We start from the raw sequence: 72,089 nt of genomic DNA, 5'->3' as shown, positions 1-72,089 counted from the left end.
AAAGTTTGTGAGCTAGCAACTCTAGCTAGGACTCAATGCACAGCATTCAATAATGGCTGTACAGTATTGATACAAGTTATGGTGAGCGTTCGAGGCGATGTCGTGAGTTCCATGATTGATGTTCGCCCAAAAAAATGCTTAACTTCTTTAAGTTTTTAATGTGATAACTTAAAGTAAATTAATAAATTAGTTAATTTATAATAACTCCTTACCGGCTACTTGAGGCATCCACGGTCCTACAAATGGTTTCGCAACCCAGTAATTGGTCATACAGTTCCTGAAAGCATCTAATAAGTATTTGCCTTGCAGTGCGAATGTTGCTATTGAATTGGTGAACGGCATAACATTAATCAATTCTCCTCGCATTATATCTGAAACACAATACGAGGCTCCTATACAATTGATGAATTTGTTAATGACAAGGTAGCTTGGAAGCTAATTGAAAAATACTTAGTTTCTTGCCCCCCCCCCCCCCCCCCCCCCCCCCCCCTTCCCGGTAGAATCTGCTTTTCAAACCAAAGGCAGTAGAGTAACAACAAACAGACAAACTTGACGTTTAAAAAGTGCTTGTAAAATAGGCCTACTTGAAATTGATAAATTTATTAATTTTAATATAGAAAATAAAAAAGTAAGCATCTGCTTTATTATAATAGGGGTTTAATATTATAGGGTAGCAGATTGTGCAAAATGAAGATTAGTTGAACAGTTCTAATATTTCCACCTACCTCCTTCAGGGATTGATCCGCGCATCATGTTCCTCAACAAGAATGCAACATTTGTTAAGTTTGAAACCTTCATCTGCTTTGTCTGATGAAAAAATGTAAGACTAAGATTAATTTTTGACTAAAGATTGTCTTTATTTTCATAGTATAACTATGAAAATTAAGTTTAATTTCTGAGGATGCTCTGGTGTCGGAACAAAAAGTGCGTAGAGTGTGCATTACCGACGATGTGTTTGGCGTGGAGTGTAAATATTGAAGAAATTCTAAATTACACCGTACAGATTATCCTGCTTTTCGCGGAGTAAATTAAGTATTTCATTTCATGCAATTCTAAAAAGTAACGCCTTTTTCTATCCAATATTATTTAATTTTTTATCTTACTTTATTTTTTCTGGGCCGGTGACAGCCTAGGGCTTCGGTCTCGCTTTCGGGAGAACCGATTTCGATTCCCGGTTCGCACTTCTAATGGAGAATGCCGGAACACGGTTTCGTTTGGCGCCTCATTCAAATTGGTATCAAAAATTAAGTTTTTATTTTTAAAGAAAAACCTCTAAAACCCTAAGCCTTAACTTCGCTGGATAAAAAATCTTTTAATAAAATAACTTAGTGGTTCTTTTATTTCCGCCATCTTGTTTAAATCTCACAAAAAAATCAAAAGAGGTACGTCACTTGTGTACGTAAAAACAATAGAAAACGAAAAATACATATTTTGAACAGTACCATCAATCAGTAGGTAGGTACAATAATCGCATGTGTCAAAAATAACCTTAGTTCACCAACTTCATTTGCTTGTAACTCTGAAATCCGGCGAACTATAGTTTTAATGTGTTTGGTTATGTACTGTGATTATTAAACCCATAAATAAAATGAGATAAATTCCATGAAGGCACCTTATGAGTACTTCGTGAAACCAAATCCCATACTACGTCCGGCATTCTCCTTTTCGGAGTTTTTCGGAGAAATGTGCGTTTTAATTTAAAAAAATGAAAATATCACACAGTTTTCAATAGTGTTTTTAAAGGTGTGTGAAGTCTACCAATGTGGGTACTTTACCATGATGGTGGACAACGTCCTCAACCCTTCTCATTCTGTCTGACTCGTGTCTGTAGTGAGTAGGTCATGGATTGATGGTTATGATCGTTTATGGCTCTGCTTAGAAAAATATTTATTTCCAATGATAAGTAACTACAAGGCACAGGTCTCCTCTCAGAATAACTGCAGGGCAACTGTTGAATTTCTTGTCTGCTTCTTCTCGGTAAAATCCGCCTAGTAAACCGATAGTAGGGTCACAGGCATACTTGACGTTTCAAAAGTGCTTATATTAACCCTATTTGAAATAAATGAAATTTAAATTCTAGTATTTTAATTTAAATTGGCAGGTTTCCTCAATTTGTTTTCCTTAACCGTTAAAGTAAGAGATATTTAATTAATTAGTAAGGAACTCACAGCATCTAACAAGGCATCAGCAACGATGTCACCAATAGCACATTCCCCTGATCCACACTGCCTAGTGATAAGGGCCTCTCCAACGAATCCCACTTTTTCATTGACAAAAGAATGCAATTTCTCAGTGTAGGGTCTTAATAGTTCCTTTATTTCTGGATCTGTAAAATGTGTTGGAACATTTTTATTTGGTGGAAACATTAAAGGATCTCAGGAAAAAAACATTTAAAAACAAGCTGTAGTCCACCTTTACTGCGATTTTTCCACAGAATTCAGAAAATACATAATCCTCATTCAGCCTTTATTGTTTGCAGTGCATTGTGCCCAAAAACAGTTAAAACGCCCCGCGCACGTCTCACTTTACACCCGCGGAATGTTGCCAGCTCAGAAACTTTTTCTCATTTTCCATTTTTATGATGAACGTTTAGAATATTAGATGTAAAATAATTACTTTCAACTGCTAAATGGTCTGAAATAACTAAACGTTTCTTCTCTAAAGTAGAGTGGTTTTTGATGCCTTAATATTAGTCGTGTACACGGTTTTTGTATGTTCTTAATTCTGTGGGTTTTTCACATTGTGGGGTCCTCGGGGACCATTTTTTTAAATTGAATATAGTTGCCTATGTTACTTTCCATCCTTTTAACTCCATGCCTGTTTTTTTTCTAATTCTAAGGTTGCCTGGCAGAGATCGCTACTAAGGTTAAGGCGGCCTTTTGTATTCTGCTGCTATTTTTATGTTTCTTTTTTCTTGGAAATATATTTTACTTCATGTGGTGTACAAATAAAGAGTAATAATAAAATTAGTAAAATCATGTTGATTGGTTGCTTAGTTAGGGCGTCAAGCAAGGATAAAAAAACCCTTTCGCATTTAGAGTATTAGGAAGTAAGAATACAATCGTCGTCAGTACAGGTTAGAGAAATAACACAAAAATATTTGGGACTACCTCCTTAACGCAGTACGCTATGGCATTTAAATGGGACGCCACATTTTTGATAGAATAAAACTATCTATTATATATATAGTATAATACTCGTAGGATATATACTATCTAGTATATTTACTACAAGTATTTTTTGTCTGGTAGAAGGTTTCATCCGCGACTTAACACCTATTACTACTGAGAGAAAGAATGTGCTAACTTTCGTAACCTTACCATCTTTTAAATGTACTGATATACACTCTTCTATACTACTACGCATTACTTGTAGAGCTATATGGATGTATGTATACCCTGTATGAGGTCTTTTCGCATAAACATCGATTTTCTGCTAATAAGTTATTTATCTATTGTAATTTTGGCGTGTGCAACTAGCATACAAACATTCACACTATCACATTTATAATAAAAGTACGATTGAATTAAATGAAACAAACTAACTAAAACAATTTAAAATGCGTACCAAAAACCAGAGTGCTAAAACCTAGTATAATTAAATAAAATATCTTTACTTAACTAAGAAGATAAATTATGAAGAGACATACCTTCCGGAATGGATCTGTTAAGAAAGACGGGTTCGCCGCTAAAGTCTTTCAAGTTTCCCTTTTGGTCGAAGTATACGGTAAGATTGCCGAGATACTTCGTAAAACAAGCTGCAGTTACTATCAGCACCTAACGAAACAAAATATAAATAGGAATACTTAATTAGTAAAACTTGTTATTTTATATTTATACGTGGTTGGTTCAAAAATAACCAATTCACGATCAATGGACGTCCACTGCTGGACGTCCATTGGTTGACATGTTATAGGTTTTTTTTAGGAAGTTCCAAATACCACGGCTTGATGTCGTCCGTCCACCTCGTCGGGGGTCTACAAACGCTGCGTTTACCGGTGCGAGGTCGACATTCCTGCACCTTGGGACCCAACGTTTATTGGTTCTCCGACCTATGTGCTCCGCCCATTACCACTTTAGCCTCGCGACTCTTTGAGCTATGTCGGTAACTCTGGTTCTTCTACAGATCTCCTCATTCTTTCTCATTCCTGATCACGTACTCTATTCTCCAAGCATAGTTTTTTCCATCGCCCGCTGAGTGACCCTGAGTTTTCGTTATAAGATAAAGATAAAGAACCTACTCAAGACTGGTTAAAAAAATAATCACGTCAATAGGAGATATCGGCACCCAAGTAAAACATCTTAACCTAACCTCTAACCTCCCTTTATGAAATCAGTAAAATAGAAACTTAAGCTTTCTGCTAGAAACAAAATGTCACTTGGTTTGGTAATGAAAAATATAATTGTTTATCCGTTAGAAATAATCAATCAGGAAGTTTCACAGTATAATACCCGAACATGTTTCATGGAACCAGACTTATTGAATATAAAATTATTGACTCACTTCATGTTGCGGATTTGCTTCAGTTTTAACTAGCACAGGATATGGCCCTGCTACGAACTCCTTGCTTGGTGAATTTCCATTCCAGAGAAGGCTGTGAGAGTGCCCACCAATAATCAGATCGATATTTTCACCGACAGAGCTGGCTATTTTCCTGAATTACATTTTATACACAATTAACGCTTTTGTAATCGTATGCACGAACTTCTATTAAAACATTTAAGGGCATAAGTTACAACACAGTTTCACAACATATTCAACACCATGATATTTTATTCCCTAACGTTAAATGGATATTATGAGAAAATTTCAAGATTCATTTCATAAATCATGAGGTTATTGAAGTATATATCGGCATAAAGGATTCTTATGCACCCTAGTCAGACAGTTGACAGGTTTATTGCAAAATATGAGAGCCAGCTACTTTCTTTGCATTTAAATCACCGACAAGTCAACCGCATCGAATAAAATGCTATAAATTTAAAATATGCTCGAACAATTCTCATCTAGATGGTAATCGTTGCTGTAAAGTTAGAAGAAAGTTTAATGTGCAGTTTAAAGTGTACTTTCCTTTATAGTTTGACTCCTTTGTAATATTTAGATGTTTTATCTTTAAAATATTATTTTTATTATAATATATATTTATAATATATCCCAATAAATAAAAGTGATTTGGCTGCTATTTCAAAATAGTTGACTCCTATGATGTGAACGATCGTATATTACGAAAACAAAAACAAATAAAGGCAGACAAAAAGTTCTAACTGCTTTTCTGCCTGTCTGTATTTCCGCGTGTCTGATTATTTCGGCAGTGATATTAATAGGCCACATTGTATCCCAGGAATTTCAGCCTAAGGTAAAGGTTTACCCCTTATTATAAATAAGACCGTATGAAAGTTTTGTTGGTAAGTGTTAAAAAACTACAGTTTCATTAATTAATAAAAATATAGATTTAAATGAAAGTATAAGTTTCTTTTAAAACAACTTTTATAGAGATTTCGTTGAGGTTCTTTACTTACTTATCAACTTCAAGCCCACAATGCGAGAGCACTATTATAATGTCTACTCCTTCATCCGTCAAAATTTGGGCTTCTCTTTGTACTGTTGCTATTGGATCCAAAAACTTTACTTTTTCCGGATTTGAAGATGACTGTTAACATAAAAGAGCTAAAGTATAAGAAAGGGATAATATTATCTGCTGCGCAGGCTTCTTTGGTTGTCCATTGCTATGAACTGTTATTTCTTGTGACTTAATAAAATTAATGTAACATATAACGTGCCAGTGGCTTTCCATGTGGCAACCTCTAGATCTATGATGTGGCAGCATTAGTTGCACATGAATCGCAAAATATGGTTGTGGCCACTCGGTTAGAAAATCTAAGAAAAGTTACTCAATGTAAGATTTAATATCGCAGTCAAGAGTTTTATTTTTGTGTCACACAAAAATAAAAGCTATATATTTTGTATGCTAACGTTACCTTTACTTTATGCATACAAACTACTTACGTAACATACGTAAGACGTACGTAACAAGTTAAGACCCTTATGGGATAAAGGACTTATTTAAAATCTCGGTGTACAACGTTTTCGCAATGAAAACTTTATTCGTATAAAATTTGTTAATGCAATTTTAATTTTTACCTTTGTTTCTGTTGTTATAAGTCCAATTATTCCTATATTTCTACCTCTTCTTTTCAGTACAATATGTGGTTTGTATAACCCATTTAGGGAGGGTTCTAGTCTGGTGTCAATATTCGCTACTACAACAGGTGCTTGGAGTGCCGCAAGGTAGGGTGCTACTCCCGCTACACCATCATCAAATTCATGATTGCCTATGGTCTGGAATACAAATTAGAAATAAATTAGTAACACATAAATTATACTTTGCAATCTGTTGCCCGCTTCGTTTCTATTGTTTCGGCTTTTTTTTTGACTGTCACCAGGATGAAACGATATTTATGAAAAATTTCGTTAACATCGGTTTAGCTGTGAATCCGTGCATAGGTTACAAAGGCTACTTAAAAGTCCTCAAGGAACGCTACCCTGGTACTTTCCGGATAGAAAGTATCCTATGTCTATATGTGCTATCTCCAGAATGCAAGATATCTGCAGAACTTCAAGTCCGGTGCAGTAGTTGAGTCGAACATAAGTAACAAACAGACCGTTCGCATTTATAACATTATATAAACAACGTGTCATCGAATTACGAAATAATGTTGATGGATGATAAATATAATTTATAAGGATAAAAATAAAATGTAAACAAGTATATTTAATTTAACATACAAACGAATTTATAACATTTTTAAGCGTTTACTTATGACTATGCTACGCGACGCGTACTTAATAAAGTGACCGGAGTTTCATGATTTTAAAAGTAATAATTAAAATAATAGGGTTGTATCTGATTTCTTTCACTAAAAACTACGGCAGTTGTTTACCCACAAGTTATTAGGTTTTCGATTTCACAGATAAGTCACACGGACAGTACAAATGAAGCCTATGAAGTATTATTTCGGTTTTCATTTACACATTATATGTAGATAATCTATATTATGGATGTTTTGTAAACGTTCTAAAACACAAGGTTTGACAGTATATGATATAATAAAATCAAGAAAATATTGTGAAATTAGTTACATAAATCACAATGCTAATAATTTAATATTTTCAAGTCTAGAGAGTATTCATAATCTACTAATCACTGCTCTTGCGCAACCAAATGACGCAAATACCAACATGTTTTGTTTTCTTTCATCATCATCATTCTTGATAGTGATGATTATTGAAGAAAACATTACCGGTCCATTACAGGGCATAGGTCTCATCTCAAAATAGGATGAGTATAGGCCGCAGCTAACTACGCATGCCAGTTAGTGCGGAATGGTAAACTTCAGAAGTTCTTACGCCTTTGAGACGCTATACACAATTAAGGCATGCAGGTAATATCATGATTTTTTCCGTCTCGGTTAAATCCAGTAGCATTTAATTGCCTAAATTTATATCTATACTTAATATTATAAATAGGAAAGATTGATTTTGTTTGTTTATTTGTATCCAAAAGGCTCCGAAAGAAATGGACCGATTGTAACCATTTCTTCGGCAAAAGTTACGCTTAACTATCACAAAGTAACATGGGCTGTAATTTTAATAAGTGGAAAATTGCAATAATGTAATCCAAACTAGCAAAATTTAATTATTGGCATACGCCGAGAAAACTATTTATTTTTTATTTATTTATTTTTACTCTTTATACAAACAAAAGTACAGAAGAAGAATAAAAAAAACACAGACAGAAGAAGTAAGTATACAAAAGGCGGCCTTATCGCTTTGTAGCGATCTCTTCCAGGCAACCTTAGGATAACTATTTATGATATATAAAAAATATTTATCACATACTTAATTAAAGTACCTACAAAAAAGTCCGCAAGAGAATGTCTAACTATCATAGTTAATTCACCATAGCAGCTTTTGTAGATCTAAAATTTTAATAGATCACCGATAGAAACAAAAGTGGGTTATATTTGTATCGTAATACCAAACGCGGACGTAGTTACGGGCAACAGCTAGTCACATGTAACTCCGAATACTTAGAGCTGCGTACCGGGGATCGAAATCGGTTCTTAGTTTTCAAGGCCGACGTCTTACCCACTGCGCTATCACTGCTTCGTTTCCTTTACGAGAAGCGAAAACATAGATAGGCCTAGTTATATAGGCTCTCCAGCAATGCAAGCAAGCATAGTCCTCAATATAGCAAGTTCTAGAAGATAATCTTATTCAAGTGTTTCTTTACAGATTAAATACATAAACATAAAAGTTAATGTGTCGAGAATTCCGACTACGTTTCCGTGCAATATTTGCTCTCTCTTAACAAAAACTTGGATGTGCCTTTAATCTTAACATCATACTTCATAGCAGATTCAGTAGCATCAGAAGTAGCGGTGTAAAGAAAAAAAATAAACACAAAAACATATCCAATAGCTAATTATAGATAGTAGTTCTATTCATCGATTTAGAGAAATCGATCGAATGAAATGGTCAAGGCTTCTTACGAAAAATGACAGTTTAATTAAGACGCGGTTCATATAGTCAAGCGGCTAACTGTTTTGTGATTAATAGTTACAATTTTAAATTGAACTATTTCAACGGAAAGACATTACTATTCCTAAGATATATTATGTTTTGACTATTTTAACCGACTTCAAAACAGTGGGAGATTCCCTCAGGTTCACAGGTCTTCAAAATATTAAGTTTGATGAACTATGAACGTACACTCGCTCTCAGTGATCATCGTTTGTAATATAATATAGCTAAATACAGACTAATATTATAATTTTATTTGGTTTACTAAATCTGTTCAAGACTTGAATTTTAAATATAACACGCCAAGGTTGTCCGATTGTGATCGGCACGTTCAATATAAATATTGTTAAATGATACCTACCAAGTACTTCATTCAGATCGAGCAATGAATATACCAACTGTTGCCCGCGACTTAAGACGCGTTCTTTTTGTTTTGTTTTTAAATGCTGCAGGACCCATTTTATATTTTCCCAGGATAAAAAGTGACCGTCTCCTGGGTTTTTTTATCCCTCTACAAGTAAGCCCTTGACTGCAATCTCACCTGGTGGGAAGTGATACTGCAGAGATTGTAACTAATATCTAACCTTTTAGGGAACATGGCAGTTATATCAAACCCAAATTCTTATTTGGTTTCTACGGGACATCGCTTAGCGGCACGTCTTTATCATTAGGGGGGTTACTAACTACGGGTAAAGCCTCCCAACAGACCAGAGAAGATAAAATTAAAAAAACCCAAATTGCCCCTGCTGGGAATCGAACCCGGGACCTCCAACTTAAAACCACAGCTGCGCACTCTCACCGCTGCGCCAGTGAGGTGTAACTCTATTAAATTTTAATAGGATGGGTTATCTCTTGTACCGTTCTGGATACATAGGTAACGAAGGCTATTTTTGAAAACACCGCTATAATTTTTCCGGGATGAAAAGAAAGCTATGCCCTAGGACGCGATGTACGAGTATAATGTCACATCCAAAGCGGTGCGTGGTTAAACCGGGAAAGATAACAAAAAAACAGACAAACTTTCACCTTTATAATATTATTAGGTTAGGTTAGATATGCCACGTGTTAGAGGGGGGTAGATGCACCATGGCGACTTTCCATCTTGTCTTCTAGCCACTTCTGTATAAACCGCACCTAACACAGATATTTTATTAAACGGTCTTCTATTAAACCGACAGTGTAAAAAAAACAGGATTGTTTAACTAAAAATACTTAAAAAGTATTTTTAGTTAAACAATCGTTTTTCGTCACTGGCCAAAATAGCGTTTTATGGCGATTTTAAAACCAGTATATAATTATAATTTATTTGAATACTAACATGAGCATCATTGGGTAGCATATTGATAAACTTCTGCGTTATATTCCATTTCAGCAAAGTGTACCAGTAGGTCCCCTGGAACGTATCTCCAGCATTCAAGAGTAAAGCGCCAGGCTTTTCTTTGAGCAAAGTTTTAATCTCGTAGTATAAACGAGCGTAGCCTCCTAAACACGACGTATCGTTTGATGTGCATACTGGATATGATATTGTAGTTTCTTCAAATCTGGAAAAAAATACGTTAACTGTTTAAAATTAGAAGCTTAAGAACGAGATGACGTTTAACAATTATTTCTTTAGCATGGTTATCATCATGACGTTGCCTTGTTAGTTTAGAAATAAATACCTAAGTATTTTTTTTTAAATTATGCTTTTGTTTCTCAACAATAGTAGACCCGAAAAAAACTCGTTGTTGTAAAATTAAAAGGGAAGTTCAAAGTGGCTAAATAAAATGTCTATTCTAATTTCATGGATCGAAAAGCAGAAAAATACATTATCTAAATCATAATAGACATTTATCTAGTTTCCTATCCTTTATCAAAGTCAACGCTCATGCTTTTAGGAAGAACATTTTTTTTATGTTTTTAAAACAACTGGCTCTCCTGCTGTCATGAAATGTCATATGTTTTCAGCAAAACGGTTTGCGATTGTTGCAATGCCGTGCTGTTCATCTGTCCCTCCTTCAATACGTCTGTCCTCTATCAGCGGACCTCAGCACTCTGCCCGGATAAAAATTCTGTGTCCATCTCCAGGATGCAAGCAATATAATACGTGCTACATTTCACCATGATCCAACACTTGTGTTTGTTTATTTGTTACAAACAAATAAACAAACACACCCTTTTGCATATAAACTATTAGTACATAGTGTAATATAATCTTTGAGTGCTTGGACTATAATAACAACTTATTAGTAGGGAAAAAATGAACCAGGAAGTTTATAATAACAATGTCTGCAGTCTGCACTAATTTCATGGATCAGAAGACATAGGAAATAGAAAAAGAAGTTATCAACATAACAATAGATATGATTTATCTCATTTATATTTTATCAAAGAGGATACTTCATCGGAAGTGTATTTTTTGGACATTTTGTAAGATCTGTTGATTACGTGATTACAAAGTAGCGTCCGTGTCATAAATCTTTCCTGTGGTGATTCATCATCACAGGAAAGATTAGAAGTGTTTATTTATATTAGAAGTGTTTATTTATATTATTCATAAAATATTCATCAGTCATCTTAGTACCCATAACACAAGCTACGCTAACTTTGGGGCTGTTGGCGATGTGTATATTGTCGTAGTATATTTATTATTTTATTTATGTATCATCACCATCTATCCAATGCTAAGCATACGTCTTTCTTAGGGATTCCAAAATTGTTGATCTCGGGCTGTTTGTAACAGGCAAGCATCTCGTTTGATGTTGTTTGTCCAATCGTTGAGGATCGACCAATGCTGCCTTTACCGGTATGGGGTCGTCATCCCAACACCTTGGGACACTACCATCTACCATCACAACTACCATTACTAAGGGCCACTTCAGCTACGCGAATCGTTAATTATTTCGGATCTTAACCTAACTAATATTATAAATCCGAAAGTATGTTTTTCTGTTTCCCTTCATTAAATCCCCTAACTGAGCAACCAATTTTGGCGTGGATTAGGTAGAAGGAGCAAGAGTACTTTTGTCCTCAAAACATCAAATTACAAAGTCAGTCTATGCTACATAAAATTTAATCATTATTAGCAGTCCCTAAAGGTAAGACAATCTTGTACCTAACGTATATTATTTAAATATTTTCGATGTTGTTGCAATCAAACAAAATTTCAATATTTGGACCTAAAACTTGACGACATTTTGATGTGGGCGGAATATAAATCAGGCCCTCAGCTTTCTAAATTATGCTTGAATTGAACCTTTTAATTAAAGCATATACCTACATGTGGTGCTTCTCACCGATTATGTTAATGTTTTGGTTATGGTGGATAAGGTTACTATAGTGAAAACTGAAACTTTCGTTATACAAATATACCATTTAAAGACCCTTCGATTAATGAGTACATACTAGTTTCTCCATCCCTTTTTAATATCCACTATAGGGTACGGGTGTCCTCTCAGAGTGGGAAGGGCTAAGGCCGTTGTCTACCACGCTGGTCAAGTGCGTATTGGCAGACAAATTTACTTACGATGTTTTCCCTCACCGTTAAAACAAGCAAAATTAAAAAAGAGACTGTTTAAAAACAAGTGGGAAAAAGTCAAATAAAATAAATGGTGGAGTTTTTTTAAGTCTTCTTCTTCTTAGTCGTTTCAGTCTTGACAGACTGGTCGTGGTCGTTATCTGGGTTTTGTGGCTCGCTTGACAATACTTCGCCACTCTTCTCTAACGGTTGCCTTTCTTGCGCATTCATGTAGAGGAGCCTCGATGTTGGCCTTCACTTGGTCCGTCCATCTCATCGGTGATCTTCCGCGTGCTCGGGTACCTTCTACTTTACCTTGAACCACAAGTCGCTCAATGGACACGTCATTACGCCTGGACACGTGACCGAAGAAACTAAGAATTCGCACTTGAACTGCAGAAGAAAGGCGCTGTGAGTTCGTCTAGAATTGATTGTTTTTTAAGTAGCTGTATGAAAATGGGTAAAGACTAAACACGTTTGATATGGACAGGGAGAGCATTCCATAATCAAACAGCTTCAATTGAAAAATAATGGGAATAGAATGATGCAGTGCGAGGAGGTAGTTTTAAAATAAATTTATCTTCTAGACGGAGACAACGACAGTGTGAATCACTGAGGAACTCAAACCGATCTTTGAGATAAGGATTAGGATCGATTGAATAGAACATGTTACAAGAAAGAAAGAATATGAGTATTCCTACGAAGGCTAATTGGACGCCACTCAAGTTTGCCGCGTAATTCTGAAACATGATCATACTTGCGAAGTCCAAATAACCGACCGAAAAAACCGTATATATACAAAGATTTTGAATGCTTACTTAATGGCTCCACACATGCGTCAAGATAGCAAGTATCACTATAATCAAGTATTGGCAAGAGGAGAGATTTCGCAAGTGAAATTTTAGTAGGTATGGGCAGGAAGTTACGAGTACTAAGTCGCCGAAGAGGGCCGACAGCTGTACACTTACTGTATTCAACCCAATGTTTAACATCTTACTGTATTCAACCCAATGTTTCTACTAATTTATTGATGGACCTAGGAAAGAAAATTGACAAAAACAACACCAAGATTTCTTACTGTGTCACTATATTTTAATGGAATCCCGTCTAAAAAACTTAGGGATACTTGGCCAATCAATGCGTAATACCAGCTTTGAACTGCCTATTATAATTACTTGTGTTTGAGACGGGTTTACATTAAGCCCGTAAGGTTTACTCCATTGTACTCCAGCATCTAAGTCCTTATTCACTTTTGCTATCGTTATAGGTATATCTTATAGCTTTGACTGAGCATAAATCTGGATATCGTCTGCATACAGGTAGTAGAAAGAAGAAGATCTATCTATTTATTCATTAATTATTCTCAGTCTATAAATGATCTACGCCTGGGCACTGGCTTTCCATGTCAAGCTACTCCAATTTGGTTTGGTGGATTGTAACGTTAATATCTGGAATTACCGGACAGATTTGAAAATACTTCGTTTGCATTTTAACATCACGCTACTTGCGACAATTGAAAGCTGAGAGAAATAATACCGTGGGTGGGAGATGCGGCGATGCAATGGAAGATGAGAGTTTTGTGGGAAAAATGTAGCATTGGAAGTTTTAGATACGCGTACAAAATCGCGGAGGACCGGAAGTAGATAACTAATACATGTCATTCAGGTTGTAACGCTTATGTATAGCTGCAAACACATTACATTATACATTATTATAATTGGATTTAAAGTTTTCATTTCACAATATTCAGCCTAAAAAAAAATTTTGTTACGTCGCGATAAAGGGACAAACTTGATTTTTCAGAAGAGCCTGTAAGAGCTTCTTGAAATAAAGATCACAATTGCTGGATGAGCAGTTTCAGGCAAGGACTTCTGTATGTCAGGCTTAGGTTAGAATTATTTGCCTTATTGCTCAATCTTAGAATATTTGCAATTCTCAAAAAATGCAAGGTAATAAAATCTACTGAAAAATATATTAAAAAAAAACTTCGACTTCGAATTTTCTATAGAAAATTTTAATTAAATTTATAAAAAATTAAACCTACATTCAATATCGGTTAATTAAAATAAACAACAGTTTTTGATATTTGGTTGGTTTTCCTACTAATCGTACCTACCTAATTATTTTGTTTTACCGCCTTCGCTTAAGTTTAGGTACTGGACATTGCTTCGTTTAAGTTTAGGCCGAGGACCGTGTATTGTGGGACTCCCTACAAAAGACCTATGTCCAGCAGTGGACGTCGATTGGTTGACATGATGATGATGACTGGACAATGCAGCATAGACTGAATAATACAGCATAGCGACCGAAGAGTAGTTCACAAACACTAAATGTATTATGAGTTTGCAGTCCTTTAAAGAAGACCAGGAGTTAAAATTTTAAAAGAAAACCAGACAATATAAAACGATAAAAATGAATTTGCATTCAACATTATGGTTGATTTTTATGTTCGAAACTATTTCGAAACCAGACGACAATATGGCATTATCCATACTAATACTATAAATGCGAAATTATGTTTGTTTGTATCCTACTTTACGCCTTAATTAAGTAACCCATCAAAATGATTTTTGGCATAGAATTATTTCAAAGGACGGTGAGTATAATTTTTTAATGTTTTATAGAGCTGGACGACGTCTGTCTGCATGCTTTATATACTTAGCTTTAATTACAATCGCACTAGGAAGCCTCATGATTCGCCCATATGACTTTAGAATATATTATAAAATCTTAAATGCTACAATTAACAGTCCTCAACTATTTTTTGACCAACTTTTTAATTCCTTTTAAAATCTTTTAGTTTAAAAACTTTTAGTTCCTGTCCGTTACCTACTGAAGTATCCCACTTTGTCCCCCATTCCGTAGAATTGTCCTCGGTGCTAATTCTCCTCTCTCAAGATTTTTAAGACCCTGAACCACAACCTGAAAACCCTGAAGCCTGAAGCACTGTCATTGACATTAATAATCATCCATTGTGCAAATTGCGATGTAAGTTATTCTTACCTAAGTTTAAATTTAGAATTATTTTCCTTACTTTTAATTTTAGACTAGTTTACTTAGTTAGTAACATTTATTATTTGTAGTTACATTTTGTTAATGTAGCGTTTGGATAGGACTTTTAAACAGCTGTTTATAATCAAACATTTCCTTACCTCGCGTAAAATAAAAATAGGAACGAAACCCACTGTCCATGTAGGTACTTCAACACAGCTGTTCATAATCGAACACTTCCTTGCCTCGCGTTAAATAAAATTAGAAACGAAACCCACTGTCCATGTAGGTTCTTCAAAACAGCTGTTCATAAACGAACACTCCCTTACCTCGCGTTAAATAAAATTAGAAACGAAACCCACTGTCCATGTAGGTTCTTCAAAACAGCTGTTCATAAACGAACACTCCCTTACCTCGCGTTAAATAAAATTAGAAACGAAACCCACTGTCCATGTAGGTTCTTCAAAACAGCTGTTTATAATCAAACACTTCCTTACCTCGCGTGGAAATCATTGTAATGCACTATATCCAATCTAAATAAATCATTCTTTAACGATGCGCCGTCCACATAAACACTAACTATAGACAAAAATATCACAAACAATTTATACATTTTTTAAATTAACTTTTTTTTTATTTGATTATAATTATCACATGATCTGGTATCGTAATATAATACGTAACCACAAGACGTGAGGTCGAACTGAGTGATTAAGTACTACTAAATACAGCGCGTGAACTCACTATAATAGTCTGTCTAGATGGTAAGGTTATGGTCGCATCACACCTGGTCTCACGGCCATCACACCAGTATGTCAAGGTCTATAGAAGTATAGCTATAGGAGGCTAGGATTCAGGAGCGCAGATTTTAAGTGATTAAGTAGGTAGTAAACGGTGGTAGCCCAGTGGGTCGGACTTTCAGTGCGCCGAGTTCAAATCCCAGCACGCACCTCCCACCTTTTTATTTTCAAGTTTATATAAATATGTTACTTTTAATTTATATCTATCATTTATTCGTTTTCATTTTTTTTTCTTTATTCTTAACAATGCTTAAAAATAAAATAGAAAACACTATTAAAAATTTATAAAAAAAACATCTAAACTTAATTAATTATTATTATAGTTGTGGGTTTATTTAGTTAGTTTAGTAGTACCTATTCGTTTTATTGCTGTATTTTTTTAATTTTTGTTTTTTGTGATTGTGTTTGTTACTTATATAAGTTTTGCTTAGTTTATTATTAAATTAAAATATTAAAATGTGGTCAGTGGATGGCTACGCATTTCCGTGGTGTCACCTGGTACGAGGTGCCAAATGAAAATCAGCGCTGTATGCTCCCACTGGCGCATGCAGCATAGTGCTGAGCTGGCACCTTTTTTCTGGTAGTGCCACACATAACATAGGTACCTACTTGGTGTCGTTTATTATGTAATGTGTGGCGCAGAGTAAAAAAATTTTCTTTCTTCTTTCTTTCTTTCTTTCTTTCTAAAGTGCGTTTCTAAAGTATGTGCGTTTTAAGCAATTTTTCATATAACTTGCTTAAACGGTGAAGAAAAACCTGCATGCCTGAGAGTTCTCCATAATGTTCTTAAAGGTCCCCAGCAACTATAATTATAGTCTATCTAGATGGCAAGATTGTGATCACACCTAGGGGCACTCATCTCACGGTCATCACACCAGTTGGTCAAGGTCTCCTTGCGATCTCTCTGTCTAGCTAACGTTGGCAGTCAGCTTCGTAAATGCTTGTCTATTTTTCGCGAAGTGAAATAGTTCTACTGCACTATCACACTCTTTATTTTCTATTAGTTTATAAACGACGACCCAATGTTTCTCTACAGGCAGTTTACTTGCAAGTTATCATGAATACAAGTATACATTCAAAAATAAACACGCAATGCTTTAGGTATAGTTTATAGAAATCTTTCATTAAACAATGACAGCTATTCGGGGAATTCCCCGGATATTGGTGGCACGGCCGTGTTGAGTTGTAATATTAACAAGCCTTTAAAGTGCCTTCCAAATTTAACTTGCTTTCTTACTAACAGTTTGCGACTGCAATACTTATGAATGATGTCGTTTAGTTGTTATGGATTGAATTGTTTTGAAATTCAAAATAAAAAAGGAGTCTCAGAGTCAAAAAGGAGTCGCAATTTCATGATGCTCAAATTAATATTTTTCCGTTATTGAATATTCATCTAATACTTACATATATTCCCTTTCTTTTCATTCTTTTTGATCCAGGGGAGGTTTCTCTTAGGAATTTATTGAAATAGGATCACGCAAACCGGTTAACACGGAGAAATCGGTTATACAACTTATTCGTCATCATCATCATCAACCCACTAACAGCCACTACAGGTCAGGATCTGCTCTCAGAATGAGGAGGATTAAGGCCGTAGTCCACCACGCTGGCCAAGTGCTATTATTAAACCAGGCGATAATATAGTATTATCCATACTAATACATACTATACTATGTATAAATATATATACTATACTATACTATAAATGCGAAAGTATGTTTGTTTGTATCTTCATTTACGCCTACGATTAAGGCAGTAGTCCACCACGCTGGCCAAGTGCGCATTGGTAGACTTCAAACGCTCTTGAGTTCATAAGTGTGGAGAACTCTCAGGCATGCAGGTTTCCTCACGAAGTTTTCCTTTGCCGTTAGAGCAAGTGATATTTAATTGCTCAAATTAAAAACGCACTTATCACCTAGAAGTTAAAAGTACATGCCGGGCATCGAACCCGATTTCTCAAAAGGGAAGCCGAAGCCTTACCTACAAACCTATCAGTGCTTTGGAACTACTTATTTTATTCGAAACTGGTTTTAGAATTTTATTTAGGTTACTATTGTTAGTGTTATTTAACATGCTAATATTATTTACGTTCATGATATTAATAAATATTAAATATATAAAATAATATCTATTAATTAAGATCTTTATATGAAGGATGGCGTTAAAATACATTATTATATATATATAATAATAAAATAAAATAAAAAATAAAAAATTAAATAAAAATTAAAAAATTAAAAATTAGATAAAATTGTGTAGTAAGTAAGTACATGCTTTTATTTGTTTTTATTTTATGAGTAACTGTTTTATCACCGCTTCACTAACCGTTATGTGAATATGTGTGGAGCTCAACTTTCCTTTCGGGGGGCCGAGTTCGAATCCCAGCACGCACATCTAACTTATGTGCGTTTTATATACCTATATAAAACGCTCGCACTCCCTTCAACGGTGAAGGAAAACATGGTGAGGAAACCTGCATGCCTGAGAGTTGTAAAAGGTGTGTGGACCAGCCAGCCAGGTGGGTTCTGTAGTTGTTGGCCGGTAATGAGTTGATATGATGATGATGAGCTGTTTGTTAAAATAAATGTAAATTTAAATGTAAAAATAATAAATAATATATACATATATACGTTTTTTAAATGTACCTAATTGTAAGCAAAACACCTATTGAAATAAAATTTACAATTTAATTCAGACAATATAATTTTATATAGATTATTTAAATAGTTACAACAATAATTAACTTGATATAAATTGTATGTTTATTTCCTCTTTGCTTTATATGCCGAGAAAAAAAAACAATACAAAGAAGAAAAAGATGGCGCCAATTAGGGATTCAGGCGCGAACGCTCAACGTACTTGCAATGCATATAATTCTAGAAATGTTAAGTTCTAAGCGAAGAGTGATAATTATTAAAATAATATTGAAAAAAAACCAATAAAAGTTGTGGAAATAATAAGAAAGTTATTTTGAACTATCAGTCATTAGCCAACAGTATTTTTTTTAATATTCCACCATATATGTAAAACATTAAACTCTCAAGAAACTTTCCTGAAAGTTAACATTAGGATATCAGTTGATCATATTTAAGTCTCGTAATACTTATATGTACATGAATACTATTTGAAGTATTAACTACTAAACAGTTTTATATCATAAAGGGAAAGGGAGCATAGTTTATTATGCGTAAACATTGAAATTCCTGACATGCCTGTACCTAATAGGCTAAGAAACCAGTATTTGCATAGGTATAGTTACTTTGCAGCTATTTAGCTATCATATTAAATTAATCCGAATCAGATATGCATAACGCGCTTGCAGTAGTATAAAAGTAGTGGTCTTACTGCGAAATGAAAGAGTCGATTAAAATCTCTATTAAAACTCAACATCCATTTGTGAATGTTCGTAAACGTACACTCCATTTTTTATTGCATATCTTATTATGTTAATTGGGTATCTACTTTATAAATGTCTCAAAAATGTAAATTTCGTTTTGAAAGTAATTTTTTTTTAAAGTTTTTAATTAACTCGAAACATTTGTTGTTCTATTTGTAAATATAGTTTTGAAAGTAATCCTTTTTTTTTAATTAAATCAAAAAATTAGTTTTTCTTTTATTTTTAAAATACACTTTACACGCAAAAGTAATGAAAAGTTTGTTTACACATTAAGACAAGTTAGAAAAAATGGACTTTACCTTTTACACACTTTTTAAACTGATACCTGACGGCAGTTGGCAAACATTAAACATAGTTATATCATATTAAATGCCGGATCATAATTAATATGAAATCGATCTCTTATCGCGACACTACACCATTGTTTCCTTTTGCGTCTACTCATTTCCGTCACGTAATTTTTATCAAACTACAAAAAATCTCGTAACTTGCCGTGAAGTCCCGTGAAGGGAAAAAGGAAAAACAAGTAAAAAGGATTTCAATTCTTCTCACTCTCGATGTTTATAAATCTTATTACTTACAATTAATTGTTTATAAACTACTTTCCGGTTCAGTTTTTGAGCACCCATTTCACGTATAATATGGAGACAAACAGTACTTCGTTATTAATGTATGCAATAACTATTAGGTTAAACTGATTTTTCCTAACAGTGGGCACTGCAGAAAGTCCACCAAACGGAAAAATCCGTGTAAAAGATACATAGGAAGAATAAGAGTTTAAAGAAGTATCATAATTATGCATACTTACATAATAATCTACTAAAAGATAACACTAGCTATGTTATTATTGCAATACGTAGAAATAAGTAATAACTCGTGGTGCAATATACTTATCACTGTAATCGTGATTGCAAAACTATATTTCATTCCAAAGTTCGAAGAAGCACGTGATCCCGCGATTTCTGGGTGAGAAGCTAGATCTCCCTGGCTCAATTTTCGTGTAGATCTGATAAAAATTATTCGAGATAGAGGTCAGAATACATAAAGTGTTGCCGCATATATAAAGGTTTCACCACTAGAATAGAATACTTTTTTTTAGTCTTGGTAAACCTTCTGCATACGTGCCAACTATCGTTTCTTCTTCTTCTTATAACGGTTTCTATTCTTTGTTAGTGATAGAATCTGAGACTGACCGAAACTTCTTCAGATTCTCTTTTCAACTTCCAAGGGCAACCATCAATTTACTGATTTGGGTACGCACACAACTTAGAAAATTTGGAGGTGCGTGTTGGGTTTTAAACTTAGCCCGCGCAAAGTGAAGCCGAAGTCCTAACCACTAGGCTATTAGTGCTTTAAGAGAGATAATTAGCTATCTTTACTATCTATGCTATTGTATCTATAAAACATATTTACGTTTAATAGATTATTTATTGACGAAATTTGTAAATGTAGACTATACGCGTCCGGTCCCGTAGTTTATACGGGTGAAACCGCAAGACATACTCATATCTCAGTGCCGGATTAACCACGTAGCAAGAGTAGCAATCGCTACGGGCCCCGCACGAAAGTGGGCCCCGCTTATTTACAACCACTGATCTCTGCCTTTTCAGTAAAACTTATTAAAATGTGGTATGTTGAAATTTCACAAAAACGAACGTTACAAATAGACAGACAGACAGACAAACAAACAAACAAACAGACAGACAGACAGACAGACAGAGAGACAGACGGTCAGACGGACAGACAGACGGACAGGCAGCCAGGCAGCTAGGCGGGCAGGCAGGTGGGTAGCCAGGCGGGCAGGCAGGCGGGCAGCCAGGCGGGAAGCCAGACGGGCAAGCAGGCAGGCAGGCAAGCTGCCAGGCGGGTAGTCAGGCGGGCACTCAGGCGGGAAGTTGGAGGTAAATATTCTCGCAAAACTTTCCAAATTTTCAATTTTAAACACTCTGACTGGGTTAAATATAGGAGGTATCTAGATCTCTCTTGAGTTACCACCATTCAAACTACAACTGAAATCGATAGTAATATTGAACATTTATCAAATGTTCTCATTGAAGCGCGCAACCATAGTGTTCCCATCGTTTGCATTAATAAAACCGTAAAACTACGTCGTGGTAGTAGGAAAATGATTAAAATTAAGAATGCCTGCCGGCGATCATGCCTTAAAGAACAAAGTAAATAGGAAAAGAGATATTTTCTTTCAAACTTTAACAGGTAACAATATAAAATTAATTACGAAATACAAAAATTTTATGATAACCACTGGTATAACAAACTGTTTCGTGTTGACAATCCATCCTCTGACTTGTGGCATCTTCTAAAAACCCTCAACCCTAAACCTAATACAATCCCACCTCTTAAAGTGAATGATAGTTATCTAACCTCATCAACTCAATAACATTGCGAGTTGCTAGCAGATGCGTTTCTTGGCAACATGACCCTAATAAATCAGTGGTACAGTGATCTTGAGACTGAACGTATAGTCGCTGAATCGATTAATGAACTTGAAAAACCCTCACAAATACGTAAAGTACTTAGAAAACTCAAATCACGTAAAGCTCCTGGTATTGACGATTTAAAAAAACTGTTTGCTTCGTAATATGTCTCAAAAATGTCTAGTTCTTGAGACTAAGATATTCAATGGGTGTTTACTATTGGGCTACTTATCTTCCTCGTGGAAGGTTGCAAAAATGATAGCTAATTAAAAAATGAGGAAAGGACCAATCTTTTCCTTCCAGTTACAGACCCATTAGCTTGTTAACTAGTCTAGGTAAACTATTAGAATCCGTCATCTTGACGCGTCTTCAGATTGCCACAGAACGCTTACTTATATCTGAGCAATTTGGTTTTTGTCGTAACCATTCGACAACGCACCAGTTAGCCAGAGTTGCCGAGCATATTATGTAAACATATATGTATGAATGCTTCATAAGTGCCTGTGATAGGCCTACATGAATAAAGAGTTTGAATATATTGAGTATTGAATTGTATTTTTACCACTTTATACTTAAGAACCCATAGCAGATCAAGCTCTTGCTTAATCCGGCACTTACATAGCTAGTTCAATAATAACTTCATTATAACTAACTCTGTAGTTGTTTAATATTTCGATAGCCTACTGCCTGCCTTGTTAGATACCTGCCTACCTATTTCGTAAAAGTCAATAATGTATGAAGCAATCTGTACCTTGTACCTACTTATGTATTTAAAGGTTTTTATTTTGACGGCCGTTTAGCGCAGCGACCCAGCTCTCTGAGCCCAAGGCCGTGGGGTCGATTCTCACAACTTGAAAATGTTTCTGTGATGAACATGAATGTTTTCAGTGTCTGGGTGTATATGTACCTAAGAGTATATTATAAGCATTTATTTATATTATTCATAAAAATATTCATCAGTCATCTTAGTACCCAGAACATAGGCTACGCTGAATTTGGGGCTAGATGGCGATCTGTATATTGTCGTAGTATATTTTTCTATTAGGTTTTCTAACAATGCAAGGTTGTTTTTTTTTTTTAATAAACCTGCACGTATTCTTGCCTTAGGCTCAATCTGTGCCGTTTTACATGTTGGACTTTGATTCCGAGTTAGCTTTATGCACAGAATTAGGAAAATACAGAAACCGTGTACACGACTAATATTGAAGCATCAACAACCACAAGATGTAACAAATAATTGCCATGTGGTGACGGCAGACCAGAATAAAGTTGTCACCACCTCTCCCGCGGGTGTCGTACGAGGCGACTAAGGGAATGTAACGGAATACGGGCAGCAACGTCCACTGTGATAGTACTACCATCTACTGCAATCGCCAATCCGTCTGCCCAGCGTGATGATCATGAACAAACCTTCCCGATGGGAAAGATCTTCTCGGGGGCCGAGGTCTAAACATTCATCTTTAGAAAGTATATATGGTAATTATTTGTGAACACATGATGCAGGATCTTTGTGGCGCCATCTAGTTATACAATGTGGAGACCACCGCACAGGACTCTACAAGAGAATAGCAAATAAAAGGTACTTAAATTCCGATGATAAATAAAACATTTCTAGTAAATAAATAATTATTTATTTCGGTAAATAAAAATTAAAATAAGCCTATTAAAATGTTATTATGCTTTACGAATTAATAACGATTCTTCCGTCCTTAGATACATCGATCGGCGAATGCTTCTTAATGTATGTTTCTAGAACTTTCTGATCACGACCAACAATATCGACGTTCTTTTTGCCGTCCTTTAACATCTAGAAGAAGAAGAAACACAAAGCTTAAAGAATTATTATTCTAATGTTATCCACTATTGGGCAACATGCCTCCTTATACAAAGAAGAGAGCTTCAATGCAGGCAGTCTTGCAAAAAAAAAGTCAGTGTATCAATATTTTTGGATACATACATCGATATAAACAGCAGCAGCATCGTATAAATACTATATTTTCTCACTGTATAAAACCGATTTAATTAAAGGGTCTAAAATAAATACTTAGTTCCAAAAAAATCTTGATTTGATAACACATCCTAGAAACTACAGACCAAAAAGATAAGCAATGTTCAGAAGTTTTCACGTCAGTATACGTATGGTGAGTGGTTTTTATAACGAGTAGGTATATAGCAGGCGAACAAGCAAGTGGCCTATATAGTTGGGCTATATATATAACCTGATTACCGCCACCCATAAACATTTGCAGTAGGTGCCAAAGGTTGCGTTACCGGCTTTTAAAGAATGTGTTTATCCTCCTCTCAAACAACCCCTTCTCGTGGATTTAAAAACATTAAACTAACAAAACCGGTCGAGTGCGAGTCGGAATCGCACACGAAGGGTTCCGTACCTTTATCCATAAAAAAAGAAATAATGTCTAGTGTATTGGGATCCCCCTTAAATATTTATTTTAAACTTATTTTGGTATCTGTTGTTAAAGCGGCATCAGAAGTATATCATTTCAACTGTCTGACTATCACGGTTCATGAGATAAAGCCTGGTGACAGACAGACAGATAGACAGACGGACGGACAGCAGTCTTAGTAGGGTCGTAGGGTCCGTTTTACCCTTGACACAAATTTATCTTCTCCCTCAGCTTTGTCAACTCTCCGAGCATTGGCGCACAATTGGAAATAATATCCAAATAATAAACGTGGGTACACTTTTCGTATTCCCTGTTGCCATGCTGTGGCGGATGGACACGTTAATCTTATCCCCATGTCAGGGAATATAATCGGAGGATTTTACTTTCTGCCGTGCAGTTGTATCACTGCCTGTTCGTGCCATCTTTAAATATTGGATAGAAGCTATGTTTGGTGTGGAGTATAAGGATTGAAGAAATTATAAATTACACCATACAGATTCTCCTGCTTTTCGCGGAGTATAGCAAATTAAGCTTTAATCTAATAATATGTCCTACCCTTAGTAATTTATCAACGAGTTACCTCTAGATTCGAATCGAAAATTTCAAAATACATAAAATAAAACTCATAATATAGACTCGTTTAAGACGAAATGGTAGGAAATTATTTCTTACGGTAAATCCATCACCACCGTCAGCCAAATAAGCTGGCACGACCATGTGATAGGAAACTGAAGGGTCCAGCGGTACGTTGGAGTCTATACTGTTGCCCAAGTACACTGACGTCACACGCTGACCTTCTGGCAGCGAAACATTGTATGTAACTTGGAGACCTGTAAACAAAATAATTTTAACTATTTAATACACGCAGGCGTTAGGTACTTTCTTTAAGCCTATGTTACAAAATTCGTCCGCTTAATCTCAGCAAGAAGATGGCCAACCAATAGTAACTGAAAAACCATTGCCTATGCACAGACCAACACTTCGCAGGACATGCGAGAAACACGCCCTAAAAATATGCCTTCAATAACACCGGCAACAACGCCTGCCCTTTAAAAGAGCCCGTGATCTTGTATGGGTCTGATGGCTATAAAGTGGTAAAAATACAATTCAATACTCAATACGTATCTGAAATACGTACCTTAAATATCTTAAATACGTATTTGCTATCTATAGGTAACAATTTTGTACGTGTCTGTCAGTCAGTCAGTCAGTCGGTCCGTCAGTCAGTCACTCAGTCAATCAGGCAGAGATGAGCGGTATTAAATATGCGGGGCGCCTATTTGCGCGGGGCCGTAGCAATTGCTAACCTTGCTACGTGGTTAATCCGGCACTGTACATCAATACTGTTTGGCAGCAGAAGTTAGCATAGAGGTACTTCCCCGGAGTAGCTCGAGTCTCAAAAAGCTCTACTATATAATGAAATAATGTAACTATATCCTCATGTTATCCGCATTATCATCAAACGGGACGTAAGTCTCTCGTAGGTACAATTTGACGGCCGATTGGAGCAGTGGGCAGCGACCCTGCTTTCACTCAGAAAGCAAAGTCGTGGGTTCGATTCCCACAACTGTAAAATGTTTGTGTGATGAACATAAATGTTTTTTACAACAACCCATGAAATGCCAGTGTCTGGGTGTTTATATGTATATTATAAGTATTTATTATTCATCAGTTATCTTAATACGCCACTATACATAAAATAAAGCTACGCTTACTTTGTGGAGATGTGTGTATTGTCGTTGTATATTTATTTATTTAATTCACTTACGAGAGACCTACGTCCCGTTATATGATAATCATAGGTAAACTCACTATGGCACGAAGTAATGCAATTAAATTTTAAAATAACAGTAATTTAAAACTGATTGTCTCAATTTTGGTATTTTATCTATGCAGTACACATTATTTTTTCTGGAACCCTTGCTATTAATAAAATTGTTGTTGCTTCTTTGACATCTTATTAAAAATGGGGTTTGCGGCGGACGTGTCAGTATGAAGTTATTACTAAGTACAGTCCGTTCAGAGTTATTCTACCTCTAGCTGTAAGGTTGGCGTAATGTTATGATAACTAATCTCAGTATCCAACTCAGTAAATAACTGTGAATGGAATGTAGGCAATACTGGAGCGTGGTTTTTCTGTTCTTCGAAAACAGTGGCAATGCAATGTTGTAGATCTATATATCTATCCCACTACCGAGTTAATAATATAAAAGTATAAATATATATAAAAGTTCTCGAATTACTACAAGTCTTAACTCCAGAATACATTTTTCTCCAAAATTACTCTGTGCCTGAAGGACAGTTATGATATATGGCTCTCGAATACGGCCGCTACTATGGGAAAGCTCAGAGTTACTCAGCAGGCAATGGATAGAGTATGCTAAGAGATACGGGCGAGATGGGGTATATCTACGAGATCAAATCCGAAATGAAGAAATCCGTAGGAGAACCAAAGGTACCAACGTAGCGCAACGAGTTGCGAAGCTGTACTGATTGCCAGTTCATAGGCGTGTGGAGATCTCATTACTCTGGGAACAAACTGACGTAGGGGTTCCAAGAGCACAGCATTGATAGTTGCCCAAAGTTGACCTAAAAAGAACTTCAGAAAGTTCGTTGCCACAACCGCTACAAGAATTTGGAAATTCCTGCAAAATACCATGTGCAATGGGCAAAAAAACACAATAAATCTTTCAGCATACATTCAGCTTCTAGTTAAAAGTAGACTTACCTGAAACCTGCAGCACAAAAGGACCCTTGAATGGGTCCATGTCCCACGCATTAGAGACGCTTCTCTCGAGTGCCAATAAAACATCCTTGCCCTGGAGTTCAAACGTTTCGATGCGGTCGTTGAAAGGTAACAGTTCGAAAATTACGCCTTTGGTTATTTCTGTAAAAAAAATATGTATCTCTTTGTAATATATAAATCTCGTTTAAGATGATTTCCATTTGTGTGCTTTTCAGTTATATATTTCTAGTTTATTTTTAGATTCTACAATATGTCGAATTGAGAGCCTCTCAGATTCCGTTGTCCATTTATAATGTCCACTATATAATTTCACACATCTGGGCACATACCTGGAGAGAAGGCTTAAAAGCTTTCACACTAAAATGCGAGTTGCCAGACATTAGAAAGGCTCTCCAAAAAAAATGCCGTGTAGTGACGGAATATTAGAATACAGTTGTCACCACCTCTTCGTGGGTGTCGTACGAGACGACTAAGAGTTTATAACGGAAAACCGGCAGCATCGTCCTCTGTGCTACTGCGATTACCAACCAGTCTAACCTGTGCGGTGATTAAAGGCAAACCCTCCCTTTACGAGGTAAATCATTGGACTGTTATAGGCTCTTGATGATGATGATGCTCGTCAATGCATATGGGTGGACACCGACACCCTATGTGTATAGTAGGTGTGGAGTTAGTTATAGTTCTGTGCTGTAATGTGCGGATGGGTGCTGAGTTCCCCGCGATGCTTCGATAGGCCGGCACGGCTATACTATAATAAGTACCGCAGTAAGAAGTCGCTCATTACATACACACCAACGATTTAAAATTTAAAAGTAAACAAATGTAAAATCAGCGTCATCTAAAATCTTTGATTTGACATCTCCAAACTAAAAATTATTTAGCATATGCCAATAATCTCCTAATATTATTGACATATGCTAAATAATTTTACAACTATACGTTAGTTAGGTTAGGTTCAATAGTATATTCAGTTAAAATTAGTTCACCATCAGTTTATTATAACAACTTGATTTCACATTAAAGCGGTAGAATACGAGTTTAACAGCTGGCTTAAAAATACTTACGTCCACTAGTTATTGATGATTTGATGTTGCCTCGTTGATTGAACGATATGTAATGGAATTCCGATCGTAAGGACTTTGCCTGTAATCAAACATAACAATATATTAGGCCACTATTGGTTCAAGGATCTAGTAATAGAGCTTTTGGGGATGGAGCTCGTCGAAGGCGGGGTGGCCGGTGTAACAACCGACAGACACACGAGGCGTACTTACGCCTCTGGTGAAAGGAAACAGGTTTGCACTCTGTGGGACGTGACATGGTCTGCATGTGATGCTCTTTTTACTGTCTGTATTCTGTCACCGACGTTCCATCAAAAACCTATTTGTTGTAAGATATTTTCATAGTGTGAGCACTGAATTCAGACTTCACTTACAAATTCAGTCAATGCATCCACAAACAAATCTCCAAGGGCGCACTCTCCAAACACACAGTCCTCGAAATGTAGCGTCGTTTTACTTTCCCCAATAACCTCTTTTTCAGCATTGTGCACTAAGTCAGCGTATGGCGCAAGCCTTTCTTTAATTTCCATATCTGCAAAAACAATAAAGTAAAATCATTTCTGATAAGAAACAACAAACGGGGTTACTTTTGCCCACTAACGATAGGTAAATATTTTAATATTATGTAGGAACTAGATCCAATATAATTTAACAGCATCGTTTGGTGACGACAGATCAGAATACAGTTTATTTATTTATTTAGCAACGCACACCGTAAAGACGTTACAGTTGCCCAATTCGTCTCCAAGGGGCTATTAAAAGAATTTAACAACAAGTAATAATTACAGAAAATAAAATTAAACTAAAACATAAAAATAAGCTATATAAAATTAAGAATTAAAAAAAACAATAATAATAACAATATAAAAAATTCAATAATAATAAAAACAAAACATTCAATCATATAATTATTGTCTTAGATCACCTAATCTGTACTAACATTTTAATTTGTTTTTGGAGCTGAAGCGGCGGGGTGTGAAACGTTTTAATCTAATATAAAATCCTCCAATTAAACTAATAATAACCCTAATAAAGTTTATTTTTAACCGAACTTTTTGTAAAATAATTAAAAATCGTAAAAGACCATACCCTCCTAATTTTAATATAATATCAGCTAAAATTATTCAGCTGTCACAATCCTTCCTCTTCCAAAGGGAGTGGACTGTCGTGCGAGGGTACTAAGGGAATATAACGGAACGGGAAGCAACCTCCTTCGTGTTACTACTAACATCAACTGCGATCACGTCTGCCCACCGTGGTAATTATGGGTGTACCCTCACATTTAGTCCAGCCGTTGGCTGTTGTAGGCTATGATGATAAACTAAAAACTTTCGTGTACTTTCGTTAGTGCGTTATGCATTGTCAATTTTAATATAGCCCAGAATAAAGAAGTTAATTTTAGACCATGTCCTGACATAAACAGTGACAGTATTATGCAAAATGCCTCTAGATAAGTTACGTCAATACAATATTATTAAAATTAACTATCTTACAATGTAATGTTTTTAATTTAAACACGATAAAAGAAAACAAAATGAGGAACGTGTATGCCTGAGATTTCTCCATAATGTTCTTCGGGCGTGTGAAGCCTACGACTCCGCATTTGGCCACTGACATCTCATTTTGAGATTGAGAACTATACCCTGTACAAAGCGTTTACATAATATTGGATCTATAACAACACGCAAATTTTAAATACCCAAACTTAGAAGCAGAGACTGCAAATGTTTACCTTCTGGTTCATTTCTGTCAAGGAAAATTGGTCCACCTTCCCATTTGACGTAGTTACCGCGATAGTCGAAATAAACTATCAAGTTGCCCATATACTTGGTGAACGCTGAGGCTTGCACTATTACGACCTGCAAAATAATGAAATAACAAAATGACTAGGATTTTATATCTCAACAAAATTTTGAACAACTATTACGGACATATTACTAATTATTTTTTTATGTCCTGGCTACCTCTGTTCAATGGTCAGCTGGGAAACCTTGACAAATGCTCACATAATAAATAAATGCTTTGTTTCCTTGAATAACTGCCACTGGAATTCATAGTCAAGCTGATTGAGCTCTAGCTCTTTTAGGGAACAATTCAGCCACCGTGCGGCGAATTCAATCTTTATGCATTAAATAGACAAAAGGAACCCCCAATTCGCCAGGTAGTAGGGTTTGAATGCTAGCCGACCATATTTGGACAACCAAAATTTCAAACAATTCTTTTCTTCACAAGACTTTTCTTTAAAATTACTTTGTCAGGTGACAGTTGAGGTTATATGAGTGAAATCTCAGACATTAGCTACTTAATCTGAGTATGAAACTTTTCAGTTAAGGGATTCTTGAAGGATTGTCTATCAAATACAAAAAAGATTGGTTCAACATTCAGCCTCTACATAAATGTTGAATGTTAGATTTTTGGTTACTATTCACCTGCCGTCTATATCTTCCATAACTTGCACAGGAATAAAAAATAGGGCTCTTATATAAAAATTGAGGAAACATCTGAATAGAAGGAAAAATCACCTTATGCTTCTTATTAGCGGAAGATTCAACAAAAACAGGGTAAGGTCCTGCCACTGCTTCACCACTTGGAGCCGGCCCGTTCCATAGCAGAGAATGTGAGTGTCCACCGACTATAATGTCTACGTACTCTCCGCAGTCCTCGGCTATTTTTCTGTTGATAATTCAAAAACAAAATTCAAATTTAAAAATTTATTCAAAAATTCAATTGCTTAAAACGCAGGAGAGGAGAGGAGAATATAAGTTAGAGTAGTGAAGCCGAATTAAATACTATCACCGCTTCAATGAATTATGGGAATTTATTCCCTTTCTTGAAAAAAAATATACTACGACAATACACACATCGCTGTTTTAAGTTGTTAACTCTTAACATGAATAAATGTTGTTTTTTCTTTCTTTCTTTCTTTCATCGCCATCTAGCTCCAAATCAGCTTGTGTTATGGGTAGTAAGATGACTGATGAATATTTTTATGAGTAATATACATAAATACTTAGACACTGAAAAACAGTACACTATCACACAAATATTTTCCAGTTGTGGGAATCGAGCCCACAGCCTTGACTCAGAAAGCAGGGTAGCTGCCCAATGCGTCAATCGGCCGTCAAAGATGCTTTTAGGGCAGCCATATCTTTTTCTTAAAATCAAAGACTGGGGTGGGCATATCGTTATCATTTCTTTTTCTTGAAACGTTGCTTGTAACTAATTTATAAAATCTGACCCTCTATCCTTTTTTTACCGCCTTTTTCAGAGGACTTAAAGAACATATGAAAGAAATATCATGAAAGAAAGTAAGAGAATACTATTTCTCGCATGTCTGTGACTTTGACCTTTCTTGCCGGATAAAGACCCAAAATCAAGTGTCGTTGCAAACATTCAGTGCAATTAAAGGTATCAAATAGCTGGTTAACTGTCATTATCATTATTAGCCTATAGCACCCACTGCTGGACTGAATGCCTGTCCCAATGGGAGGGTTTGCCCATTGTAACCTCGCTGGTTAGACTCTCTGCTCACTGGGATGCTGGGTGGGTAAATGTGGTCGTAGTTCTTGGTAGCAGTAGTACAGAATACACTGCTACCCGTATCCTTCTACATTCCCCCAGTCACCTCGTACAACGTCCGCGGAAAGAGGAGAGGTGAGGAGAGGTTGTTGATACTATATCTCACCATTAGGAAGTAATAACATGTGCAAATAAGAGTGTGGGACTCTATTAAATGCCTCAAAAATACTCACTTGTCAATTTCAAGGCCGCAATGAGACAGAACAATAATGATATCAACTCCTTTGTCGTTGAGTTCTTTAGCTTCCCGTTTCACAGCTTCTAGTGGGTCAGTGAACTCCACATTACCGGGCGAGGACAAAAACTGTAATAAGGAAAAAAAGATAGTATCATAAATGTCATCCACAAGGCGCCTTATAAAACGAAATGCTATTTTCGTCATCATTAGCAGCCTAGCAACGTTCCACTGCTGGTTACAAGTCTCATCTCTTAATGGAGAGAAAGTTTTGAGTAGGTGTAGACCCACCGACCGAGGATCGATGCTTTTGAAATGTGGTGCTGGAATGCTGAACATCACCTAGATCGAGCACAGGACCAACGCCTATATATTACGCTGGGCTTGCAAACTCGACTTTCTACCATCTGTCTGCGGAAAAGACTCGAGTACTTCGGTCGCACAGCCAGGAATGCCTCGAGCAGTATAAAAAAGCTAATGCTCACAGGCAGTGACGTGCATAGAGGGTATACAAAGAGTATGCAGAAAATCTCCAGTACGATTTATAAAAAACTTATGGATAGGCTTTGTAAGAGTTATAAAAAGCTTACCCTTAAGTATTTATAACTCGTACTGGACATTTGCTTAATTTTATATCATCTGCATGCCCTGTGCATACCCTCTATGCACGCCACTGCTCACAGGGAACATCAAAGGAAAGAGGCCACGCGGACGTAGCCCGAGACGTTGGACCGACTGAGAAGCACTCAATTGTCTACAGTGCGTATCATGCGGCTGATAATCGGAGGACCATCTCCTCCAGACATATAGTGCAGCGGGCAATATCAGTTAGGACCAACATCCTCAGTAATAAGGAAGACCAACCTAGACGGTAATACGGCTTGATGGGCTTTAACGCTTATTATCACCGTTGTGAAATAACCGGGACCGATAGATACCAATGCACTCCGAGGCACAGTACTCCTAATAGGTGAGCCGGCTACCAATTTTAACTGCATTATTACTTACTAACGGGTGAGATTACAGTCAAGGGCTAACTTGTTGTAAACGGTCCACTAATTAGGTATGCAAGTGTGAACTGATACTAAATTTTTTAATACACAAATTCAATACAGCCTACAAAAAAATTTAGACATTTTTTACATAGTATCATATCGTGGGCTTAGCTTGTTTCTTTATTGTTTTTTATAAATCTAATATAGCTATATCTTATTAGATCATCTAAAATTTGCTACACTGTTATTTACACACAGAAAAAAAGCAAACGAAATATTTTTGGTCTCCAAATAGCCATATAAGATAAGTAGGCATCATATAGCATCAGATACAGGTTTTTTACTAGGGATATGACACCTTTATATCTTAAGTGATCATCTAAAATCATCATCATCATCATCATCATAAACATCATTTTTCTTTTAAATTGTGTGTAAAAATCTACTTATATATATTATGTTTGTAATATATTTATATACATTATGTATATTTTATATTTATATATTACGTATATTTATTTAAATTATATCTTTACATTTTCACAACACTCTTGGCACTATCCCGTTCTCTTGCTATAAGTCCTATCTACAAAGGATGCCCGTAAGAGATTGCTTGCGGCCGCCTCTGCATGTCTACATTGTGTACTGTATACTCTTTACTGTTTCTTTTCCTGTATGTTATACGTGAAAAAAAGTGTTTCTTCTTCTTCTTCTAAAATTTGCCACACTGTTACTTCCTACTTTAATTTTCGTTACGATGAAAAAGCCAACTATTTTTGTCTCCAAATATCCATACAAGATAATTTAGCATTATATAGCTTGCAGTAATTTTTGTCTATCTTACACAGGTCTTTTGACTTGCTCACCTTTGTATCTTGAGTGATAAGCCCGATGATACCAATCTTCCTTTTCTTCCGCTCGATAATTATGTGTCCCTTATACAGTCCTTGTAAGACCGGCGCATTGCTAGTGTCCATATTGGCTGCTAGGACTGGTGCTTTGAGAGCTCTGAGATATGGCGCCAAGCCTTCAGGACCATCATCAAACTCGTGGTTGCCAATGGCCTGAAAGTAAAGAATTAAATCTTTATAAATAAATCTTCTTTATCTTTTTTAAAAACGAGAACTGTAAAAGAACTGGAACTAAATATAGTGTTAAGCATTGCGGAAATTATTATCTACTTATATCTTAACCTCAGTCATTATCCTTATTTGTATAGTATGTGCCTAAATTCGGCACGGACCTCCTCTCTCGAAGAAGAGCATGATTTAGCTTGGATACAACGCTGTTCGTTTCGTTCTCTTTGATTATTATCATGTGTTAGAAATAACTGCGACCGACGGCTTATAATGCTCTCTGAAGTATGGTGATAGAAACACCAACACTTTACCTCCAGGCTGATATTTACTACAGTTTATTGTCAGAATAACCCTTAACCTTACAATTCTTTGCCCGATCCGGGAATAATTCCCAGTTGTTCCGGATCCGACTTCAAACATGATAACTATTAAAATATATGATTGAAATTGTAGCGATATCCATGTCACCTAACTAAATAGATAAGATCCTGCATCACGCAGGATTGAGGCACGCAAGCAAAGTCCTCAAATCACGACCATATTATATACAACTTCCAAAGATAAAAAGTTATAGCTCAGACCCCAAGCACAAAACATCAGCTCGGATGAAGATATTCCTATTGTTGTGGTTGAGCGCACCACCACAGGACCTGTATAAAGCCCTAACCATTGATTGTGTAGGACTGCCTTGTTAATGTAACATCTCGCTTGTAGTCTGACCGTCAATTCGATGGACAAACGCGAGACGCTAGAACAGATTAGCGAGATTCAGGGTGCATTTGCAATACCATGGCGTTGAAATCCCTGTAAGACATCATATAGCCATGACTTAATGGCCCAGACGACATTAAGCAAGATTAAGAAAGCCGTTGGACATGCTTCTCAAGTCCATGGTGTGTTCAATAAGAGTCCTATCCAGAACTGAACGTTACGATAAACGGCCATCACAGCAAGTAAGTATTCGCATCCGGCTCACGAAACGTGGGAATCTTTCAAAGACTTGCGATCTCAACAATACACTTTTGAGTTTACATGCTGAATATTTATCACACATATCCGTTTGTAAATTACATAATGGTTTGCAGTCATTACGTTGTCAAGTGTCGGAAATATTGAACGAGTGGGAATCATTCTATATACGTACTGCTTCAAGGAAAAAGAATAATCAGAGGTTAAAGGAAAAGGTACACGATAATGGCTCAATCAGATGGCAAATATAAGTAAAAATAGAATCTTGGAGCGCGCTAGCTTGGAATCAAAGACTAAGAATATAAGAACTTATAGTAGGCACTCAATGAGTAGATTTTCGGCCAGCTGACAGTATATGTCTTTACAACAACTGTACCAATTAGCCAAAGTCACTTGCACTGGTAAAGCAACCTTGACTCAAATGACAACTGATCTTGAGGATCCCCAGGCGTTTAACTTTCTTTTTGACGTAACAACGTCTTATAATTCGATGGAGCCGGCTGCACGCACGAAAAAACATGACGTATGCGGCGTTACCTCGCTCTGAGGCGTTCCATTCAAGGCTTGAAGTGCAAGCGAGAGCGCGGAACGAGCGACAAAGAGGCACAGTCGGCCTCCGCGTTCGGCATCTGTCTCTCTCCTACTTGAGTGAGCGATGCGTCCGCGTGGACAGCTTCTATACAATAATACATTTACTTGTTTTCGGCAATGATGAAGCGCAGTGAAAAGTGAATGTGGTGTCAATTGTTTATAGCAACGATAATTACTATCAAACAAATAAAATTAAAATTTTCTTTTGAAAAATGCAACAATTCCATCAGTATTTTCTTACGACGTTGTCACGTCAACTATCGTCAGTAAGCTGACTTTACAGACAACCAATTTTTTTAGCAAAGAATGCGATGAGCTAACAATATTCAAGAGTTGAACTTTGATACCTAAGACTGCCAACTTGTCTTAGACGAAAATAGGAACGTTGAAGACCAAGATCAACATCATTTCAACCGATTGCACTGCTAGACGTTAGTCTTTAGTGGGCAATTCCCATCCCGTTCCCGTCCCGTCCCGGGCCGCCTGTTTCCAGTGGCTCCCAGCGACTCGTTTGATGTCGTCTTTCCACCGCGTTTTGAGTTGACCAACGCTGCGTTTTCCAGTACGGGGTTGCCATTCCAGCAAGGGACTTACGTCCATCGGTTCTCCGAGCTATGTGAGTCCGACAAAAAACCATAACACGTAACACAATACAATACAAAAACTTACATGAGCATCATGTTCCAATAGGTTCATAAACTCCTGCGTAACGTTCCACTTCAGCAACGTATACCAGTAGGTGCCCTGGAAACTGTCGCCTGCATTCAACAGTATTGAATACGGTTGCTTTTTCCGTAACGATTCTATCTTCTTGTAGAGTCTTGGAAAACCACCGAGGCAGGAGTTGTTGTTGACTCGGCATGTTGGAGTTTCTACTGACGTCTCTTCGAATCTGATGTTTTACAATAGTTATTATTTACCAACATCGAACATTTATATTTTTAACCTTCATCAAATGTTTATGAAAGACCTATTATGTTGTGAGTAATCAATTTTAGGGCAGGTAATGGTTATTTTTAATTATTATTTTGTAAACAACGCGACGGTGGGTTGATAATGGTCAAATAGGCAGTGGTTCCTCAGTAGCGTTACCTTCCAGATTTCAATCCGCTAGATACCTACCTACTAAGCTGAAGGTTCGCTTATACATATAACTAAACTATGATGTATTTCATAGTTTATCACAATTACCTACTTAATAAAAGGTTACGTCGGCATGCACTGACCTCTATTATTTGCAACGTTATCAAGGTCATGAATAAAGGTCCGTTTACACGAAATTAATAAAACATCACCTAAATTGCAGTTTACTCGTTAGTCGTTAGTTCCACTTTGAATTACGAATCTTCAGACTGAATTCCCGAATCAGGCTAAAATTTGTGAGAAGTGTAATTGATAAATTCTTGATAGAAAAAACCAATACCATACACATAATCCGTGACAAGAACTACTTAATATTTGTTGTCCTGAATTCGATATAAGTTTATTTTCTTCTGGATCTGTAGGAACTCTTTTGAAATTTATTGATTCATCTTAATAATACTTATTATCATTTCTTACGTAGGTATGCAATTGTGTATGCCACTGATGGCAGATTGATATTTATGAATCTCTTGCGCGTAGGGCTTCGGTTTGTTAAGATTTAAAGAGCTTTCACAAATTTGCTTAGCGTTTGTAGACTTTTAGAACGCCTAATCGATGGAATCTTGAGTTGTGTTGAAGTCAATGCAGACATGCCAAGTCGAGTACCGGTATATTATCTTATATCCAAGTATTAAAGGCATGAAGAATCATACATGTTAGTCAATAGGAATACAGGTCCAGACGACCGATTCATTTTCAGCTAGTAATGCGAAAGCACACAGGAGGCAGGAGTTTTGCCTCGGAAGGAGTCTTTAAGCATCAAGGTTTAAAACAAAACCTGAATACAAATAGCACAAAACGGTAGTGTATGGAAGTTAATACAATAGTTCTCAACAGCAGACGTCCTTCGGTTGAGATGATGATGATGATGATTTATTTATTTATTTATACACTTTATTTGTACACCACAAATAGTAAAAAAGAACAATGGACACAACAAAAATAAACTTAAAAGTAGGATACAAAGGGCGGCCTTATCGCTTAGTAGCGATCTCTTCCAGGCAACCTTAGGATTAGGAAAACCAAGGGAAACCGATTGGTGGGGTGTATTATTATTATATACATACTTACGAACAATTCCACACTAATACTTATCAAGATTACACACATAACATACTAATAATAATAAATATAAAAAATAATAAACTAATATATACTAAAACATACTTAAATATGAGTAGGAGTTAATCACTGTCGTCTTTATTGCTCAAGATAATGGGCTTTAACAGCATTTTTGAATATGTCTATGATGATAAACATATTTCAATTAAATTACCTTAAACTAGGAAGGTGCCTATCAATACTTTCGAAACTGTTCGTACTGCGCCAAGGACCGAGAGAAAATGCCAAAAAGCGTCTCCAAACCTAAAGTAGGTATATGAATACCAAATAACTAGTAAGTATGATTTAACCATTTAGCAAAGTTATTGAAAGATAGCCATTGCTTAGTCGCATCGTACTTAAACATTAATTATGTATCATTGTATTGGAGCTACGAGTAGGAAGATTACATCTGTTTAAATTTATACAGATGGTTCAGATATGAATATAGCTATGCAATCTACACACTCAATAAAAGTCTATGGTTATAGTCGAAAATCGAAGTGGAGGTAGATACTAAACAATTTTTAAATATTATACTATAGGCTCTGAGTTAGAAAATTAGCTTGGTTTCCATTCCATGCCGCAGAATATCATTGTGGTCACAAGCAATCCAACTACAGCGATAGGGAAAAAATGTACCTTCCTACCTAACTAAGAAAACTGCCGACTAATTCACTTTTCGAGCATAAAGCTAGAAGATGACATAAAATCGCAAAATCTTCCATCTGTACGAGATCTAAATCAGTATATAAATTTTAGGATTGTCTGCCTGTGTGTTTAAACTTTTTGTAATTGTATGAAGTGCCAGCCATATCAGCTACGCGAGTTCAGGATGTACCTATGTGAGATAATATTTCGCGGTGATTATAAGACGGAGCACGTCAAAACGAAATACATCTTTTATTTTACACCACATAAAAATACAGGAAAAATTATAAATAACTACCTACTTTAGTTTAAACGATGTAAGTATACAATTAGGATGCCTTATCGCTACATAGAGATCTCTTCCATACAACCGATGCATGGCGTAAAACACAGCTCAAGACGAGAGGTAGGTGGTGCATATAAATATATTTATAAATATATACACATATCTATACATAAATACTGTATATATAAACAACAATACAATATACATAAGGCGACTATAAATCTGCCATAAAACAGTCAATAACACCAAATGACAGACGACAAAGCAAAACAATGTACTAAGTACCTACTCATAGGAGTTTTGGTCTGTATTACCAAAGGTACAAAAACTAAACGTTTTCCATTCCCATTTACCACTGTAAGGCAGCTTGCCGATCAAAATGTTGCTTATAAATATTATATTATAAAGTAATGGTATTAAACTGCAAATACCGCAAGTGCAGTGTGGTGACGATTATAATACAGTTGTCACGACCCCCTTTCTTCCCGCGAGTATACGAAGCTGCGAAAGGTATATAACGGAGAAGGGCAGCAGCGTCAATCAACTACTGCCAACTGCGAATACTAAACCGTCTGCCCAGCGTGGTGATTATTGGCAAACCCTCCAGCAGGGCTAGCACGGGCGGGAGATAAAAATTATATCCCCCGATTATATCCCCTGACAAGGGATATAATTATCGTGCCCACCTGCTAAATCACTGGAACATGGAATAGGAGAAGTTTACCCCGTTTAGCAATACACATATATTATTTGGATATTATTTCCAAGTGTGCGCCAATGCTCTGAGAGTTGATAAAGCTGTGGGAGAAGATAAATTTATATCCTTTCCCCGGGTATATAATTGTCTCCGGCCCATGCTAGCCGTGCAGTTGCGAGAGGCCTTTAATCCATCAGTATACGTTTCTGATCATCCGATGAATTTCTTGATGATTTTATAATATAATAGCGTGGATAACGCATGTACTCCAACACAATACCTTCATCAAAGTTACTTAATTATAAGGTACATGCACCTTAAATAATAATTATTATACATTAAATCACTTATGTATCTAAACTACTACGATAAGATAAACTGATGAGCAAAAGGAATAAAATGAGTTGGTAAATTATCTCTACGGCTAGGTACCGCAAGATAAAAAAACGAGTATAAATTTTATATCAAAAGATTAGTTTCATCCTAAATAAGAAAGATAAGTAGGTAGGTAAATAGGTACAATTTATATCGCGTAGTTTGTCGGCACTTTTAACAGTTTATAACAAATCCCGTGGAGACCATTGGTTTTCCTGGGATAAAAAGTAGCCCATTTTACTCCCAGTGGCGTGCACAGGAATATGGAACAGTAAAATGACATAAATTGGCAGAATCCTCCTCCGTTGCCAGTTATTTATATGAAAATGTTAGGGTAGGCAGCACAAGTTCCCCGGGCGTCTAACAAAGCCAAAAAGACGGACATGCCGTGGTGCTTTTTAGTTTGGGTATACCCCTTTAGAGGGGGAAGTCCCACGTCCGTCCTGCCCAAGGGTCGGAGGTAGCAATAAAGCCTTTCCAACACGCCTAATTAAAAAAAAAAGGTAGGCAGCGCTTTTGTGCATGCATGAAGTGCACGCCACTGGTTACTCTCCGTTCTTTCAACTAATTCTATGCCAAAAATCAATATGATTGGTTGCTTGGTAAGGGCGTCAAGGTAGGACAAACAAACAAACTCACTTTCGCATTTATAATGGAATAAGTATACTAGTATATTTGTTTCATACAAAATCTGAAAGTAAATTTGGTTAGTAGATCCAGTGGATCAATATGTTACTATCACTGGATAGTAACATATTGGTAAACTTTTTGCGAACTCTTTAAGAGGAATCGTTATCGATGAGTGTTAAGGAGAGATTTTAAATACAATTGTGCAGGTAGAACTTGCGGCTATAATAATACAAAAAGAAACGTACCTGGCGTGAAAATCATTGTAATGAATAATATCCAACTTGTACAATCCTTCGAATGGTACCGCGAAAGTAAAAACAAAGCTGACCATGAAATTAAAAAGAAAACCTTTCAAAACGAACGAGCTCATTTTATAAACAATATTGACATTTCAAACGTACTTGCTCACTGCACGACCTCTCTACAATCACTGAGCTGTCAATGTCCAGTGACACTGCAACTGATAATGCGAATGAATGGCAAAGTTAAGCCTCACGCACATTAGGTACAGTTTTGCCTAGCCCACTTGATGTAAGAGGATGTAGACAATGAGTTGCGACAATGACTGCAATATAAAACTATATGAAGTAACTAGCCAGTTGTTGCCCAAAACGCAAATTTCGATGAGCGAGTAACCTAGTAGGCTAACATACACACCACGAGATACCTTGGTCTACCATTTTCTCGTCCTATTCCTGAGATAAGACGGAGAAAAAGAATTATCTTACGCGATAAAATACCTTAGTTTGTTATTAAATGTAGTATTATTTTCTTTACCTTATCATTTACACTGTACTTTAGTTACCTAGATTAGTAACGTCAGTGCTTAGATGTATTATTTTTAGGTAGGCATGAATTTAACTATGTTTACTTATGAGGGATAAATGCTTTGAATAGTAAGTAATTTAGAATTAATCCTAGAATAAGCATTCAACGTACAATCGTAAGTGACCGTTAGATAACAAAAAGAAAATATATCTCGTGGTGCGATTCTTAACTCAGCAACATTTTGTCAAGATTAGTTTAAGCTAAAAAAACCTGGGAATAAATGTATTTTTTAATCCCACAGGAACGAGTTTCCTGAATAAAAAGTATATAGTATACATTTTCATTTAGTATACATCTACAAGATACAATGTGCCAAATTTCATCAACTTTGGCGCAAAGGTGGAGCGGAAAAAATTAAAAAATAGACACTTTCGCGTTTAAATATTCGTATGTAAGTATGGATATCCGAGCTACAGATTCACATCGCAACAATGGTTGTAAGTTGGTTAAACCAACAAACAGGTCGTTACCAACCCAATAACTTATAATCTGCTTGCAGCAAAGCTTAACGTGTCATTATAATATTTCAGTGGCTAAAAAATGTGCTTCCCTTAACATTATTGATCGAAGTCAACATGCTATCAGGTCACGTAGATGTGCGTTTGGCTTTACAATTCCCCCACCCTTATTTATTTATTTACTGACATGCGCAGAACTGAACAAAAGGAAGAGGAGAAATGCGTGTGTCAAGCGCTGACGTAGTGGTGTCAGGAAACCGATGTGTGCGTGGTAGTGAAGGTGCTCATTCCTTAGGGTATTATAGGCTCTTTCACGTTTACCCAAAGCTATTTCACACTCCACGCTGGAAGCTCGGAAGTTGATGGAATCCACACAGAACGTTTAACAAACATTTATATCCTTTGGTCCCTACTGAAAATCAGCGTTATAGTATTCCTTGGCAGTTACTGCCATGGTGCTGCGGCACAGAGCTGAGTAGGTGACCCGTTAACCACAACGAAGCCTAAATTAACTCCTAAATTATAGTATTTTTTCTTTTCTTTTTCTCTGTTCTCTTGTTGTAGTATGTTGTAATTTATTTATTGTGGTTAATAAATATTTATTATTGTTATTATATTGGCCAGAAAGGCTATCATGGGCAGGAGACATTTTCTCCACGGAGAAAGGACGAAAATCTTTTCCCACAGTTTTATCCACTATCCGAGCCTGGTCGCAGACGGATGAAAACAATATCCAAATGTTGAAAGTGTTTTATTAAAAACAGTTGCCGTGCTGTAGCAGGCCGACAAGTCTATTTTATTCCTTGTAATACACAACATTTTTATCTTATGAATTGACTCAACGGTTGATAGCGCACTTTCAACTGGCAGGCGTAAAACACAGTAACGTAGCTAAAAATCCGATTATTATAATAATAACAGTTTGGCCTTATCGATTTTGAGATGCCTTACTTTACCCGGCGTCAGTTCTTGAAAATAGCAGTGCATTGCTCTACTGGGATCGAACGATTATCACTGTCAGGTACATTACAGCTAATAGACCTGATATACTTAGTGCTAGTCGATCGACCAGTGCGCCGTGCAATCATTGTTGACATTACTATTCAGCATGATAATCCATTCGATAATCTGGTGAAAGCTGAAAAGGAAAAAGTATTTAAATACTTGGAACTTGCTCACGAGAATACCACCATGTGGAATGTTGAGTCGACCGTTATTGTTCCGATCGTCGTTTCAGTCAATGATCTTCTCGCGAAAAGCTTCGACCAACATCTTAAGAAGTTTTCGCTTGGATGTTGGATCAAGGGTCGGATACAGAAGGCAGTAGTCCTTGAAACGGCGCATATTGTGAGGAGGTTTCTCACTCTGGAGCCTTGACCGCCAGTTGCTTGGGCATTCAAAAGCCACGCAAGCGGAGGGTGGATGATTTTATTTTATAATCATCAATCAATATCATTGTTACGAATTTTAAAAAAAATGAAAAATAATAATTGATAGATTAAATAATATAATTGAAATTACTTTTATTATATCTATTATTGAAATAAAAAATATTACTTTCCGAAGTTCACTCATAAACAACCATTAATTATGATGAATAAATGTAGGATTGAGCGGATTTTGTAAGGATACTTGGCAACGGGGTTACAGATTTACAGTTTTCAATTTCAAAAAATGGCGAAAACATTGTAAGTTCCTCTAAACAAGTTTATGATACTAAAGTTACCAACCGATGGGGGAGGCAGCTCTGGTGTTTGAGGTGGAAATTTGGCACGCATAAAGTTAGCATCCCGATAGACGTAGGATATTTATCCCGGAAAAGCTGCTGGTAAAAAGTAACAGTAATCGGTTTAAAAAAAGGCATTTGTTATCTATACATGGGTTGACCTCATAATTTAGCGTTACTTTACAAATAGTTTGCATCCTTGAGACGACTATAGGATAAATTTTATCCCGATAAGTAAATGAGGTCCCGGTTTCTGCAGGATTCTTAAAAACCCAGGGACAAATATGTATTACAAATGCGAATTTAGGTTTGCTTGTTTGTTTTTATGTTACTCCTTATATATTCAACCGATCATCTTGAAAATTTGAATAGCTGTTGCTTTTAAGGGTACAGAAAAATATCTACTGTTCCCGAGGGATTGATAAAATACTTTCAGAAAAGGACATCCCGAATTGCATTAACACGAGTAACGCTGCGTCAAATCTTATAGTAATTGCATACAAAGTATAAAATAAATTCATTTTGCATATATGCATTTTTACTTTAACCTCGCCTCAATTAAGCAATTCTTATTGTTTTATGATGCAAGATGTTTAAAATACGAAAACGTCATCATTTTAATTTAAAAATAGTTTTATTTACAAAACAAATTTACAATATTTACAAAACAAAAGTTATAATATTTATAATGGCGGCCAATATAACGTGACTTCATTGTGTGCTGACTCAGGTACCCACTTTAGGTACTCGTCCAATAAATCTGAAATGAAGCATATCATACATTTTACATTTTACTTATTTGCACAAAAATCACTAAGCCATATTAATTTACTTTTCGGCGAATTGCTTGCTTCTGACGACTTCTCTGGCGCAACGGTGAGCGCTGAGAATTTAAATAAGAGGTCCCGGGTTCGATTCCCGGTAGAGCAATTTGGGAATTTATAATTTCTGAATTCTCTTTGGTCTGGTCTGGTTTTGGCCGTGGCTAGTTACCACCCTACCGACAAAGACGTAAAAACCAATTCAAATTCAAATTCAAATTCAAATTCATTTATTTCAAGTAGGCCTACTTTATAAGCAATTTTGAAACGTCAAGTATGTATGTTTGTGTGACTCTACCACCGGTTCGGAAAGCACATTCTACCGAGAAGAGCCGGCAAGAAACTCAGTAGTTGCTCTTTTCCAACATCAACATTTACAATCATTTTGCTATCTTGCGGGAGATGAGAGCGAGGCTGGCTGCTTCCACTCTACCTTGTCATTGAGGAATTCATCAAATGTATAGTAACCTCGCTGTACTAGATGCGTTTTTACACATTTTTTAAATGTATGCATTGGTAGGTCAAGAATTTCCTTAGGAATCATGTTGTAAAAGCGTATAAGTAATTAAGGTTACTACTACTATACTCCCTAACAGGTTAGCCCGCTACCATCGGACTGCATCATCATTTACCACCAGAAGTGACGTGCATAGAGGGTATGCAGATGATATAAAATGAAGTAAATCTCCAGTACGAATTATAAATACTTAAGAATAGGCTTTTTATAACTCTTACAATGCCTATCCTTCAGTTTTTTATAGCTTGTTCTGGATTTTCTTCATTTTATATCATCTGCATACCATGTGCATACCCTCTATGCAAGCCACTGACCACTAGGTGAGACGACACAATAAAGACTTGAGCACAAGAAAGTCTTGAGCAATAAAGACGACAGTGATTAACTCTTATATTGAAGTATATTTTAGTATATATTAGTTTATTATTTTTTATATTTATTATTATTAGTCTTTTATGTGTGTAATCTTGATAAATATTAGTGTGTAATTGTTCGTAAGTATGTATATAATAATAATACAACCCACCAATCGGTTTCCCTTGGTTTTCCTAATCCTAATGTCGCCTGGAAGAGATCGCTACTAAGCGATAAGGCCGCCCTTTGTATCCTACTTTTTAAGTTTATTTTTGTTGTGTCCATTATTTTTTTTTTCCTATTTGTCGTGTACAAATAAAGTGTATAAATAAATAAAATAAAATAAATAAATTGCAGTCTAGGGCTAACTTGTAGTAAAAAAAAAAAAAAAAAAAATGCTGTACTTACAGGTACTTTGTTCTTTCCACGCGCTTTCCAACTGCTCCCTAGTTCCAACTCGGCGTGATATTAAGCATTTTAATAGCACTTCGGTCCTTGGCTGTAGCTTGGCCCAACTTTTGACCATCGTTGAAGGCGGGGACAGTAAGGATGCAGAATACTTTTTCAGCTTTGGAAAAACTCTGCCTTCCAATAGGAATCTTGCAAACCACCTGTGGAAAAACAAGTGTAGTGGCATCACTTTAAATCAGTTTTAAGGGGCAAAGCGTTGGTGAGTTATGATCTTCCGATGATGTTTAGGTTTGCATTAAATGTAAAACTTGTAGTTCAGAATCACTTTACTACGATATTTACAATATTGTTTAGAGACGATAAGAAATATAATAACATTCGTTTTACATTGAGCGACACGACTGTTGCACGAAACCAATAGCGAACTGCCGGCAGGCGGTTAGTGTACCGACTACCTACAAGCGAACGACGAAGTCATAAAACCAGTCGGGAGTTTGTGCGTTTCAACTGCGAGAGCAGTATGGACTATGGTTGAATTACACCGGAAGGTAAAATCGTAGATGTAAGTTCGTGAATGTTTATATGTATGTTTGTGTGAATGCTTCTATTGTTATTAGTAAATTAGAATAAGGTGTTAAGTTATAATAAAATAAATAAATATACTACGACAATACACACATCGCAACCTAGCCCCAAAGTAAGCGTAGCTTGTGTTATGGGTACTAAGATGACTGATAAACATTTTTATGAATTATATATACATAAATATTAGAAAATACATATAAACACCCAGACACTGAAAAACACATAATGCTCATCACACAAACATTTTTCAGTTGTGGGAATCGAACCCACGGCCTTGGGCTCAGAAAGCAGGGTCGCTGCCCACTGCGCCAGTCGGCCGTCAAGTTATATATGTATGTAAAGTATTTAGGTTAATTATTATTATAATATGAGTATTTTGTTTATATATTGTTATCAGACCCTACATCAGTATTCGATACTGACAGTCCGACACTTATAATTTTCACTAACAACAAACAAGACAATGCCAAAGTAACGCCTAATGTGAGAAGATTCCTAGTAATTACAATTAACCTTTCGCCAATATTTACACTAGATTACCTAACCATATAATCTAACTTGTCTATGGATTCTTGCCAAAAGCTTTTTTTATTATAGTTATAAATTGGCGGACAAAGCAGATGGCCCACCTGATGGTAAGTGGAAATAACGGCTTATAAACAGAGTAACACTTCACGGGATATGCAAGGATACGTCCTACAACATGCCACCCTGTGTCCATCAACTTGAGGCGTAGGTGTAGCCTCAAGTGCCTGCCATGCCATTGCACTGACAACCACGCCCTGAACAGCATTGCAACAATACTGCTTAGCGCCAGAAATAAGCATTGCGATAGTAATTCCCCGGACGAGCTCTGTCACAAAAAGTTCTACTACTACAAACACGTTTCGGAGTGGTATTTTGTATTTGTATTAATTTTTCGTCCGGATTTAAGTTTATTAAAAAAAGACACGGATTTATATTTTTTTTCATCTGTCAAGTGTCAGTTTACGAATTCCCTAAAAAATTATGCACCGGCGAATCGGTGTCGTAACTTTCAATGGCGCCTTAAGTCGTTAGTCATCATCTTAGAGTTGGTGTAACGTTTTTTTTCTTTACGCATCACCCAAATTATTAGACATCCGATTTAAGTGTTTCCTAAGCTTATTGAAAACGGGCATAAAACTTCAAGTCCTGAATCACCGCTTCTCGAAGAAAAAGGAGTACTTGAGTACAAGTGAAAAGTTTCTAATTTTTTATCATACGCGAACTTGTTCATCATCAAATAACTTGACTACACTCTGGGATCAATCTTGAGGAAAATAAAGATAACTTTACCGTCCCTGCAACTAGTATATTAGGTATTATATCAGCATCTTTTTCAGTAATGCCATTATCGACGAAAATCAGTGAAACTTTTATAATATTAATAAAATTTTAATTAATTATCTATAATATTGTTACTTTTTAAGTATTATTTTTTTTCAACGAAATATACAGATAGATATAAAGATAAAAAACAAAATTATACGCAAAATGTAAGTGCTTTGACATTCTAACAATAGTTATATATTTTGTGATAGAAAATATTAATTAAATCATAACATACAGCTAAATAACTAAATTTCCTTGTTATGAAAATAGGTGAACATAATGAAATAATTATATTCTTACTTGTATCGTTCTATTTTATCGGGAAAGTCGATCTCAACGGTGGGCAGTTCCCAGGAGCTCCTTCCAAAAGTTCCTTTGAAGTGACACTTCACACGACCGGATTTTACGTCGTATCCTGGTTCGGGATCAGTTAAAGGTTCGCCTATTGTTGAAACAATAAAAATGAAAATATATGTGTCTTGTTTTTACTGTCGTTCTAACTCTGGTTCTATGATTGCGACCTGTTGAATACGTCGTTGACGCAGCGGTGGGCGCTGTGTTTCTAAGTTGGAGGTCCGAGGTTCAAATTCAAATGCAAATTCAAATTCAAATTCAAATTCAAATTCAAATTCAAATTCAAATTCAAATTCAAATTCAAATTCAAATTCAAATTCAAATTCAAATTCAAATTCAAATTCAAATTCAAATTCAAATTCAAATTCAAATTCAAATTCATGTATTTCAAGTAGGCCTACTTTATAAGCACTTTTGAAACGTCAAGCATAAATGTTTGTAGTGACTCTACCACCGGTTCGGAAAGCAGATTCTACCGAGAAGAGCCGGCAAGAAACGCAGTAGTTGCTCTTTTCCAACATCAACATTTACAATCATTTTTCTATCTTGCTATCTTTTAAAAATGACTCTGGGAAATGAAATGACTCTGAAATGGAAATGGGAATCGAACCGCTCGCTCTCATCTGAGAGCGAGCGATTCGATTCCCCCTTGGATTTGAGATTTGATAATTTCTAATGATACTACACTAACGACAAAGAATTGCCGCTAAGCGATTAAGCTATGTCACGTAGAAACCGATTAGAGGTATGGGTTTGACATAGCTAGAAACAAACCGCTAGTTTGCAGTTAGAAACAAACCGCGTTGCTAAAATGTTACTAAAGTATGCGCGATTTAATTTGATTAGACTAAAGTGAGTCATTACGCGCAGATTCAGTTTAAAAGAAAACAATAGTAGATTAAAGTGATATCTGTACACGGTACACACGCGATATCCAACTACAGTCCGGACAAGTAAGATCTTACAAACTGTACAAGAAAATACTGTGACTTAATAAAATATAACATACATTTTTGCTAAATAGTCTTATAATGAAAACAATACCTGCGTATTTTTAAACTTAAACTTTAACTTAAACTTAAACTTTCATTTAAAAAAAAAGTGCGATAAAATAAATAGAAAGAATAGAATAACACAGATTTTCTTTAAGTTATGGCCGTTTTCACTAACGACGTACAAGGCAATGCAATAAATAAGTAACGCCTACTCTAAGAATATTTCCAGGCATGCATCAACAGTTGACCAATAGATATCACCTAAGAGATAATGAAACGTTGTTTTATTATAGACATCGCCTAAATCATTAGGCGTTTTAGGCGTTGGCTTAGTGAAAACGGGCATTAGTGTGTTTTGATTTTTGTATTAACCATTTGAAAATAAATTTTAACTAAAAAGTACCTCACAAAGGTTCTTTACATTATAAGACAGATAAAAAAAATTGACTATAGAGTATATTCTCTATATTTTGTAATTGTCTACAGTAAAGACAATTTTATATAATATTATAGTATGCTAAAACATACCTAAATTACACAGCTGAGGTATATATACAGGCAGCCACTCAGGCTCAATGGCAGCCACATTCCTCATTACCATTTTCTTTTTATCCTCACTACCGGTCTCGTAAAGTTCCTGGTATATCACCCATTCCGGTATAACCTTCCGAAGGATTGATTCTGAGTGTAGGAACACTGGTTCTTCCAGATTCGCGCAATGGTATGCGTATTTAAATTTGCGTTTATCGTCTCCTGTAAATAATCCAATGACTATACCGATGCTATGGGATATACATGCTTGTTATTATTTCGTAAATATAGGTATATATCTACGTTTCATATTTTAATCTATACAACGTGTAAATGAATTACGAAATAATGTTGAAGGATGCATAAGTGTATTTCCTAAGGAATCACTATTTAAAATATTAAATCAAAAGAAGCATATTTATTTTTCCATACAAACAAATTCAAAACATTGTAAGTGTTTACTGATGGCAACCCTATTGAAGATAAAAGACCGACACGCGCATAGATTTCAATTTTTTTGGGCTATATCTGATTTCTATCTGTGAAAACTGTGGCAGTTGTTTACTTAAACTCTGTTAGGTTTTTTGTTTCACAGATAAGTCACATAGACAGTACATAATGTACCTCTAAAGCCTATAAAGTATTATTTCGCTTTTTATTTATATACACAGATATTTACATTCGTTTTTGTTGTTATTATAGTTGTGGGTTTATTAAGTAGTATTAATTTTATGACTGTTCGTTTTAATATCCAAAAATTACCGGACCACTACAGGGCACGGGTCTCGTCTCATAATGAGAAGGGTTTAGGCCGTAGTGGGCTTCACACGCCTTTAAAAACTTTATGGAGAACAGCAGGCAGGTTTCCTCACGACGTTTTTTTTTTTCACAGTAGAAGCATGTGATATTTTAATTGTTTGTAACGCACATAATTTTGAAAAGTTAGATTTGTGTGCCTCAGATTGAGTTCGAATACCAGGCACAGCCTACTAAAGTGTAGCCGAAGTCCTTTTTCCTAGGCAAATACCGCTTCATGTTGGCGTTAAATTACTCGAAAACTCACCCTCCTTTACTTCGTCAAGCGCAATTTTCTTTCCAACTTGGTCCCCTAAACCGCTTAGCAAAAGTTGTCTGAGAAGTCTCGCTTGCTTGTCATCTGGTGGCTTCATTTCGGGATCTATAGTCATGGTTATACCTGACACGCTAAGGTTTATTTCCGATGTTAATTGCTTGCGGAGCTTGCGTATTTCTTTTATTGCCTGTGGATACCAATCATTCTTGTAGTGTTCCTATCTATTAAATAGATACACATACAGCTCACTACTACACACGGTCTCGAGTGCCGGCGCACGTCCAACACCCTCTGCTTGTGTACGTGAGACAATGTAATGTATGTATTTAATAGATACAAACACTACATCTCTTCTTTGTTAACCAGTTTTATTTATGTAATGTTTGTATGTATTAAATAGATACACATACAATTATCATTTTGACAAACATATTGCCGGCCTAAACCTCCTCATTCTCCTGTCAGAATGAGAAGCCAGAAGGGTTAAAGTCGTGTTCCACGAAGCTGGAGAAGTAGGAATAGGTCTAGAAGACTAGGTCTAGTCTTTAAGAACAATAAAGAGAACTCTCAGGCATATAGGTTTTCTCGACATGTGTTCCTTCACCGTCAAATCCAGAGTTATACAAAGGGCAACCGAATTACAAAATACTGTTGAAGGGTGCATAAATACATTTTAATCACCCTGTAAAACATTAAATCAAAAGCATATTTTTTTTTAATTACAAACTAATTCAAAACATTCTAATTTTCTGCTTATGCCAATGACGAAGATCAAAGACCGAAACGCGCATAGTACCTACGGTACGCGACGAGTGCCTAAAGTGTAACTGATTTCTTTCATTAAAAACTATGACAGTGGTTTACTCAAATCTAGTAGGGCTTCGGTTTCACAGACAAGTCTCAGAGGTAGTAAATTATGTACCTCTAACGCATGTAAAGTAATATTTCAGTTTTCATGTACAAGTTGTAAAATTGCTTAAAACGCACATAGCTTCAAAAAATTAGTTTCTTTAGTTATCGAACTAGTTTCTCCTTTATGGAAATCCGAAGCCTTAACTACTAGGCTATCACCGCTTTAGAATATAGTAGTTTCAAGTATAAATACCTTTTCTCTTAACCCATACTTCGCGCAGAATAGTTCTTCCTCTCCCTTCACAAAGGAGTATTCAGCAGCGCCTACCGCTCTCAGTAATACTCCCGGGTCACCTAATAATAATGTGTTACCGGTCGCCGGCCAATTTTGCGCTTTACCGGTCATTACCTAGAAATAATGTCTATATGTATATTTTATACATAATTTTATTTTTTTATCATAATATTTTATTAGCTTTTCAAGGGAAACAAACAGTACTATTACACATACGAGTAATTCTATACTCGTTTTGTTTATCACATAAACCAATGAAGTTCCCTCAACTTAGTTTAGCAGGAATTAAGTAGGTACCAAGCGACAATTACACAACAAAATTAAATTAAAAAACTTTAAAGCTTAAAACACTTATTTTGCCAATTTTGACGTGAAAAATGTCCGTCTCTCTATATTTACAGTTGAAAGCATTGAAACACGCACGAGATATAAAGTTATTTGCCGAATACCTTGTCTTCAATCTAGCCCACGCAAAGGTAGGTTTACGTCTAGCTTTTACCCTACGACATGCGAAATCAATATTACTCAGAAGAAGTGGGGAGTCAACTAAATTATGTATTATTTTATATAAGAACATTGGATCTATTTTCTAAAGTAATTTCTGTAGCAGATATACTATGATCAATGCTTAATTACGACATTTAATATAACGCAGAAATTTATTATAATTCCTTTCAATTGCAATTACTATAAATATGCTAAAAATACACTACGACAACACCTACATCCCCATCTAGCCCCAAAGTAAGCGTAGCCTGTGTTATGGGTACTTGATGACTGATGAATATTTTTAAGAATAATATACACAAATACTTATAACATACAGATTAACACCCAGACACTGAAAAACATTCATGTTTATCACACAAAAAAAGCAGGGTCGTTGCCCACTGCGCCAGTGTGCCGTCAAATTGAAAGGAGTTATAATAAATTTCAATGTACACGTTATATTGCTGATTCCAGCATGCTGAACAGTACTCAACAATAGATCGTATTAAGGCATTAAATAAAAATAACCAGTTTTTTTTTTAAAGAACTTTTCTTAAAATCTTTAGTAACACGTATGATAAAACCGAGAATTCGAAATGAGCTATTGGTATGTTCGATTCAAGCAAGACCTTGCTATCAAGTTATACACCCAGGTCACGCAGCTCATCCACCCTTTATCAATTATCAAGCAAGCTATTGCTCACTTAATAATTACTATTTATATGATTTATCTTTCTGGTAAAAGTAATAACATTACAGTTTTTGACATTAATATAAAGATTAGTGTCAAAAAGTGTTAGTGCAGTAATGTCAAGTCAGAGAATACGTAAGAAAAAAGAAGTCATTGATAAAGATGTTGAATAGTAACGGACCAAGATGTGTGCCTTGAGGGACACCAGAGGAGACTGGCAGATATGAGGAACAGTATCCATTTATAGCTGCAGCCTGAGTACGATCCCTAAGGTAAGATGCAAGCCATCGTAACAGGTCTCCATGTATCCCAATTTTATCGAGCTTTTGTATCAGAATTTCATGCGATATTTTATCAAAAGCATGAGAATAGTCGGTATACACTGCATCGACCTGGTAAACACTGGCATCCATGGCTCGGTTCAGGAGTCAGGTTCATATGTAGTATATTAGAAGAATAAGCAATTCAAAGACATATTTTTGTTCAAAAAACGCTGTGCTGGCTATAAATAGATTATACTAATCACTTAAATTTCTTCACATTAGTATCTACATTACACACATGCGAAGCTGGGGCGGTTCGCTAGTTATTTATATGAAATCAATTTATACCTCTTGCACCGTAAGCGCGGAGACCAAAGCAATGCTGTACGGTAACAAGTTGAACTGGTGACTGAGCGCCAGCATCTTCCCGTAACGCGGCAGTATAGGGAACGCAGATACTGCTTTACCAAGTGGCGTTACTTGAAGTACCTGGAAACAAAATCTTAGTCTTAAAAATATTAGACTAATATTCCGCAGGGCAATTCTCCTATAAAATCCTCTAAAAATCTTTAAAAAAAAGTAGATTTTCAATCTACATTATTAGGCATAATATATTAATCTTTACAAAAATAAGTAATTTTATTTTTAAAACAATCTCATGTTAAACCTTACCGTTAACATCATGTAGCGTTTTGGTATAGCGACTCATAGTTAAAGGTACTGAAAAATTAAAATACATACGTACGACTGGGGAGCTTACGGTTATGGGCGTGTGCGGAATGCTTTAACATAATATTTCGTTTCGATCCATTAGTACGACCCAAAGTACTCATAAGATTGTTCCTTTCGATCGTACACACAAACCGATAAAAAAACCGAAAAACCAATAAAACGAATACCCAACTTTTTACTTCGACTTGCTTAAACCTACAGGGTTTTTTTAATAAACTTGATATAACGTCGGAATACTGACGGAGCGTTTTGACATACTTAAACTGACAGCAAATGTCAGAGCATGAAAAAACACTAAGAACGACGTTACGCACGAAGATCAAGAAAGTGTAATTAAAAAAATATATTTATAACCTCTTCATAGTCCTTTCTTCTAGTGTTCCTGAATGCAGGCTTCTCCAATATACCCAATACTTCCAATCTTTTTTCGGCCAAGCGCAATTGCAGTCTGTCAGGCGCAGTTGGATATGGAAAGTTTACCACCTGTAAAAAAATATTGTTGAACTAGCCGTAGCCCGCGTTTTTTTGTCCGCGTTAATAACGGTTTATTACAAATCCCGTGAGAGCCATTAGTTAACCTATGTTACTCTTCATCGTTTCCCCAACTCACTCTAACTCTAACTCTAACTCTATGCCAAAAATAAAGACAAACAAACATATTTACATTACTAAGGACCATAACAGTTTAAGAGGAAAGAAGCGTCCCAACCAGGTGAATGGTCAATATAAAGCGAGTCGAATAGATTATCGATATATTTGCAAAAAATCTCACATATCGATGTATTTGTATAGCCTTGGCCATGTATTTTTCTCATAGATGGAAAGCAGGTGCAGGTGGAATTCTATGATATATAGTGAACAAAAGTAAGCTCAATTTAATATGCTCCGCGAATAGCAGGAGAATCCTCAGATGTAGACTTTACAATTCCTCCTTAGGTTTGATGTTGTACCAAACCTATGATAACATCTCCTGAGGATGCTCCTATTACGGAGCAAAAGGTGCGTACACTAAGTAAAATAAATACAAATTTCACCGCTTATAAATTTCACTGTACAAGCTTACCTTATCAATGCCCATACACTTCATCATCAGAACCAAGTCATCCACTGGTCGCCTACATAGATCTGGCTCGTAGTGCGGTACGCAGTCGTGTTGGAACACAGCACTGCTGTATAGTCTGTAGGCGTGTCCCGCGGAAGTACGCCCCGCCCTACCGGACCTTTGCTCAGCGCTCGCCTGGGACGTCCACACAATACGCCATGCGCTTGCGCCCGTGGTGTGATCGTAAACACTACAAAAACAAGATTGTGTTCGTAAACACTACAAAAATACGAGTGCGCTCGTAGACACTATAAAAATGAAATAAATGTGTGTTCAGTAATTTTGCCTATAAGCACAATCCAGTTTGTTGATTTAATCGGATAATTATTAATGTACTCTTATAGAAACATCACATAACAATATGCTTCTTTTCCAATCGCGGCATGGTGAAAAAATCGAGTAAGTTATCGACTTTGTTGTCTATTTAAAACATGACAAATAAAATAGAATTTCAGTTCGAATTCAGTTAAATAAAAGTTGTGGCTGTTGAAAAAGCAGGCTAGATGGGCCTTGAATTAATCAGAAAAGTCTGTAAATAATAAAATACAGATTTCACAATAAGCTCGTGTACGTCATTTCATACCCACAAAATTATTTGCTAGTCTTTGTATCTGTACACCTATAACCTGCTTGCCAATAAATAACATATCCTTTTCATTTTGATTGCCTTTGCCAGGAATCGTTTATAGCGATAAGAGGCAGTTGCAATGTGTCGCATTAGAACGTTAATATCGCTCTCCTCTATTGTTTTCACTTGACAGGCTGATTTTTCTTAGCTTTTGTATCATTTGATTGATTACATTTTGGCGCAGTAAATTATAAGGCGAGTTTTCAAGGAAATAAATTGTGAATTACTAGAAATACTGTATTTGTTTCTTTATGTACAATACAGCTCGTCATTGTGCCGTGTGGTGATGGCAAATCATAATCTAGTTGTCACCATCCATTCATAATTAATTTATATCAAGTAGGCCTAATATAAGCACTTTTGAGACGTAAAATATGTATGTTTGTAGTGATTCTACCACCGGTTCGGAAGGCAGATTCTACCGAGAAGAATCCGGAAAAAGAAACTCAGCACTCGCTCTTTTCAGACATCATTTTACAATTTATCAATCATTATTCTATCTTGTGTGAGATGAAAGCGCAGCGACTTGCTTCCAAGCAACCTTGTCATTAAGAAATTTATCAATAGTATAGTAACCTCGATGTATTAAATGTGTTTTTATACATTCTATAAGCTTATGTAAAGGTAAATCTATTGTTACCTTCGGTATCATGTTATGAAAACATATACTAAGCCCCACAAAGGCTTTCTAAGACCAAATATTAACTTACCGCATCTTTTTCTTTCCAGTATCAACCACATACTTCACACCGGGTATAGTCAAGGACGTTTCAGCAACATCGGTGCTAACAACGCACAATCTAGCTCCAGCGGGCGTAGGTTCAAATACGCGCGACTGTTTAGATGACCCGAGCATGGAGTATAATGGTAACACCCAAAGTGGTTGTCTGCAGGATTTGATCGCTGGAGTCAGGCTGTCTTCTTCGGCGTCTAAAGATGATGACAAATATAATGAGCATATCATCATCGTCATCAAATCAACCGATTGACGTCCACTGCTGGACATAGGTCTTTTATAGGGCGTTCCAAACTCCACAATTCTGGGCCGCTTTTATCCAGCGGCTCCCCGCGACTCGCTTGATGTCGCCTGTCCACCTGGTTGGGGGTCGAATAACGCTGCGTCTACCGGTGCGGTGTTGCTTCCGGTACTCAAACACCTTGGAACCCCAACGTCCATCGGTTCGGTATTTGGTAGCTCGGAGTGAGCGTATGCATCAAAAATATTAATGCCCCAATTATATATTCTGTGCGGGATGGCGATTAAATGAAACTTTATATACGAGTACATAGGTATATGAATAAATGTTGGTAAATAGGTTTTTGCTTATAAATGTTACGGGTCACGAGTCTCTTGACTTATTAGCAGTTGTGCACATAGCTAACTGTATAACTACTAAAGTTATTATATACTAAGAGAAAGCATTTTGTTTATTGAATTAGAATAATATAAAATAAAAGTTACCTAATAGCGTTTTGTAAATATGTTAAAAATTAGCTATAGCTAGTAGTAGCACACCTTTAATAAGATTCGAATTAGATAGTAAATAAAATAGGCTCTCTGGTTGGCCGAATTGAAAACCGAACAAATGTCGGTCCCGTGACTAGATAATCTCGCTCAGTACTCTCATTGAGCTCTGAAGCCAGAAGATGAATGCAGCGGTAGCATAAGAAAGAAAGATTAAGTGTTCAACAGAGTTTTCTTTCGCTTGTCCTGACCAACCCAGCTATTATAGTTTGATGTATACATCAGCGTGCATTCGTGTCAAAAATAAGTTAACGCAACATGCAATGAAGTAATGCATTAATCTAGATTTTGACATGCACTACAATACAGTGCATAGTGTATTCTTTTACTAAATTCAATCTGCCATCTGAAGACTTTGGATGATATTTTATTTTTAACATCAGGCATTAATCACCACAATTACGTATACAGATATTTCGCCGACAAAGGTCTTTCATATTTACGTCAATAATTAATTTTCTCGCTGTCGTCGTGATAAGTTTGAAATCTGAAAGCAAATGGCCGCGTAAAAGGCCATTATCATGTGCAGGGGCATTTGGAAATGAAAAAGTGACATTTGATATTATGGCGTCACATTAATTGCTTTTTAGCACAAAATGAAAGTTTCGTCTAATATAACGGCGTGCGTATACAAGGCTGGTTCGAAAGGGAGTTCCTAAGCTAAACTTAAAACTAACAAATGATTCAAGAGATCATGATCAGAGATTAATATTGATCACCCTTTTTGCGACCCAATGCGGTAACCAAAAAAAAATAATGGGTCTACTTTTCGGAAATCGGTAGATAATTTAACTGCTGACCTGAATCACTCAAATGTCCCTCGCTGTCATCGTCACTCACTAAGTCCGCCTGCCCGTCATCTTCAGGCATATCATAATCGTCCAAGTTGATTTTCGGTAACGTTTTGCCCCTTTTCTTTGCTTTCCGTCTAGCTTTACGGATACGTTTCATTTCTTTCTCTACCTAAAAGAGTTGATAAAATAATTTAAAATCATTTCTTAGTACAACTGTAATAAATAAATAAATATACTACAACAGTACACACATCGCCATCTAGCCCCAAATTAAGCGTAGCTTGTGTTATGAGTACTAAGATGACTGATGTTTTTCTTCTTAGCTGTCCCCGCGAGTTTTATTTCGCCTCAATATTTTTTTAATCCAGTCTTTGTAAAGTACAATACGTGCAGTTAATCTTACTCCGGATTTATGTAGCTCTCTATAGGTCACATCAGTTGTGTTTATAACTAATGAAACAATTTTTGAACAAATGAACGAATTTTTTATTATTGATAAATATTATATTTTAATACTTAATATCCTATTCCTGACTAACAAAAAACCGACAAATCAAAAATAATGAAAATCGGTCCATCCGCTTTCAAGCTACAAATGGTGTAACTAAGACGACTTTGTTTTGTATATATAGATATACATAAATACTTATAATATACAGATAAATAACCAGACACTGAAAAACTATTCATGTTCATCACACGAACATTTTCCTGTTTCGGGAATCGAACCCACGGCCTTGGACTAAGGAAGCAGGGTCGCTGCCCACTGCGTCAAACGGCCGTCATAAAAACGTTACAATATTATAATCTATACTTACTATTATGAAGCTTACGGTTTTTATGTTTGAACTTTAAATGAAATAATTCGGACACAAGTTCACACGCACACATGTTCACGTGGGAATGTATTTTCTTAAGACTTAAGTCGTTTTGGGGATGATTTTTTTTAAGTTAAAGCGCTATGCGCAGCGAATGAAAATTCCTACGAGCGACCTATGTAAAGCAGTGAACTTCCCGTGGTTGGGATGATTTTTAAATTAGTAAGAAATCAAAATAGTTTTAAAAATAGGTTAAGAATTTGGTTAATAAGTAAGGCGCATAATAATATTAACGAATATTTTTGTGACATTTCTTAGTTAGTGTCTAAAGTTTAAAATTTTAAGTGTTATGGTAATTTGTAATATAAATATGTAAGAATGATGAATGAAATGAATGACACGCCAGAAAGTGGCAAACAGTTGGAACTATTCCCACTTACACAGTTGAAGCAATAAAATTTTATTCTATTCTAGTCTAATCTATCACACAATTACGCATAATGTAAGTTTCATACCTCATCATCGTCAGAGTCAATGTCCTCAGGTTCAGAATCTAACGCGGTGTCAACTTCATTGGTTTTTTTCTTGGTAATGAGCTTCGAATAGTCAACATCTTTACGATACGGGAACGACGCTCTTAGTTTACGCACTAAGTAATTCACCTAAAATAGAATAATTAAACTTATTCAGCCGCCGAAAGAATGCGTACCTGTCGTCCCCCAGTTGATTTCTGAGCTGAGGCTGAGGTAAATAAAGAGTACCCTTTATTTACCAGCTCTGAAATCACATACACTCTATCCCTCTAATATACTCTAAAAAAAAAAGTAGGGAACGCAATGAACGCTAAAATTCGCCGTCGATTTTCATCATCATCTTCATCATATCATTACCGGCCCACTACAGGGCACGAGTCTCCTCCCACAATGAAAAAGCGTTGAGGCCATAGTCCACCATGCTGGCCCAGTGCGGATTGGTGGTCTTAAGCGTCGATTTTAATTGCCATATATTTCCATGGATCATTTACTCACTCAAAGAATGGGCACTGCACTAAACACGTTTTGCAAATTAAGTTTTCGCTATGTCGTTGTTGACGCTAATATTTTTATGTTTGTATTCCACTACAAGTTGGATACAAATACCTGGATCTCACCTGGTGCACAGGGTACGCAGATGATATAAAATGAAGAAAATCTGAATAAAACAATTATGAAGAAAACGAGTTATAAAAAACTTAAGGATAGGCATTGTAAGAGTTATAGAAAGCCTACCCTTAAGTATTTATTTATAACTCGTACTGGAGATTTTCTTCATTTTATATCATCTGCATACCCTCTATGCACGCCACTGCCTGGTGGTAAGTTATGTTGCAATCTAAGATGGTAGCGGGCTAACCTGTTAGCATTAAAGTAGTTATACTAATCGGTTTCTACACGACATCGTAATGGAAGCGTTTCCACCCAACCAGATATGGAAAGATAAATTCCAAAAATGCCCTTGCTGGGAATCGAACCTAGGAACTCCGCTTAGACCACAGCGCTCACCACTACGCCACGGAAGTCGTCAAATGTTGACCTAAATCTCGCTTATTAGTATGTCTATTTTATTCTGACTTCACCTCTTGCTGTCCAGTAACAAAGATAAGTATGCCCCCTTCAGGTAACCTTGTGTGAATTTTTACTGTTTTCTTGTAAGCCTCTTTCAAATAATCACTGTAGGTGCTCTTGTTGAAATGTATCGTCACTGGAAACTGTCTGGATTCTACCTGTAAATATTATTAATAAGTAGATTGTAGGCGTTATTTTGCAGAACTCCATGATGACATACAATAAACATTAAGCTTAATTTGCTATACTACGCCAAAAGCAAAAACTAATTGCATCGTCACATAAAATAAAAACAGTAACAAGAGGAAAGAAGTAGAATACAAGAGAAGTCATCTACATCTACACCTCTGCAAGATCAATGTATCTTAAATAGAGGCTTACTGAGTCTCAAAATAGTACAACTAAAAGTCCCTCATTATGTAATAGTTGCATAAATAGCTATCAATGAATATTGGAAATTTAACAATAAAAATCCAAATGATTTTATAATCTGCGACTACTAACATTTTAGTAGAAATATAAACATATGTTAATAACTGGTGGTGGTATTTTGAATAGTCTAGTATTTTCTGTAAAATCCTCAACTCTCAATGTGTACTAAAAGTCTTATTATATAATAGTTGCATAAATAGCGATCAATCAATAATGGAAATTTAACAACAAAACAGCCAAATGATTTTATAATCTGCCACTACTAACATTTAGGTAGAAATATAAACATACCTTAATAACTGGTGGTGGTATTTTGAATAGTCTTGTATTTTCTGTAAAATCCTCAACTCTCAATGTAGCAGACATTATTATTAACCTCAAAGGACTTCCTCTCTTGCGTCTTAATGGTACAATGCGTGACAGCAAACCCAACAGAATATCTGTGTAGACACTCCTTTCGTGTGCCTCATCTATGATTATTACTGAGTATTTGCTCAGAAGGAAATCTGATTGAATTTCTTTAAGAAGTACACCTTAAAAAAAGTTTAATAATATTTATAAGAGCAACATAGGTACCCCGAAGCCTATTGAGGTAACTACAAAAACATGAGCTTTATGCTTTTTCACTGCAGTCATTATTTTCAAAAAGACTTTTGCTTATGAGAAACATTAATTGTACAACAGAACCCAAATTCAGAATGCTTAGGCCAAATAAATCCTGGCTTACGTACATTTTTTTGTAAATATCCACCACACTTTAAACTTGTGTCAATGCTAACTATTGATAAATACTTATGTGTATTCTTCAAAAATAGATGTAAATGTTTATCTGTTTGAACAACTATAGTAGGTTAAATCTAAGTATTTCTATATTGCTATGAAAGAAATGACACACAATGGCAATTGCGAGAGCAAAAAGGCCAGGCTAGTTTAGTAGGCGATCTCCGAAAAATAAGAGTAGAAAAGATACTAAAATCTCATAATAACTTACCATCAGTCATAAACTTAATCTTCGTATCCTTGCATACATTGCCTTCAAATCGCATCAAATATGAGACATGCTTGTTTGTCAATCCTAGCTCATGTCCAACTCGAACTGACATAGCAACAGTCGCAACCCGACGCGGTTCCGTAACACCTATCATTTTAGATTCTGCGTAACCTGCCTCGTACAGGAACTGAGGTAATTGAGTTGTTTTACCACTGCCTGAAAAAATTCGTTGTTATCAACATATTTATTAAATGCCACATTAGATATAATAAATATATAAGAAATAATAAATATACAACAATACACACATTGCTATCTGCCCCAAAGTAAGCGTAGCTTGTGGCATTGGTACTGAGATGAGTGATAGATATTTTTATGAATAATATAAATAAATATGTACTTATAATATACATATAAACAACCAGACACTGAAAAACGTTCATGTTTATCACAAGAAGATTTTCAGGTTGTGGGTATACCAACTCCTGCTTGCCCAAAGCCCAAGGCCTTGGACTTTGGGATCAGAAAGCAGGGTTGCTGCCCACTGCGCCAATCGGGCGTCAATGCTGTGAGGATTACAATGCTGTGAGATGTCAGCAGTACAGTTATCACCACACCTCTTCTTCCTACAAGTCCTACCATATACAGCAACTAATGGAATATAATGTATAATGGGCAGCAAGTTCTGTGCTGTGCACGATATACTGCGATCACTAACCTGCCTAGAGGATGGTGACTATGGGTAAACACTCACATTGGGCGAGGCCTTTAGTCCTGCAGTGGACTTTTAAGTCTATTGATCATGATGATTGATGACTATTAGATTACAATACTCTTTTAATCCATCAAGAGGCCTTGTTCCCAAACCATGTCTTTATAACTTGAAACTAGTGTTTACTAGACCTGCATGTACCTTTTATGAACATATTTCTGATGGTCAAAGGAAGACAAGTTTATACGAGTTTTATTGTTTTCATTAAGAGAATATTTTTTTACGAAAATTCTTGGAATTACAACAAAAATGGTTACACAAACGGCTACAATATTTGTTGTGATCTTATTAAATCTCAGCAAGGATAACAATATCAGTTATTTTTTGTTTACCATAGATTACAGTCTTTTTATACAATGTTAAAGGAATCCACAAACTATCAATAGAGTAATTATTTGTTTCATACCAGTTTCACCAGCCACAATGACAAACTCATTTTCATTAACCAGCTCCATTATTCTCTGCTCCTCGCCCAGAATTGGCAATTTTAACCTTGCAACTTGTATTTTAGGGTCCCTTTTCACTTCAATGTGTACTGTAGTATGTTCTAGTAAAGGTTTTTTAATATCTTTCACACCCTGTTCCGGTAACTTTTCTTTCTCTTGGTTGATTTGTTTTACTGTATTGATATTTTCCTGTGCATTTGATTGTTCTTTTTTTATAATTGTTGGTGTATCATGTTCATTTAAACTTTTGTTTACTTTATCTTTACTTAAATTATCATTTTCAATTACTTCAAGTTCTTCCGCATCAGATTCTGAACTAGTTTCATCATCAGAGAGCTCTTCAAGACCTATAACATTGGGATCATACTTTTTCTTTTTACTGCATGTATTGTCCATTCTTAGCAATCTTAAACGTTTCTTTGCACCTAAAAATAAAACATATAATGTATCTTAACTAGGTTTAGAGTAAAATACTTAACTAGGTTAATTTTCACTAATGAAATTATTTAGTTTAGTTATGAAGACACAAAGTGATTACTTTGCTTTGACACTGCAGTCCATTCCCATCAAGAACTGGTAATGTCTGGTAAGTAGTACATCAAGTCATTTGTGTGGTCTCACTGAAATCTGTAACACATAGTTCCTATTTTTGGAGTTACTATTTGTATGGCAGAATATAAACGGTGCTATTTGGATTAACTGTTGTTGTGAAACTCACAGGAGTTTCATAACAGTTTCACAGCACCAAATAATTGCACATTACTCTATATTTATTTTTTATTTTTTACTCTATATTTATTATGTATTATTACATAAGTTTACCTGCAATACTGCTAAATTTTTTCTGTTCTATATTCTCTGAATGAGCTTTATGTACATTTTCTTCTAATTTATGTTCGTTCAACTTTCGCAACCCAAGAGTCTGTACAGAAGATATTGTGGTCAACTGGTTCACTTCCTCCGGAGTTGCTTGTACTAAAGACAGAGATTCAAGAAGTGCTGCCCTCTGAAAGAATATTATCTCATCTCATTAAGAATTCCTATATTATAAATCCTTATGTATATCTTGTATAATGAGTATTATATCTGGATTTAATTTTAATACAGGATAGCAATGTAAGGAGTTGGAAGATTATAGAGAAAAGAAAGTCAATTTTTTTAGTAAGAGACAAGTTAATTTCAAAAGATACACCTATTTATTGTGAAGGTGTATTTTCAGAATAAGATTACTACCTATATATCAATTTATACTTAGTTAATACATTTTCTTTCTTTTTCTTCTTGTCCACAATCTTCTCAAACCTCTTGCGTTGGGCTTTTGAGAGAAATCTTGTCTTTTCTTTCTTTTCTGCAATAAGGTTTGTTTTTCTTTTCTTTGATGGCAAGACCAACAAGTTGCTGGTATCTGTAGAGCCATACTCTTTTGTATCGATGTCTAGTTTAATCTGAATAAGTTTTAAGATAATATAAAAAACAGTGGCAAAAGTCTCCAGGAAGGATAAAATAAGTAAAAAAATATATTTAATTACGGCAATTTTTAACAGAAGCGAAGCATTGTTTTATTTTTAATTTAATAACTAGCACACAGTACTGAAGCAAAACTGGCGAGATCTTCATCTACTTGTTTTGAAGTTTGTTTAAAACTAAAAGTTAGTTCAAGCTTGTACCTCATTCGTCTTAGAGTCGTCAATGCTGGTTTTGACTACTTGACGCGCTTTGGCGTTGTATCTTTTTCGACCCATTATATCAATAAAACTGTTGATCAATAGGGCTGAACATTCTTCCACGCTAAAATACTACTTGATATAATCCTAAACGTGCTTTTATTATGACACTTTGCTTTTTTAACGGTGGTGACTGGTGTCAACTGTCAGTTGTCAAATCATGTCAACATTCGCCTTGGATTCTAGCGTCTTTGTGCCCTAACAATTTATTGATTTGAATTATTTATTAACTAAAAATCGGCGCTGAAACTGAATTTGTTTTCCACTAGAAAAGACTGACAGGCACCCACTGTTTTTAAATTAAGGTTCCGTATCTGAGACTACGAGCAATGAAGTTTTTCAATGAATGAAGGAAAGAAGCCGCTGGTTAAGAGAGCTTAAGGCGGAGATGAAAAGGCGATGAAGAGAAGAAAGATGAGGAAGTACATAAGTAGAGGAAGTTTTTACAAAGAGAAACTTAGGAATGAGGTAAATTTTAATTCAATTTGACATTTTTATAATTATTTATTAGTCTGTGTTGACAATCGACTTTTCAAGTTTTATCTGACTTTTGTTTATTTTGAATTTCCACTTGTGCCGCCCAACCTAAAATTTAGTGGAGTTAAATTGAAATTGTTTCTCATAAGTTGATTGTGTTGTACATAAAATGTTGTATGAAATATCGCGTAAAGTTATAAAAATAAACAAGTATGAGGAAACCAATCTATCCTGGAACAACAACGTGTTAACAGTACGCGGTAACAAAGAATTGCATATGTTAGATTTTTCGTACAATTTAAATTCCTTGCAAAATGGAATTGACTTTAAAGAGTGTACGGTGAGCTCTAGCAAGACCAGCCCCGTGTCAAATGATTATTTAACTAAATACGTTTCGCGTGGTGTGAGAAATTCGGAGCTTGTGGAAATGGTTACAAACTCTGCCTTTTGGTCCCATAATAAACTCTTATTGAAGGAACTGAACAAAGTCACGGCATACCAGTGGTCACCCTTCAACCTCATATGTGAAAACGATAGTCTATTAGCTGCTGTTAACAGCGTTGGAAATGTGGAATTTTTTGCACCAAGAAGTCATGGTTGGTATTCCGTTATGGACTTTTCGTCACGAATAACATTATTGCACGAAAATATCGATAAACGACGTGAAATTCCAAAGAACTTTGCAGAAGTTAAAGAAACTGTCTACACCCTTGAGACATCATCAATTTGTTGGGCTTCAAATTTAAACAAAGATAATTCCGCCTATTTTGTCACAGCCCAGAAATCAGGTGACATATTATTTTGGGAGATAAAATATCATCATGCTAATATTGAAATAGAATTCTGTGGTAGCCTCCAGAATTCAAATCATATAGAAATAGTAGAAATGCTCTGGATAACTATTGACAAAAATAAGTTTTTTTTGGTTTGCTCAAATGAGTATGGTGAAATTGGTTTGTATGAGTGCCAAATAATGGAAAAACAGGTCACTCTGCTGAAAACAAACAACATTTGGCCATATAAAGATAAGATGGTTGTAACATACCTTCATTCCCATTTTTACAATGACAACATTTTATTAATTTTTAATAAGCACAGACATTTAGTCGTTCAAATGTATGACCCAAATTTTAAATTATTATTTCAGGATGTACAAAATGTCAATGATTATAAAATAACATCTGTTGCAAAATATAAGGATATGTTTTACTTGACCACTCTCAATAATAAAATATATAAAATTGATTTTTCAATAACCAATGAGACTCTAGAGGTTTCTTTAAAAGTAATTGAAATCAAAGAATTAGGTTCATCCTACGAATTGTATGATATTGCTGTTTCCCCGAATAGTTCTTTATTTGCACTTGCAGTGATAAATAGAAAACTATTGCCCAAGAAACAGACTATAAGCATTGAACTAGTTCTCTTAAGTCCTGATATTGGTTGTGATACAGAAATTACAAATATTATAAATAATCCCACAAAAAAGCTTACACACATGTGGGATGCCATAGAAGTGCTCAGATGTAAAGCATTGAAAACAAAAAAGCTTCCAGAATTTAATTATGGTTTACTACTAAAAGATGACCGTGATATCTACAACCTCAAAGTGTATCTAATCATTCTAAAAATATATAATAATTTAGAGAAATCCATGTCTTTTGGTTTAAAAGAAATGTTCCCACAAAAATCTATTGACACTATAAAGGAAAAAATACTTATGGTTCAAGCTTTAATGCAGATTGAAAATGTGTATGCAAATTATAAACGTAATGCTCACTTAAATGGTTTTTATATTGAATGTTTTGTAGGTTGCAAAAATTATTTAAATTACTACTGTAACAAGTATAACAAACAATTGTCTGATTATTTTACCAATGATGTTCTTAATTCCTTAAATGTTAATTTTAAATACCAGTGTCAGTGGTGTGATGAGTACCTTATAGGCTTTTCGTGTACGAATGAAAAAAGACATGTTAACATGATGTGCTCTCATACTTTCACCCCAATTGAAAAAGATTATCTTTTCTGTAAAAGCTGCAATGCTACTGCAAGAGTGGAGTTGTACGATAAAAACCCAATTTGTGTGTTTTGTGATTTATATTTAATAAACAGTGATTTGATAACATAAAAGAATGGTTCCGAAAATATGTATAAATATACAGGTAGTTAGGTATTTTTGAAAATTTATTAAAAATCATTTTGATTTACAGTAAAAAGTTTTATTTAACCGAAGTGCAGTAAGTCTGATGAAGGTGTTTTCTTGTGATCAATGTATGACAATATTCAGGTGTATAATATAGGGGAAGATTGGTATGTTGTGGAGTTGTACGATAAAAACCCAATTTCTGTATTTTGTGATTTATATTTAATAAACAGTGATTTGATAACATAAAATGATGGATCAGAAAATATGTATATTTAGTTAGTTATTTTTGTTAATTTATTAAAAATCATTTTTGATTCACAGTTAAAAGTTTTATTTAACTCCGAAGTACAGTAAGTCTGATTAAGGTGTTTTCTTGTGATCAAAGTATGACCATTTTGCTTTAACGTTACAAGTTTCGATACTCGAAAAGGACTCCGCGATTAAGAGCATGCAAATCTTATACTGAGCGGAGAGAAAGGAAAATTTTATGACTAGAAAAGAGCTTGACTGACTTTACCATTTCTTTATACCACTACAAGTCTACTATTAGTATTCACCAGCACCTGCACGGGTCGCATGGTGAGGAGACAATTATCTCCCCAGGGAAAGGATAAAAATTTACTTTCTCTCACAGCTTTAAAACTCTCAGAGAACTCTAATCGGTTTGTACGCGACATCGTGCAGGAACGCTAAATCGCTTAGCGTTAGTAGTCTTTGTCAATAGGTACACATTCGTAAGTAAACTTACCGACTCATTTGAAGAAAAATAAACAATAAAGGCACTTTAAATACTCTATAATTTTATAAATAATGCTTATTTTTATAATTAGACATAACACTAAATACTTAATATCATAAAATTATTCAGCTTTGTAGTATCTTTTGGCAGAGCCGTCCCAGGAGCTCACAGTTAAAACCTGAAACAATGTTCAATCCATTTGTAATAATTCTCAAAGAACTAACATTAATCTTCTAAGTGCAATCACTAATCTTCTACCTATGTGTATAATACCTATGTACACTCATATATATTTATATATAATTTGTCGTAATTTATTTGTTCCGATTTTGTTGATATTTTATTTTTTTGCCTCAATGATGGCGATTCTAATGGTGTTTTAAGTTAGAAAGAAACAAAGGAATACTCATAGAAACGCTAATTGAAATTGCTAATTTTGTATAGTATGTATATACTTACTGATTTATTGTATGTTATAGTATTTAAATATGTAAGTGTTGTTATTATATATATTAGTTTATTTTTATATTTATCTATTAATTTTATTTTTTACTTTTTATCTTTTTGTGTACACTAGTTTATGTATTCGCATGTATGTATTTTAATATTTGTACCACCAGCAGTCTATTCTCCTCTTCTTTTTTTTTTCCCTAATTCTAAGGTTGCCTGGCAGAGATCGCTATTAAGCGATAAGGCCGCCTTTTGTATTACTACTTCTTTCGATATGTTTCTGTTTTTGTTATATTTTAAATATGTTAATATGTTATGTGTTAATTGGTATACAAATAAAGAGTTTAATAAATAAATAAATAATAATTTTGGCTTGGCATTTTCACTTCGGATTACTTTCAATATATGGTCCTCATTACGTGGTAGTCTACAGGGGCATCTTGTTTGATAAATAGGCATGTAAGATGTCTTACCACCACCAGATCTTTGCCGCTATATTCTCTTCTGTATGTTATAGACCGGCCGTCTGGGAAGGTCTGTACTTGAATGGCCACTTCGGGCTCAACAGTGAATGTCGTTTTAGCCTGAAAATTAGAAAGAATAGTTAAGTCGTGATAATTCTTAATCTCGGAAGGGGGTCATGTTATTCCAGGAATTATTCTTGAGTTAAAATTTCTGGCACCTATACCACCTAAACCTACTGGTTATCTAGTTTAGAACAAGATTATACTCGGCAGGGACTGTTTTGTTACGGAAAATGCTAATTATTATAGGAGAGCAGCCGACATTAAAAAAGTTGGAAATTTACTTGATAGCGTTAAGCGAAAACTTAAACTACATCAAAATCTGTGTCGAGAACTAATATGTTTGCTAGACTTCTTTCATATATTATTTACTTGCTCAATTAATAGCCTATAACAGTCCACAACTGGACTAAAGGGTTCTCATGACGGAAGGGTTTGCCCATAATCACTACGGATTGGTTATCGCGGTAGATAGTCAGAGGCCGCTCCTGGTCGTTCTCCGTTATATTCCCTTAGTCTCCTCCTACACCCGTGGGAAGAGAAGGGGTGCTGACAACTATATTCTGATCTGCTATCACCACACGGCATTTTACTAAGTCACTATATGAAAATTATCTTCAGAGGTCTACCTATTTTGGTGGTACTTTTAGGAAGGAACTTACAGTGACCCCTGGTAAAATTTCCTCATCAAACTCCACTCCACTTTTGAAAGTCAGCACCTTCTTTTCGCCGTTCTGGTCAGTTGTGGTTGCGATATAGGAGTCGCCGTCCTTTTCTAGCTTCGGTGATGGCTTCGACTGGAGCCAGGCGTCGGCTACTTGTGGTGGGATTCCTGCAAAAAACAGAGAGATCAGCAGGCCGATTCTGTAGCTCAGTTGACATCAAATTAAGCAATACATTGTGGAAACTTGCCACCAAAAACCTGTTAATTCCATATTTTGCACTCGGCAAGTTTCTATTACAGATAAGTACCATGAGGTACGTAATTTATATAAATAGTTTGGGCGTCACTTAGGGCAAAATTTCCACAGTGGCAAGCTTAATTTGGTGTCAACTGAGATACGCATTTCTACCGATACGAACATTGATTTAAAATACCTAAACTCACTGTATACAAATAAAAAAAATTTAACCTATCTGTTTATGATTTTGAAATCCCTAACTGCCTAACAATTTTATGTCCTTAGATTATGTACCTATGTATTATTTTATAACTCTGGCCGACCAAGCTTGTTAGTTGCAAATTGTGCGCACAATGAATATTTTTTTGTAAAATCAGGTTTTTTCAAGAAAGACTATTTATTTAATCGAGGGAGCCGTTTTCGGGATACTATAAAAACTAAACTGTTGCAATTGCAGTACAATATTTCTTACGCTCTGGTACGTCTGGTCTGGTTTGAACGACTGTGTGTTTATAAAGTTTGCATGCTTACTTGTGCGAGTTAATCTATGGGACTACTGGACTGCCTTTCGATGAAAATCACTCCGGTAGTACCATAGATTTGGCGATCGATAACTTTGCAAGGTTTATAAATAGACGGAAGCTACAAGAACCTTTGTCGGCGAAGTTGCCAGTTGGTACTCACCAAGGTTGTCCAAGAAGCCCTTGAAATTCTCATCCTTGGCATGGTTAAAAGTGATTCCTAGATATGAGGCCATTTTCGAAAATCCGGGGGTCTATTCGTAACAAGGATTTGATAGAAACTATTTTAAAATTGAGAACTACAAGCTTTTATTATGTATGTATCTTTCTGATTAATAGATAAGATTAATGTGGGGTTATAATTATAAAATTTTAAATTTAATGGGTTCCTTATTTCTATAAGGTTTTTAATAATTAATATAAGTTATTTTATTTTAATCGATATATCTAGATATCTAAAACGGTAGAGCCATGGTAGAGAAAAATTAAATGGATAACAGATTGAGGAGATGGAGCAGCTTTGAGGTGGGTAAGCTTTAAATCCTTTCTCCTATGAGTAATCAGAGAGAAGGTCGTCCAATCTAGCCAAGAACTGATCCTCGTCTGCTATAATGCTAACATGTGCGCGACTAGATAATTATGTCTACCATTTTCTCGTCCCACTTTTATGAGATATGACGAGAAAATGGGTAGGTAAGTACCTACTGGTAAAGCTTTGCGGTCGACCCACTCCTTTTGATGCTGTTGAAACCTCTGTGTATCTAGTAGTAAAGGTTTTTGTGTCCGGGGAAGTACTACCACCATGTTTTATTTCTACCGCTAAGTAGCATTGTTGCACTGCTGTATTCCGGTGTAAAGGGCTTGATTGCCGGTATAACAACAAGCACATGAGATACTTTTTTAAAACCTATGCCTCAGTTTTATGAACACAGGGGAGCACGTTGCAGGGCGTGTTCCTTGCATGCCCTACGAATTGTTGCTCTGTTTATAGAAGATAGTTTTTTACTTACCATTAGGTGGGCCGTCTTCTTGGCCCATAAACTATTATTTAAAAAAAAAACAACTAAGAGAGGAGTTCAATTGGAGACTCACAGGCTAAGGATGGTTGATGATGATTTATTATAAATATTAGTATAACCGGAACTTACTTCTCAGAAATCGGTTAAATTAAAAATGCGCCGAAGTAAATACTTACCTACCTCTTTCTTAAAAGGCCTATTGGATAATCCTTAATCCGTTATTGATTTAATAACGAAATCATTGGAAGGTGCAAACAATTTAACTGTATCTTTACGAACCTTAAAGGTTAAACCGCACTAGATGGAATAATTATTATTTAGATACGAAAACGATTTTCCGATTTGATAACATAGAGATACTCCGAGCACCGCTCTCTCCATCGCTCGCTTCTACGCCTTTTTCGGGGAACCTTACATTTTCCGAAATAAAAAGTAACCTATGTGTTAGGTAATCCAGGGTAAAATCCAAATTTCATTCAAATTATTTAAGTTGTTTTCGCGTGAAAGAGTAACAAACATCTATAGATAGATAATTGACAGCCGATTGGCGCAGTTTGCAGCGACCCTGCATCCTGAGCGTCTGAGCCCAAGGCCGTGGGTTCGATTCCCACTACTGGAAAATGTTTGTGTGATGAGCATGAATGTTTTCAGTGTCTGGGTGTTTATATGTATATTCTAATTATTTATGTATATCATTCATAAAAATATTCATCAAATTCGAATTCAAATTCAAATTCATTTATTTCAAGTAGGCCTACTTTATAAGCACTTTTGAAACGTCAAGTATGCATGTTTGTGTGACTCTACCACCGGTTCGGAAAGCAGATTCTACCGAGAAGAGCCGGCAAGAAACTCAGTAGTTGCCCTTTTCCAACATCAACATTTACAATCATTTTGCTATCTTGCGGGAGATGAGAGCGAGGCTGGCTGCTTCCATTCTACCTTGTCATTGAGGAATTC

At 35.7% G+C, this 72,089-nt stretch overlaps 5 protein-coding genes across 5 annotated transcripts in view; 1 reads left to right on the top strand and 4 right to left on the bottom strand.

Annotated features, from left to right (window-relative positions):
* The window catches only part of LOC120628055 (apyrase-like), a 17,445-nt gene extending 1,647 nt beyond the window's left edge, over positions 1-15,798 (bottom strand). Inside the window, exons 1-9 of the mRNA XM_039896250.1 lie at positions 15,568-15,798; positions 9,902-10,124; positions 6,142-6,339; positions 5,520-5,650; positions 4,504-4,654; positions 3,650-3,776; positions 2,169-2,326; positions 726-807; positions 213-371 (exon numbers count right to left, since the gene is read on the bottom strand). Coding sequence (XP_039752184.1) covers positions 213-371; positions 726-807; positions 2,169-2,326; positions 3,650-3,776; positions 4,504-4,654; positions 5,520-5,650; positions 6,142-6,339; positions 9,902-10,124; positions 15,568-15,683 — 1,345 coding nt within the window. The 5' untranslated portion in view covers positions 15,684-15,798. The remainder of the gene's footprint in view (positions 1-212; positions 372-725; positions 808-2,168; positions 2,327-3,649; positions 3,777-4,503; positions 4,655-5,519; positions 5,651-6,141; positions 6,340-9,901; positions 10,125-15,567) is intronic.
* Positions 15,799-23,317: 7,519 nt separating this feature from the next.
* Positions 23,318-40,638, bottom strand: LOC120628256 (apyrase-like). Its single transcript, XM_039896537.1, has 11 exons — positions 40,431-40,638; positions 35,972-36,194; positions 33,530-33,727; positions 31,667-31,797; positions 30,437-30,587; positions 29,647-29,773; positions 28,289-28,446; positions 27,918-27,996; positions 26,836-26,994; positions 24,780-24,937; positions 23,318-23,509 (listed from the first exon to the last, which is right to left on the bottom strand). The coding sequence occupies exons 1-11, from the start codon at positions 40,553-40,555 to the stop codon at positions 23,384-23,386; spliced, it is 1,635 nt and encodes a 544-aa protein (XP_039752471.1). The 5' UTR covers positions 40,556-40,638; the 3' UTR covers positions 23,318-23,383.
* Positions 40,639-43,841: 3,203 nt separating this feature from the next.
* Positions 43,842-64,459, bottom strand: LOC120628135 (probable ATP-dependent RNA helicase kurz). The gene is made up of 19 exons (XM_039896361.1): positions 64,292-64,459; positions 63,887-64,069; positions 63,447-63,630; positions 62,585-63,049; positions 61,407-61,622; positions 60,707-60,948; positions 59,995-60,141; positions 58,895-59,041; positions 57,568-57,730; positions 55,953-56,172; positions 54,576-54,804; positions 53,867-53,995; positions 53,129-53,269; positions 51,296-51,451; positions 50,182-50,377; positions 49,116-49,340; positions 47,539-47,680; positions 45,298-45,500; positions 43,842-43,957 (listed from the first exon to the last, which is right to left on the bottom strand). Exons 1-19 carry the CDS (start codon positions 64,364-64,366, stop codon positions 43,881-43,883), a joined length of 3,540 nt encoding a protein of 1,179 aa, XP_039752295.1. The 5' UTR covers positions 64,367-64,459; the 3' UTR covers positions 43,842-43,880.
* A 412-nt stretch (positions 64,460-64,871) lies between these two features.
* Positions 64,872-67,294, top strand: LOC120628328. Its single transcript, XM_039896645.1, has one exon. The coding sequence runs from the start codon at positions 64,995-64,997 to the stop codon at positions 66,954-66,956; it is 1,962 nt and encodes a 653-aa protein (XP_039752579.1). The 5' UTR covers positions 64,872-64,994; the 3' UTR covers positions 66,957-67,294.
* A 187-nt stretch (positions 67,295-67,481) lies between these two features.
* LOC120628329 (fatty acid-binding protein 2-like) lies at positions 67,482-70,346 on the bottom strand. The gene is made up of 4 exons (XM_039896646.1): positions 70,274-70,346; positions 69,350-69,519; positions 68,637-68,747; positions 67,482-67,891 (listed from the first exon to the last, which is right to left on the bottom strand). The coding sequence occupies exons 1-4, from the start codon at positions 70,344-70,346 to the stop codon at positions 67,835-67,837; spliced, it is 411 nt and encodes a 136-aa protein (XP_039752580.1). The 3' UTR covers positions 67,482-67,834.
* Positions 70,347-72,089: the final 1,743 nt, after the last annotated feature.

Source organism: Pararge aegeria, chromosome 12 (assembly GCF_905163445.1).
Source record: "Pararge aegeria chromosome 12, ilParAegt1.1, whole genome shotgun sequence".
Lineage (NCBI taxonomy): Eukaryota > Metazoa > Arthropoda > Insecta > Lepidoptera > Nymphalidae > Pararge > Pararge aegeria.
Note: the sequence above shows the minus strand (reverse complement) of the source record. Positions and strands in the feature narration are given on the sequence as shown.

Coding starts and splice junctions, on each gene's coding strand:
- LOC120628135 (XM_039896361.1), bottom strand. CDS start 64,366: ATGGGTCGAAAAAGATACAACGCCAAAGCGCGTCAAGTAGTCAAAACC. Junction 60,949..61,406: donor GATTAAGTTTATGACTGATG/GTAAGTTATTAT, acceptor ACTTTTTTTAAG/GTGTACTTCTTAAAGAAATT. Junction 57,731..58,894: donor TTGACTCTGACGATGATGAG/GTATGAAACTTA, acceptor CAACTCTTTTAG/GTAGAGAAAGAAATGAAACG.
- LOC120628329 (XM_039896646.1), bottom strand. CDS start 70,346: ATGGCCTCATATCTAGGAATCACTTTTAACCATGCCAAGGATGAGAAT. Junction 69,520..70,273: donor GGGCTTCTTGGACAACCTTG/GTGAGTACCAAC, acceptor TGTTTTTTGCAG/GAATCCCACCACAAGTAGCC. Junction 67,892..68,636: donor GCGGCAAAGATCTGGTGGTG/GTAAGACATCTT, acceptor ACATTGTTTCAG/GTTTTAACTGTGAGCTCCTG.
- LOC120628256 (XM_039896537.1), bottom strand. CDS start 40,555: ATGAGCTCGTTCGTTTTGAAAGGTTTTCTTTTTAATTTCATGGTCAGC. Junction 33,728..35,971: donor TATTGGAACATGATGCTCAT/GTAAGTTTTTGT, acceptor CTTTACTTTCAG/GCCATTGGCAACCACGAGTT. Junction 30,588..31,666: donor TGCGGCCTTGAAATTGACAA/GTGAGTATTTTT, acceptor AATTATCAACAG/AAAAATAGCCGAGGACTGCG.
- LOC120628328 (XM_039896645.1), top strand. CDS start 64,995: ATGTTGTATGAAATATCGCGTAAAGTTATAAAAATAAACAAGTATGAG.